We start from the raw sequence: 72,089 nt of genomic DNA, 5'->3' as shown, positions 1-72,089 counted from the left end.
CTTCCTTATTCTCAAGTATAGTGGTTCTAACAATAAGCTCCCTTCTGCTGCACACATGACACACAGAGGAAGGAAAACAGACAAAACCAATTTCAACACAAAACCAATAAATACCACTGCAACATTTAATTCATTAAAACTATCTTAGATAGAATTTTACAGAATGATCAAGAAATGGAAAATGTAGGAACAAGCAAACTTTCACACAGTTTTGTTATATTGAAAGCAGCTTTACCAATGCTTTAGAGAAAGTTCCATGCCCTTTTGGGGGATTCTCTCTTTCTCTCTTCTGGTGATTGTCATGTTTTTTGGAGGTGATTCAAAACTGCACACAAACTGACAGTGACCTGAACTCATCATCAAACTGGGGATCCTGAAGCTGTGATGCAGCAACACTACCTGCTGTGTCACTGTGCTATCACACTGTTAAAATCCTTCTGCTTAAAGTGTTTTCTTGTAGTGTGGTGTTGTGTCATTGTTAATAAAGAAAGATTTCTACCCTCATGGTACAATTCCATATTGACTGATAACAAGTGCACTAAAGACAAGGCTCAGGTCAATCCTCATAGCAGAATTCCACAATGCCAGTGGACTCATGATCCTCTCTGTTCTGTCTGGAGTAATTACACTGCAGATGAAGGGCATTTTATTGTCTAAGTGTCGTAACTTCACATATATAATAGTCAAACTAATCAGTAAACCAATTCCTTGTATTTTTAAACAAGTAACTAGAACCGTCTTATTCTTTAGTGCATTGTTGTCTTCTGCTCTTTTGCAGTGTTCAGTGTGAGAAAGTGTGAAGAAGAGAAATGTTTCATAAAAGAATGTTAGTTTAAAATATAATGTTGTGATTCATGATCAAGCATAAGAAAATTTATCTAAAGGGAATTCTGTGTGTTGTGAATACAATTAAATTCTAAGGTCAAATATAAAAATATTAATCCAGAGCATACATGTGTGACTATATGACCTGTTTGCAGGGTTTTATTTATTTATTAGTGTTATGTTTTTTCTCTTCAGTGAACACAAGATGGCGCAGTCACTTATCTTATTGTGCCTCAACAACTAGAGCACCACACAACCTGCTCACATTATTTGAGATGATGAAAGCTACTTTTCACAGTAAAACCTTTGTGACGTTCTTCAATCATACAAAAATCAACAAAAGTACCTGCTGTGTGAGAAACACTGAAAACTGGAATCTTATCTGTAAATCTGCCTTTACTCTTCTTTCTCTTCTTCTCTTGATATCATAAGTACAGGAAAGTTTTATTTTTTAAGATTTAACTGTTAGAGTTGAGCATTAAGGGAATACATTAATTTCCTGCTTTCAGTATGTGTTTACTTAAATGTGCTCTGGACAGGTTTCCCATATGAGGCTGAATGTAAAGCCAGGATGTTTCAGTAAGAATCAACAATCTGACAACAACATTGGTGACACTGTCATGTGATGCTGTGGGGTGGAGCAATTTTGAAGCTTTATGGTGTTAACATATTAGATTACAGAAAGATCTCCACTATTTTCACTGAGCTAAGACCAGTCATCATGTTCACTGTTATATTCATGTATCTGTGGCTTTCACTAGGTGAGTTAACATTGACTTTTTGTTATTGCAGAAATATTAACTATATTATATTAAATATTAGTCTGTGTGGTGATGCAGTGTGAAAATGCAGAGTGTGGGTCTGACTTAAGTATTTCCTGATGATTATTTAAAGGTTAAAAACATTATGATCTCTTCTCTATGACAGGTGACTCCATGGCAGATTCAATAAAGCCACTTCTCCCTCATAAATCTGTAGATGAAGGTGACAATGTTACTCTGTCCTGCACATATAAAAAAAGTGGTGGAACAGACTACCTGTACTGGTACAGACAATATCCAAAATCTAAACCTGAGTTCCTTCTTAATGTTGACCAAAAAGGAAATCTAATTTCCAACACTGACCCAAGAATGACTGCTAACGTTAAAGATGAACAAGTGGATCTGATCATCTCCTCTGCTGCTGTATCAGACTCTGCTCTATACTACTGTGCTCTGAGACCCACAGTGACAGGAAATCCAGCTGCACTGTACAAAAACTTTCACACAGTTTTGTTATATGGAAATCTATTATCTACTGATCATTTTGAATTTACATGCCATGTTTGGAGGAATTCTGTCTCTAATGTGATTTATAAAGAGTATATTTATAAATCACATTAGATTTTTAACACATGTATTATTAGGAGACAGTATTTTCAGACACAAATCTATCACTTGTGAGCCTCAGTGATTAATCTCTGCTCCTCTGCTGGTCTGATCATGGAGACAGTCTTGGATGCACATTACAGAGTATTGTGACTAGCTCTGTACCAAGCTGTTTCTCGTGTTTCTCTGTCTGATTGCTGTTGTGGTTTTGATCTCATTTTGTTTCATCGGTTTTCTGAGTCAGTCTAGTGTTTTTCGGATTAGTTTGCATCGTGGTTCGTCTTTACGGTTCTCTGACCTTTCTTGCCTGTCGTTTTGCATTATATTAATAAACTGCACATGGATCCTACTCACCCGGTGTCTGGAGGTTTGTTACAGCCATGCAGCCCACAGAGACACAAAACTCAAACAGACTGTACAAAAGTCAAGCTTGATTTTTTTCTCAGCAGGGGGAGATGTTTATCTGTTTCATTCAAATACAGGTTTCTTTCTTAATTCTCAAAATTCGCTGTTTATTTGCTTTAAATATCAACAATGATCCTCTTACATATGTTGTTTATACTTATTGGATGAACAATCAGAGAAGAAATCCTTTAAAAATAAATGTTAATCTTTAATCAAAAATAATTATTTCTGCTAAGGTTCATGCTGTTATTCTCCTGATGCAATAAAAATGTAAAACAAAGTTAAATATCAATGTCTTTAAATAATTTAAATTGCTGAGTTTTAATGTAACACTAGTGAACTAAAGACTTCACCCTTCATTATTTGGCAGCTTATAAAATAGCACTTGATCCAGCACTGATATTAAGTGAAACACTTGAATGACCACAGATACTTAAAAGAGCATTGAGCTTAATACAAGACGCTTATAAATTGTATTAGGGATTTTATATTATTATAATTTTATGGGGGATTTTTAAAATTGTATCAGTCACTGCAGTGCCTGTGGAAGAATTGTTTGATTAAAAAAAGATTATTGAAGTAATGCATTACTTCAAGCCAAGTATATGCAAGTGTAATTAAGTAACAATACAGTAACACTTCATTAGTAATTATTAATGTGATATAATCAGTTCTAATGTATAGAAAGTATATAAAGCCTTACAGTGTTGTAATTGCAACAATATATTTTGTAGATTAGAAAATGTTTACTTTATAGAAATAGGAAGTGTAGTACGTAAATATACAAATCTTTTAACCATTAAATTCTTTTAGAACATGTGTGTGTATTTTACATAATGTGGCACATCCTGCACTCTGATTGGTTAAAACAGAGGGAAGCTACAGTTGAGGCTTTGTACACAAGAAATGCTTAGATGCTTCACTGAAGACAGAGTAGAAGGAAACTTGACATTTACAGTAACATAAAAAGGAAACTTTCAGAAAAACAGAGGAAATTAAAGCATGATGGTTTTCTCTACAGTTCTATCTTGAATTGAATTTACTCTCCTTTTCCCTTTCCCAACTTATCAGCTAACAACAGACAAAATACTGTGGTGGTAACATATGCAACTGAAAAGAAAAATGAATACTCAACTAAACACTGCAGTAAATTTGTACATTTTCAAGTATATTTTGTCTGATGCTAATAGAACATTTAGTGTCAGTTGTTGATATAGAATTAAAATAGAATTGACCTTTTCTGTCCAGTTGTCCTGATGATTCATTGTAACCAGTTTACTCTCATTCTTTCCTTCCTTTCTTCATGCTTATATTGTTTATAATGTAGATGTGGGCTCGTGTATAATTTGCAGTGTGTGATAATTATAGAAATAATTAAAGATGATTAAAAATCAATGAATTCATTATCACAAGAAAAGATTCAATAAAACATGTGAATTAATGGTCTTTTCAGAATAGTGCATTTTACTGTTGATGGAATATATTAAATACTGTTATATGTTATATACTGCAGACAAAAGAAATAAAATGAAAAGAAAAAAAATGTAATCCCAATTATAGTAGTAGTTCTCCTAGACATCAGAGACACATTTCAAATACACAACACTGGCAATTATTTCTAAAGCTAGAGACCTGAACTAAACACTCAGGATAACAATGTTACTCCTCTTCTTGCTTTTCTTTACTGTTGCTGCCCAACCACACTGTACAAAAAGCACTACACATGACTGGAGCAGAGCCATGCTTTTCTCACAAGATGGAGCTATTTACATGTTTACATTCACTTCTGAAATGTCTGACTGTGAGGACAGTTAGAAGCTGAAGCAAGCTCAAGTTAAACAGCTGAAGCTTTACAAATTCAGGAGTTCAGGAGAGTAATGTTATGTAATGTTCTGGAAATTAGTATCTGTTGTTATACTTTGTGAATGAAAATGACTTCTTGTTGTGGTTGTTGTGTGTAGCACAGCTTCAACCATAGCCTTTTCTGGTAGTTTGCAATTTTCACTTGCATCTGCCTTTTGTGAAATTAATTAAATAAATGTCCTGCTTGAACTTGAATACAATGTGGAAATATTCTCCACAAACAGCAATGCTTCAGTAAGAATCAACAATCTGTCAGTAACATTGGTGTCATGTGATGCTGTGGGGTGGAGCTTCATGAACATTTATGATCATATCAGAGTACATAAAGACCTCAGAATATTTACATTCAGCTAAAACCGTTCATCATGTTTACTTTTATATTCGTGTCTCTGTGGCTTTCACTAGGTGAGTAAATTGCCTTGTTTATTGCATAAATATTAAAAGTTGAATTAATGGTTAAATAGTCTGTGTGGTGATGTGAAAAAGCAGAATGTGAGATTTATGTAACACTGGCTTGATCCACACATAGGTTACTGACATTATGTTCTTTCCTCTATGACAGGTGACTCCATGGCAGATTCAATAAAGCCAGTTTCAACTCATAATGTTGTACATGAAGGTGAAAATGTTACTCTGTCTTGCGAATACAAATTTAGCAGTATTTCAGGAAACTACCTGCACTGGTACAGACAATATCCAACATCTAACCCTGAGTTCCTTCTTTATATTGATACAAGTGGGTATAAAAGTGACCCAATCCCACCACGTCTGAACGCTCATGTTGATAAAAACATACAACGAGTGGATCTGATCATCTCCTCTGCTGCTGTATCAGACTCTGCTCTATACTACTGTGCTCTGAGGTCCACAGTGACAGGAAATCCAGCTGCACTGTACAAAAACTTTCACACAGTTTAACTACACTGAAGGCAAACATAATACTGTTTTTTCTTCTGTCGGCTGATCCTGTTAGGGTTTGCCACAGTGGATCATTGATCTGCATATTTTGATTTGATGTAAGTTTTACAGTGGATGCCCTTCTTGATGCAACCCTCTGTGGAAAATATTTTTATCCGATACTATAACGCTCTATTTAATTCTACTCAATTAATACTTTGCTATTATCTGACTCCAACTCCACATTGACCCGACAGCTCAGTTCAGCAAGTCTCTAACTAAAGAAACCAAACTGCACAGACTGGATGAAAGCAGAGACAAGGTTTTATTTACAATCAGCGCTGGTTACAAGAATTGAGCTGTTCACGCATGAACATCCCAACAACCTCCGAAATAATCATCACAAAACATAGTCTTTTTATTCTTTTCTCTTATCTTTTCATAATATTCAAACCAAACCCTCTTTGCTGAGAAAGTCACTCCTATTTACTTCCTGAAATATCAGGTTCTTTTTGGACACCATTATCTCTTACTTTTTAACTCTTTCACATTCCATTATAATCGGACTTCCGAGGTCAGTTATAAAAATAGTGGACATCTGTGCACTTATCAATAGGGCTTTTCCAGCTTGTTTTCATCAAACAGTTCATTTTGACCTCCGAGGACAGCATGGGTAAGTTTCAGGGCCACTGCTCTGTCTTTGATTGCTTAGTTTTAATTCATTGCAAACAATGTTTTCTTTCACTTCTACACCTGCTGTAGTTTTAATCACAGTTTCCCTCCAATTATTCCTAGCTCTATCTCCTGCTACCCTTGGCTTCCTACGACGTGCTGCGCTTCTGCTCAGGACCTTGGGTACAGCTCCAACCCCAGCCATACCAAGACTTAAACTCCATCCAAGTTTCATCTACTGTCAACAAAGTTTGCCAGATAGACATTACTCCTACTGCTACTGATTCTACACAGGCCATACAATCTCGCACCCAAACCTCGTAGTGTTAAACCCTTCATTGTTAAAACTGTAAATAGAGGTGCCCAATAAATGCTGTGTCTCCAGATTTAAACTCACACTCAGTAAAACTCTTCTTACTGGTTCCTCAATTCCCTTTTATTCGTCTACTTTAAACTAAAAATCTAAATAAAACCTCCAAAATTCAAAAGACCATCCTGTAAATGTAGCACAGACACACCACCTCAGACATTTCTCTCACACGCTTAACTTATTGTATGTTATGAACAATAATTAAATAATTTTGGTCTTTTATTTCTTACTATCAGCACCTTCAAAGTAGAATAGATATTTACTTCTCATCCTAAACTGTGAACACACAGGTATATAAAGGGATTGTTTTGGATTTTTAGCAACTATGTCAATTTTGAGTACCAATATTTTATTACTTACCTTTGAAGAAAGGCTATATAAATTTAAAGATTAATTAATGATAGTAATTGTGGAAAAGCAATGACATGAAATTATTATTTAGATATAATTACACTAATCAGCTTTCCTATACTTACCTATTGGGCAAATGTATGTGTAAAGAGAGATTTTGTACGAATCTGGTTCTGTTGTTCTATGATCATTATTATAAAACGTTTGCATTTATTTTTCATACAAATATCTTGATGTAGTGGCCAATGAGCCTATTTATCACATTTACAGATTAACAGTAAAATATCATAATTGTTTATAGTTTTCAATTAATGTAAACACCACAAAAACAAGTAAAGGCTTATAGTATTGTATAGATGATAAATCTTAAAATACAACACAGCTACATTAATGACTCTAGTTTTCTATCACTGAAACTGTGTGAAGTGATGATCTGTACAAAGCTACACTACAACAGCATCACTTCCTGGGTGTGTCCTTCTAGAGACGTGTAAAGTTCAGCACATACAGCACTATTATACAGAATCCTCACAGAGCTGTGTTCAGAAATGGATCAACTATACAACTTACTGTACATAGTGAGATACATACCACTGATTCTCACTCTAGTTACAGGTCATTTATTTATCTGTTTATTCATTTTTGATGATATTATGATATTTAATCAGCTTTGTTAATGGTTTGCTCAACCTATTGCTGGTTATATATCGTCATATTGTGTAAGTTGAGTATGTACCTTGTTTTGTTTGTTTGTAATTGAAGAATTAAAAATATAATAATAATAATAATAATAATAATAATAATAATAATAATAATAATAATAATTGCTTTTCTCTCTAAACAACAGTTTGTTGATTTGTGAAAAATATTGTTGTTTTAAAAGATACTGTATTTCCCTAGTTTACTCAGTTACATTAGATAGACAGTTTTTCAGAAAAGTCCACAGAGCCAGTTCTGAATTTAATGAAAGCAGCTGAGGCTCTGTACAGAAGTTCAGAAATGACTATTTGTTGTTCTAATTTGTGAATTTCAAGAAAAAAGACTTGTTTGTTAAAGTTTTTCTCTTTTCTCCAGAAGATGGCGTAGTGAGTTATCTTATTGTGGGCCAAATACAAGGACCCTGCTCACATCCCCAAGAATGTAGACTTCTGTGATTATAAATACTTCTTTGCAAAATAATATCGACTCTATCTGTTGTTTAATCCTACATACACAGTACTAGGCCTATAGGTACAGTAGGCCTATACGTACAATTTTATTACAAATGTGTGAACTACACTGATCAGGCATAACATTATGACCAGCTGCATAATATTGTGTTGGTCCTCCGTTTTCTGCCAAAAAAGCCCATCATGCACTGTGTATTCTGACACCTTTCTATCAGAATCAGTATTAACCTCTTCAGCAACTTGAGTAACAGTAGCTCATCTGTTGGATCAGATCACACGGGCCAGCCTTCGCTCCCCACGTGCATCAATAAGCCTTGGCCGCCCATGACACTGTCGCCAGTTTATCACTGTTCCTTGCTTGGACCACTTTTGATAGATACTGACCACTGCAGACCGGGAACACCCCACAAGAGCTGCAGTTTTGGAGATAGACAGTTTTGCTCTAATGCAATCGTCCAGCCATCAAAATTTGACCTCACGCTTGCCCATTTTTCCTGCTTCTAACACATTAACTTGTTCAAAATGTTCACTTGGGGCCTAATATATCCAACCCACTAACAGGTGCCATGATGAGGAGATCATCAGTGTCATTCTCTTCACCTGTCACTGGTCATAAAGTTATGCCTGATTGGTGTAAATTAATATTATATTTTTATTATTATTATATTTTACAGCTGCACTGAATAAAATGGGATCTGGACAGATTCTCTTATCATAGGATAAGGTAAATACTCCACCCTTTCTTTATAAACACAGTTTCATGTTTAAATGACCAATCAGCAGATATGAGATCAAGTCAACTAGTTTTACAAAGTGGTTTTATTAAGCAATGAGTTAAATGGCAATAAAGAATAATAGATAACAGAAAGAAAAGAGGCTGGTTTGTTCCACACCTCATGAAATACCACCTTATGAAATGTAATCATATTCAATAAACATGCTTTATCACAACAATCAAGTACCCTAAAATTCAAACACCACTTATAAAATATATATATATATATATTTAAAAAACAAAAATATTTACTCATTTTAATTATTGCAACATTTTTATGAAGTAGAATTTTTTCCTGCTGTCAGTTTTTGTTTGTTTATTATGTAAACAGCTTCAGCACAGTTTCCCAAACAAGGCTTAATGTAAAGCCAGGATGTTTCACTGTCATCAACACTGGAGACACTGTCATGTGATGCTGGGGGGTGGAGCTTCCTGAACATTTATCATGTTAATATATTAGAGTACAGAAAGAGCTTTTTCATTCAGCTAAAACCAGTCATCATGTTCACTGTTATATTCATGTGTCTGTGGCTTTCACTAGGTGAGTTAACACCTTTTGTTAGTTTAGATATTATGTATTGTTTATTAATTGTCTGGTGTTATAGAAAGCATGATTTCTGTGTGTAATTCTGGCTTGATTGTGTAAAACTTTATGTTCTCTTCTCTATGACAGGTGACTCCATGGCAGATTCAATAAAGCCACTTTCCACTCAGAATGTTGTAGATGAAGGTGATGATGTTACTCTGTCCTGTGAATATGTAACAAGTGCTACAGACTTCTCCCTGCAGTGGTACAGGCAATATCCAAAATCTAAACCTGAGTTCCTTCTTTATATTTACAAAACTGGAGATCTAAGTGAAAACCGTCCCCCAAGAATGAATGCTACACTTAAAGATAAGAAAGTGGATCTGATCATCTCCTCTGCTGCTGTATCAGACTCTGCACTATATTACTGTGCTCTGGTGCCCACAGTGACAGGAAATCCAGCTGCACTGTACAAAAACCTTCACACTGTTTTGTTATACTCAAGGCAGTTCTGCTGGTGACATTCCTTTACTCCTAAGTGAAATTTATAATTAAATTAGAAGTGCATTAAAGACAAGGCATGGCTCCACATTTATCACCTTGAACTGTATATATCATCTAACACCAATCACACAGACCAGCAACAAGGTAATGAGAAAAACCTCCAGAACTAAGGAATGAGTTTTAGGCTTCACAGGAAATAAGAATTAGACCTCACATGCTTTGTCGCTTCTGCTGTGATGGAGTATATCTGAAATTTAACACTGCAATGTGTGTGATTTAAAGTTTTGTTGCTTCATTTTATGTGTGTACTTTAATCTGTTTGTGTTAAAGCATTACACAGGAAACCTGCTCTCCACATAGCATTATCTCTACAGATGGTATAACCACTACAGAACAATTCCTGGTATTTTTACACAAGTGACTAGAACTGCCTCATTTATTAGTGCATCATTAGTTTTCTGATCTTTTGCACAGTGTTCAGTGTGAGAAACATCAATTCAATTCAATCTGAACTCTGAACACTGTTCCAAACACAGAGACCACAGATTATCAGATATGCTCTTGTCATGTAATGGAGTGCAAGCAGAGACTCTGGTAAAAAGTGTGGAGTAAAGACAGAATTATCTTTTAAATGTTTTGAATGGTTTAAAGTAATATAAATTCTCAAAATAGACCTACACAAAGCAGAAAGAAAGAATAATAACATCAATAACATCAAATCCCCCAAACTGTTATTGTACAATAAAATAAAACTGAATTCTTAAAAAAGTTTTTCGTGTGCTAATGAGACGCAGAAAGTCACGTGACACTTCCGCATGTCCTAATTAGCATATCACAACAATGACGGATTCTTATAGAAGAAAAAAGTCAGTGAAAAAGAGTCTTTGTTACATGACAGTTGTCTTCAAGCTACTTTGTTTCTGCTCACTCCCAATTTAAACTCACATGACACTGCATAATTGTTCATTTACTGAAAGCTTAATGCAGGCTAATTTATTCCAAATCAGAGTAACTGGTATGCATTGCATGCTCTGGTGTCTGCAAACACGGGTAGCTGCAAACGAGACCATATCACACCAATGTTACGCTCCCTGCACTGGCTGCCAGTCTGATATCGAATTGATTACAAAATTCTGTTATTTGTCTATAAAGCTCTTAACAACTTAGCTCCAAGATATCTCTCCGATTTACTCACCACTTACAATCCTGCTCGGTCACTTAGATCCCAAGATGGTCATCTTTTGTGAATACCATGGTCTCGCCTGTAACGCAGGGGAGACAGAGCCTTCGCAGTAGCTGGTCCTAAGCTGTGGAACAGCCTGCCATCACCCATTAGAACTGCTTCCACGTTAGCTGAATTCAAATCGATGTTAAAAACGCATCTCTTTTCTTCTGCTTTTAATTGTTTGTAATGTGTATGTGTTTTCCTGCTTTCATCCTTTTTATTTTTGTACAGCACTTTGGCAAACTAAGGTTGAATTGAAATGTGCTTTAGAAATAAAATTGAATTGAAAATTGAATTAAATTGATGTATACAGATGTCGGCGCTTTGGTATTTAAATGCATGTGTTGTACTTCACAGAATGTCCACCAGGTGGCACATGGTACACCTCTGGCCTGAGCACATTATACAGTATAATCACTCAAAGTTTGCTATGTAGTCTTCATACTCTTGTTAAATACGCTTGTAATTTATCACGTTACATTAAAAAGTGTCCAGTAAATTTGTTAACTGCACATGTAATGTAGTGATTGTGAGAAAACATCCACAATACATTCTGAAAGACATAAACACAGTTTCTAAAGTATATATTTTAATACTTTAATACATATATAATAATATTTACATTTTAAATGAATATGTATAAATTTACCCGTGACTGTGTGAGTGTAAAGCTGCGAAGTATTTTATGTGCTTTGTAAATACTTAATTGCGCTGGTGTTGTCCTGCCATTTGCACATAACTTGTTTTTGTTCAACTTTAAAGATGCCTGTGCAAAGATAAAAATTAAAATGGAAAACCTCTTCAGATTAAAGTCATTATAATGCAAAATTTAACTGGTAGTTATTCCAGAAAAAAAGTCAAACTAAATATAATTGTGACAAAGTAGTAATATTTCACGAACAACGTTAACACTATGAGAATAACGTAAAAATCACGAGATTCGTAGCAATAAGGGATTAAATTCGCGATATTTTGAGAATAATGTCATTATTTACATTAACATGTTTAGAGTGATGAATAATATATTAGGCCTATTTGTGTATAGTGAAATTAAGGTATTAATAAAACGACTTATGCATATGCATAAAAGTGCATAAAAATGAAACTTGACTCATTGCATGCACATCCATCTGTTTTAATAATAAGGTAGGTATAACTTATCTGCTTTCAACATTACTCCAAACACGTTGATGTATATGGCCTTATAAATAAAACATTACAACTTAATCCCTACAGTATATTGCATGAGTTTAATACTGTTGCATGAAGTCAAACACATTAAATGACGTGCTTGGAAACGGAATTTCTCTCAGAAGCAGATTAAAACAAGCAACAAAGAAAGTAAACGTGTGGAATTCATATTTAACATTTTCAGCTGTGAGTTTTCAATGTCATAACTTCATGGTTAAAAAGTTTAAAAAGTTAGTATGAAAGGTTAAAGTATTGTAAGTTATTGTGTCTTTTGAGACACAGCCCTGACCTCTAACTCCAAAAGATATGTTTAAGAGGTGAAGTCAGATGCACTGATTCTCACTCTAGTTACAGGTAATTCATTTTAATCAGTTTACCAAAAGTTTTAATTCTTACAATCATATTTAATGAGTTAATTAGTTGCATTAATTAATAACCATGTTTTTTATTATTCATCCAGTCATTTCTTTATTTCTTAAGTCAATATTAATAAAACGTATAAACCAGTATAAATGAAGATTCTAAAACCACATCAAAGATCCTTCCTTTACCAACCTGTTATCAGAAAACCACAGACACAAACAATGTTTGTGGTAATTCTGTGGCATAAATCAATAAATAAAAAAGTAGTAAAGTATATATATATATAGTTACTTAAATGGTTTGAGGAAATCGATGGCCTTAAATAGTTTGAGTTGACAGAACACAAACTGATAAAGTTAGTCTTGATTAATTTGAGTTCAGTCAACTCAAACCATTTAAGGCAATCGGTTTCCTCAAACCAAAAAAAAGCAGCCCAAAAAGCAGCATCAGAGCACTGACCCAGGATTTTGAAGACATCACCATGTCATCTTCAAGGACAATCAAGACATACAAACAAAAAAAACAAAGAGGCAAAACAAAATTAATACCAGTGGATCCCATTAGAATGAACTAAACCTTATAATTACAACATAACAAGCCTCTGCAAATAGTGCAGATCATGTTCATGACTTTGGAGTATGAGCTTTACATATGACAATGATATAAACATACAGAAAACAATGCACATCAAATTTAGATATTATATTTAGATAATGTGTTTAATGTGTGTGTTGAACCATGTTAATATTTTAGTAAAGTCTAAATCAAAGTAATTTTTGAAGCTTGAAAATCATAGCTCCAGTTTTGTTCTTTGGTCACTACACTTAATTAACCCTACTGAATAAAATCAGATGGAAAAATATTTGAAGTGAACTGGAACAGCGATTTAGTCCAGGAACTCTATGGAACTCTGTATGGGAAGGCTATACAAAGAAATGCAAAAAAATACTAAATATATACATTATATAATATTAATTATAGTTCAGAAGTTTATTTATTAATGTTATTAATAAATAAATTACCTTCAATTACCTTATAAACGAAAAAGAAGAGCAAAAAGATGGTTTAGTGAGTTATCTTATTGTGGGTCAGGTGCTAGGACTCTGCTCACACTTGTAGATGAAGGTGATGATGTTAATCTGATAAAATCGGTCCGTAGGATGAAGATGATAACATTGTCAGTAAGGAAACAGACACTTTCTTATGAGTCAAGCAGTCATTATGTTTGGCTTTAATTGTACAAACAATATCCTAACATTTTATTTCGGGGGCCCCTCTGTGCCACCAATATCACTAATTATAACTAATTATTGTCATTTTGTATAATAATCATTGTCCATTGACAGATATCAAAAAAAAGACGATGTCATTTCATGTACTCTTGGGGGCCCCCTGGTGGCTACGGGGCCCTAAGCAGCCGCTTAGTTCGCTTATGCCTTGGGCATAACCACTTCCTGACTCAGTATCTGACAGTCAATATTACTAATGTAATGTTGTATAATATTTAGGAATGATCATAAAATTATCAAAACTTCTGCAGATTTCTGCAATATAAATAAAATATTTTATTTTATTTCATTTTTAAATGGACGGGTTTTAAGCTGTAGCTGGGCTGGAAATCTTAGGTCCAATCCGGAAATCACTGGTTACTATGGTTACCGCGTCCTGCGGGGAGAAAGAGCTCCTTCTGACAACACTCAGCCCCTCACGGTAGGACGATCTTTATCCTTTAATGTCACACTGATTTTACAATAAATATACAATAAACAATAAATATACAATATAATATAACATAATATACAATACAATGTAATATTTACCCCAGTAGTAGGACACTTTTAAGAACCCTGTGTTACTTCCTCTGCTCTGATAACTCACAGCGGCAGGGTAGCAGTTCGTTAGTTCAGTGTTCGAAAAAACGGATGAGACGGACAAAGTTAGCCGATGCATGCCATTTAACTTCCCTCAGAATTTACTCCCGGATGGAATAACTTACATGAACTCTAAAATAAATAGCAAATAAGCTTTTATTTCTCTGCTTTCCAAACTAGATGAACCGCGAGCGCGCACACACTTCTGAGCACATTGTTCCGCACTACTCAATGAAGGTGTTCTTTCCAACACCATCGTAATCCAGGGTAGGCCTTTCCATCGCTCTCCGACAAACTCACTTATTCTTAGAATGGATTAAAAAATGGGGAATTCACGAAGATGGGTAAATTGTGACCATGAAGGGATGCTGATGGTCAGCAAATATGCTCAAATAGGGTTTGGTTTTCAAGAGACGATTGATTTGTGCCATTGATGGCCAAGAACATATTCCAAACACCTCCACCATCTACATGGACTGTCTCCACATTTAAAAAATTCCCTTGATCATTATACCAGCTCTGCTTGCAGGGACTCACTAAATAAAAGTATTAACAATGACAACAATGTAATCCAGGGTAAGACCTACCTTCGTCCTCCGACACCCTAACTTATCCGTGGAATAGATTACACAACGTGGTGAGTTTACAAAGATGGGTAAATTGTGGCCTTGAAGGGATGCTCTTGGATAGCAAAGATGCTCAAATAGGCTTTGGCTTTCAAGGGGTGATTGATTTGTGTTGCGGATCAGAAGGCCCCCTGGACTAATCCGCGTACCCCAGCCTGACTCCACTGATTCAGGTATCCTTAACTGGTTAACAGTTTACAACATTAAAAGTCGTCTGGAAATGACCAAGCCTACAAACACTATCATGTGTAGATAATCCCATGGCAGTAGGAAACTGCGGATTGACTTTTAATCTATGAATCCTTGGTCCAATATTAAAATGACATCCATTTAGAACACACCTGTTGTCAGTTGCTAGCCCTTACCTGTGGGGGTATAGCTCAGTGGTAGAGCATTTGACTGCAGATCAAGAGGTCCCTGGTTCAAATCCTGGTGCCCCCTGCTGGGCTTGCTTTGCAGTACCTTTAACCCTCTGGGGTCTGAGGCCTTTTTGAAGACCTGCAGTGAATCGGGGCTCTTCTTAAATTTTTGTGAATTTCAAAGCTTTACCAATGTAGTAGCTAATACATTTCAACTTATTTACATAGAGCACAAACTGGGCTTTCATAATATGGCGGATGTAAGTATGTTAGATTCATGTGTGACTTTTAAGCTTATGTCAAATTACATATACACAAAAATAGAATTTTGAACTCTAGCAGAAAAAACAGTGAAAATGGAGAATAAACAAACCTTGCAGATTGTTTTGAACACAGGACTGAGTTCATGAAAGTCTTGGGTGTGGGCCCATAGAAAAATAGCTAAATTATAACACTCAGAAAGACCTTTTATTTGGGGTAAAGTGACTGATGTGCCTAACTTTTTTCAACAGAGCCTCTGTTTCACTGAATAATCAATGACTATTTATGAATATGTAAGACCTATTGACACCTGGCTCAGGTGACACCAGGTTTCCCCAGGACTCCTATTGATATCTCAGCTGTTCGCACCTATACATTCAGATTCCTCCTACAAAAACAGGGTACACTGAGGCCAGGTTTTGTTGAGAGAAACAAAAAATAAAGCATGGTTTCTGAAATTTTCATTGAAATGCAATTCTTTTAGAACATTTGCTAAAAGGCATATTCACAACCACATTGAAGCCATTCACAGACAACTATGTTGGTTTTCTGGGATACTATTATATTATTTGTTTTAAATTTTGTCTGCTTAGCAAAAGTTTCCACTGTTTATGACAGAAATAAAGCTGTTCATATCGTGCTATTTTTTTGGGGTGATCTGAGTATATGATGACTGGAATACAGCTGCTCACATCGGCATGCGCTTTCACTTTTATTTAGCGTTTATTTAGTGAGTATATATTTGTGCTATGTTGTTTTTCTGTGGTACTATTATTGATTTTACATTTCGTCTGCTTAGCAAAAGTTGCCACGGTTTATGACTGAAATAAAGCTGTTCACATCGGTGCACACTTTCTGACTTTCTGACAGCTTTATTTCAGTCATTATATACTCAGATCACAAAGAGTGGAAGATTTTTTTTGGTTTGTTTCTTCATTCAAGCCCTTTTTTTCTGTTAGACACGGGCACGCATTAGCACATCACTCCCCACAAACAACACAGCAATTAGCATTTACTTCCATCTGAATAGAGTCGTTTACATAAATCCGGCATGTGAATGGAGCGCTAAGTGCGGGGGCGGGGCTCCGGTGAGTGTGGAGACGAGAATTTGACATACCTTTGCTTTTTATTTTTAACATTAATTTAATAACAAACATTTGGCAATAACCTTTTTGGAAAGACAACCGTCTACCGTTTGTGTGCATGTTTTTTTCTGGGTTGCTACAATATAATTTCATTTACAAAAACACTTTCAAAGAGAAAAAAAGTGATTGGCATCGTTGACAATGCCGTCAACCCCAGAGGGTTAAATCGCTCAACCTGTCCATCTGACTGAGGTCAGAAAGGTGTTGTGCAGGTTTTGTCAATGTCTAGCAACTCAAACATGCTCTGGAAGACCTCCGATTCAAAATTGGTGCCTTGGTCACTATGGAGTGTAAGTGGTGCCCCATAACGGCAGACCGATGTGCATGTGCGACACCAAAGTGAAACATCTATCTCGCATTTGGTACCAACAATATCTGGTCCGCAACCGAGACAGTGTTCGCTCCACACCGAAATGTCCACCCACTGGCTCCTCGTGCATCTGGCGCATTACATCTTCCCAGAAAACTCGTGGCAGGATTATCTGGGGACAAAACTCAGGGCCCTCATTCAGGTACAGTCTTTGCCACTGGCTTCAGTAGGCTTTTGTTGCTGGGCCATAGGGGGACACATTCTCCCTGGAAGGTCGCCCAGGGCGATGAACAACTTTGAAGTCATACTACCCAAGCTTCTCGAGCCATCTGGCCAATTGTCCCTCTGGTTCTCTCATCCTCAGGAGCCAGTGTAAGCTACTATGGTCTGTGTGTACAGTGAAGGATCTGCCCAGCATGTACTGATGAAAATGTGCTGTGAACTCCACCACAGCTAAAAGTTCTCTACATGTGGTGTAGTAATTCTGCTCAGTTGGCGTCAGACTCCAACTCCCATATGCTAGTACACGTTCTTCCCCTTGCTGTAATTGAGAAAGCACAGCTCTGATTCCGAAATTGCTAGCATCTGTGTCCAGAACAAGATCACCACTGTCCATAGGGTAGCCAAGGATTGGGGTGGTAGTGAGCAGCTTCTTTAACTCATCAAATGCCTGTTGGCTCTCAGGGGTCCAGTGAAATCGGGCATGTTTCCTCAACAGGTTGTGAAGGGGCTTTGCAACTGCAGCAAAATCTTTGACAAACCGCCTGTAGGAGGATGCGAGACCCACAAATTGTCGAACTTCGGGAACACTCACGGGCTGTGGCCATTCTCAAATTTTCTGCACCTTCTCTGGGTCGGCGGCTATACCATGCTCTGAGATGACGTGGCCAAGGTAGACTACCTGGCAGCAGAAGAGACAACATTTGGCGGGTTTCAGCTTCAGGTTCGCTTGGCACAGCCTTTTGAACACCTGTGCCAGCCGCTGGAGCATTTCCTTTACATTCCTGCCCAGGACGATGATGTCGTCTAGGTATACCAGGCAGATTTCCCACTGCCTTCCAGCAAAGACACGGTCCATTAATCGCTGGAACGTCACCGGAGCATTGCAAAGGCCAAACGGCATGATGTTCCACTCAAACAGCTCCTTCCTGCTGTAGAACGCAGCTGCCTGTCTCACCTGTGGGGTCAACTCCACTTGCCAGTACCCGGAAGCAAGATCCAATATGCTAAACCATTTTGCCATGGACAGTGTGTCTAGTGTGTCTTGGATTCTTGGGATCAGATAGACGTCTTTTACAGTGCGCTCGTTTAGTGCCCTGTAGTCTACACATAGTCGGTACGTTTGATCTTTCTTTCGTACCATTACAATGGGTGAAGCCCAGCGGCTATTACTTTGGGAGGCTAAACCAGCATCTAGACTCTGTTGGATCTGCTCATCGGCACTTTGCTGTTTTCAAATGCCATTCGATGCAGTTGCTGTTTCACAGGCGAACCAGGCTGGATTTTAATGTCATGTTGGTACATGCCATCTTCAGTGTATAATGCAATAAAAAGACTACTGATGGCTCAGTAACAATGAGGAAATCTCCAGAACTAAGGACTGAGTTTTAGGCTTTGCAGGATATAAGAATTAGACTCACATGCTTTGTCACTTCTGTTGTGATGGAGTATATCTGTGTAATTTAACACTGCATTGTTTTGTCACTTCATTTTATATGCCGTGTATACTTTCATTTGTTTGTATTAAAGCTTTACACAGGAAACCTGCTCTCCACATAACATTATCTCTACAGATGGTATAACCACAACAGACCAGTCACTAGAACTGCCTTATTTTTCAGTGCATCATTTGTTTTCTGCTCTTGTGCACAGTGTTCAGTGGGAGAAAGTTCAATTCAATTCAGTTTTCTTTATTTAATCCCCTGATATGACAGAAAGTATATCATGTGAATTGATAGATTTTTTAAAATCCGATACAGTTTAAATGTTGAGATTTATGGCTGTTTTCAACAATTGTTTCCTTTTTGTTTTTACTTTTTGGTTTATTAATAAATAACTAAAGTTACTAATGAATAAATTATTGCTTTTCATTTAGTAATGTTATTGTTATTATATAAAAAATACAAAAACTATTATATGCACAAATACAAACTCTGCAGCATTTCAGATAGAAATACATTGGGAATTATAAATCCATCACACACTACCCAGTGCTGTAAATGAAATGTAAATATTAGATCTAATATAAAACAATGTGTGGATGTCTAGAAAAAAATGAACCATGTCAAGTGTATAAACATGTATACATATGAATATATAAAGGGATGTAGTTTCTTTACAGTTTATATGATTTATTGTAACAAATGTTTATTTATCTATTCAGACAGTCATTATGCATGTAAACACAACTGCATGTTACTTTGCTGCATGTGAGCTAAGACAATGTCCTTTTACAAAACACTGAGTCATGATTGAGTATGATTGTATAAATAGATGAAATGGATGAAAAAGAAAACTCTCAGTGGAATTTGCTTTCCGTTTGTTTTATGATCATATTTGACCTGATTATAATACTAGTACTCGTGCTTTATTGACAACATATTTTCATCAGCCAACATTTTTTAGGCTGCAGTTGGAGGACACTAAGCAGCTTCTTATATTGTTTATGGGGTAGAGAGGGTTTGTATGTACTTATACATGATTATACATACATAGCTATAACTGATGTTAGTAGGTCATTTATATTATTCATTACTTTATTTTCATATTAAATTAAATGTTTCTTTGCAACAGTGAATGTAGATATAAATCTGTCATTTGTATAAGAGAGCTCTGAAATGACAAAACAATGTTACTTATCCACCCTGTTATAACAGCTGTTATTAATATCAATAAGTCCATATTAACATGACATACTAATTTCCATTTGAATGTTTTTAAGTGATTCATATCGTATGTGTATATTCATGTTTAAACAAGATACAGACCAATACATCTGAAATGTATTTATGTGTTTAAACAGTTTAATAAGAGAAGCTCTGAGGAAGCATACTACAGAATATATGAGCACTTGTGTGGAAATGAATTGTGTGTAATAGAGAAAATGTATTCAGTCATGGCTGTTGTGTACATTCACATTGTATTATCTGACTGCAAATGAGGGAGAAAAGATCAAAAATAACTGTGATTATTCAGCTATAGTGGAATAATGTTGTATTGTGTTGGTGTCTCAGTTCACCAGTGTTGTGTTGATCTGTATAAAGTTATGCTCCAACTGCATCACTTCCTGGGTGTGTCCTTCTAGAGACGTGTAAAGTTCAGCACATACAGCACTATTATACAGAATCCTCACAGAGCTGTGTTCAGAAATGGCTCAACTATACAACTTACTGTACATAGTGAGATACATACCACTGATTCTCACTCTAGTTACAGGTAATTTTCATCAATTCATCAATTTACTATTGGAATTAACCAAATTCATGATCTATAGAATTAATGTAATTTAATGTTTTACATTATTTTTGGGGTATGTTGGGTATTACACAAAAATATTTTTAAAATGTTTTGATATCTGTATTATATCTTTATTAATATTCTCCTGTATAACAGGCAGTTTCGCAGATAAAATTTGGCCGAAAGATGAAGATGCCAATATTGTCATGAAGGAAACAGACAGTGTTACTCTGACATGTTCATATGAATCAAGCAGTAATAGCATTCGGCTTTACTGGTACAGACAATATCCCAACAGCGCACCACAGTTTTTACTGCTTAAAGGAGCGAGGTCAAGAGCTTCTGATGATTACAACCCCTCTGGCTCTCGATTCAATGCAGAAACTTCCCGAGACTCTACTGAACTTACTATCAAACATCTGCAGATCTCAGATTCTGCACTCTATTACTGTGCTCTTAGAGTAGTAGCACAGTGATACAGAGTCACTGAGAGACTGTACAAAAACCTATGAAATAATTCATTTGAAGTTAATATCAAAGATACTTCCTTTACCAACTTATCAGTTAACCACAGACACAAAAGACATTTGTGATAACATATGCAGCTAAAGAAAGAGAATAAAATAAAGAGACACTGTGTCACGTGTTGCTGGTGTGTACTGTTTTATATTCATTGTACTTTGCTGGCCAGTTTTTCCCATGATTCATTTAAATTATATATAAATTATATTCATTTACATGTATAAAAACTAACTAAGATTTGTCGTCAACAATTCACAACATTCAGAAGTGTCTAAATCAAGAGGTGTAGTATAATCTAGTGAAGAAAAATATTTTCTAAGTTAAAATAACATTGTCAATCACTCAGTGTGATGCAGTAATTACAACTAAAACATTACATCTAATAAACCCTGGCATCACTCTGCCCCCTGGTGAGACATATTCTGATCAACAGTGTCAGCTGCAGGAAGTGTGGAGCTCCACAGGCTATGACAGTAAACTCCTTCAGCTTTATCTTTCAGCAGATTACCATCTCTATCATGCTGATCTTTAATCTTTTACTGTTAATGCTTCTTCTAGGTATGTTCATCTTAATATTAGTTCTTATGACCAAGTTGGGACATGAAGTGTGAGAAATAGCACAAGGTTATATATATAGGAGGTAGAACAGAACATGTATGTGATGCCCCAGAGTTAACAGGAATGAGTCACAACACAGACCAAAAGACCAAAAATAACAAAACAGAAACAAACTGAGATTAGCTATCTAACCTAAACAAAAAGAAAAAAGAAAGAAATGAACATCTCCAACAAAAATGGCAGTCATAGCCCTCGTGCCAGTGAATACATACAATGTCTCAATATGTGCAAAGAAAGATTATATACACAAGGCAGCAACGATTAACAAGAAGCAGATCAAACTTGTAGTCAAGGCAGGCAAAGGTCAAAATCAGAACAGTAAAACACATCACTGAATCTCAACACACACACAAGCACAACACACCAAGTGAGCATTGAAGTTGGGGTTACTGGCTTCCATCCCAGCCTTGGCAGAAGTGTTAACTGCTGGAGCTGAAGCAGTAAGGAGGGCTAGAGTACAGAGGGGACCAACCTGAAGGACTAAACACATATAAGACAGAATATACAACACAACCTCACAGGATGTAACACTTCATATTAGTTCCAAGATGTTTTCATATTTCATTTACTTATTAAAAAAATCTTTTCTCTTTTTAGCACAGGGAGCACATCAATTCAAATGACTGAGCATCTTATATGCATTTTGGTGAGAGGCTTCATGTGGATTAGAGGTGACCTATTGACCTATTTAGAAGATGGGACATTTAACCAACAGAACATAATTCCCAGGCTGTGACACAGATATGTTAATATGACGAATTACAATTTGCATTAATATGTGTATCATTACATAACTAAAATCCACAAAGAGTTCATTCATTAATCTTCAGTAAACACCTGACCAGGATCAAGGTGATGGTGATAGGGTCACTGTCACTATATTTAGTAAAAATCAGCCTTAAAAGATGTAAACAACATTCAATAAATTCTATTTGTCATTGCTTATTTCGATCAATATGATACCAGAACTGACATGACTATGAGTAAGTAAAAGTGGGTGGAGCTAGATGTGGTAAGATACAGTTTAGAAAGTTTCACAGAGATCCTGCCATTTATACCTACTGCAAGAGAGACACAACAGTCATGTTACTCTTCTTTATTTTCATAGTTGTTAAAAACATTGGTAAGTCATTTATATTCTACACAAACTTTAGGTGAATGCTGGAAATTTGACCTGATACCTAAACATAATTCAGCTTAAAGAAATTAACACCCTTAAGTAATGAAAGTAGAAATTTTTATGTTGTTGTAATGTTTTACAGCAGGTGCTGTTGACAGCAGCATTACACCAGACCAAACCATCATATATTCAAGTGAAGGCAGCAACATCACACTGACCTGCACATATGATGACTCAGCTTTATCTCTCCACTGGTATCGACAAAAACCTCAATCAGAACCAGAGTTTCTGCTGCTGACTTCTAAATACTCAGATGGTGTCACTAAAGCTGCACACAACCCACGACTATCCACCAAAGTTCTTTAAACAGAGAACAAAGTAGATCTGGAGATCTTTCCTGCTGCAGTATCAGACTCTGCACTGTACTACTGCACCATGGAGCCCACAGTGACACAAAACTCAAACAGACTGTACAAAAAGTCAAGCTGCATGTTTTTCTCAGCAGGCGGAGATGTTTACCTGTTTTATTCAAATACACTTTTCTGTCTTAGTTCTGAGACTTTGATGTTAATTTGCTTTTAATATCAAAAATAATTCAAAAATAAATGTTAATCTTTAATCAAAAAGAATGATTTCTGCTGAAATGATTTCTGTGATCAGACAAGAGCTGACAGCAAGCTCAATAAATCACAAGGCCGTGTTGAACAGAAAAGACTCCTCGAATAATAAAAATGTCCTCTAGTTTGATTTCCCAGTGTGCTTTTGACATTGACTGAAATACTTCAGCACTTAATTGCTGTGGGTATTGGGAATGTGTCTATTTCCCTTTGAGACACTGCATCTGTGGAACCCTGCATCTGTGCACCTGGAAAAAGTCTCTTTAGGAATTTCTAAGTGAGATTTTTGTTTTTACCCCATGAAACAGATGCTACAATGCTACTCTGTGAACAGCAAAGTGTTGTTGATGAATTTCTGTGGACGATTCGGCAAGCCTCAGGCTGTACCTGGATCCGTCAGGTAAGCTAATGTTTTCATAGTGGCTTTATTAAGCAGATGGCTATATTAATTATATTAAAAAACAAATGAGTCAAATCACAAAGTAAAATAGACAATGAAAGAAAAGAGGCTGGTTATTTAATCACCTCAGTGAAATACCCTCCAAACTGTCTTATTTATGGCAGGTATATATTTAGCTATTTATAATAGCTATATATATAATAGCTATATATATAATATATATAGTTATTTATAATAGCTATATTTATATTTATTTATAATAGCTATAAATATATGTCCAATTTATAATAGGTTGATTGTTTTTATTATTAAAAATGACATGCTGTCAGTATTTGTTTACTATGTGCTTAGGACAGGTTCCTCATTCAAGGTTGACTAGAACTCATTCATTAGTGTACTGCTTTTTTCTACTGTTTTACACAGTGTTCAGTCTGGGAAAGATAAAAAAATAGACTAGTTAATAAAAATTTCATTAAAGTATTTTGGTTTCACATAGTATCTTAATCTAGCCATGGGGGTCACAGTCCAGTGACTTCTGTGCCGGTCCCAAGCCCGGATAAATAGAGAGGGTTGCGTCAGGAAGGACATCCGGCGTAAAACATTGCCAAATTTAACCATGCGAATCGTCAGTACTCTGAATTTCATACCGGATCGGTTGAGGCCCGGGTTAACAACGACCGCCATTGGCGCCGTTGACCTACAGGGCGCTGGTGGAAATTGGGCTACTGTTGGTCGAAGAAGTAGAGGAGGGAGGAGAGTGTGTAGACAGAGAGAGAAGAGGAAAGGTAAGAGTGTAGGACTGAGAATAGGAACTCTGAATGTTGGTACTATGACAGGGAAAGGTAGAGAGCTGGCTGATATGATGGAGAGAAGGAAGGTGGATATACTGTGTGTTCAGGAGAGCAGGTGGAAGGGTAGCAAGGCTCGTAGTATAGGAGCAGGACTCAAGCTGTTTTATTATGGTGTGGATAGTAAGAGAAATGGGGTAGGTGTGGTCCTGAAGGAGGAGTTTGTGAGGAATGTTCTGGAGGTGAAGAGAGTGTCAGACAGGGTGATGAGTCTGAAGTTAGAGGTTGAAGGGGTGATGTTGAATGTTGTTAGTGGTTATGTCCCACAGGTAGGTTGTGAGTTAGAGGCGAAAGAGAGATTCTGGAGTGAATTAGATGAGGTGATAGAAACTCTTCCCACGGGTGAGAGAGTGGTGATAGGAGCAGATTTTAATGGACATGTTGGTGAGGGGAACACGGGTGATGAGGAGGTGATGGGCAAGTTTGCAGTTAAGGAAAGGAACCTTGAAGGACAGATGGTAGTGGACTTTGCTAAGAGGATGGACATAGCTGTGGTTGACACTTATTTTCAGAAGAAGGAGGAGCATAGAGTGACTTACAAGAGTGGAGGTAGGAGCACACAGGTAGACTACATCCTATGTAGAAGAGGCAATCTGAAAGAGATTAGTGACTGTAAAGTGGTAGTGGGAGAGAGTGTAGCCAGACAGCATAGGATGGTGGTGTGTGGGATAAATTTGATGGTCTGTAAGAAGAGGTCAAAGATAGAGATAGAGAAGAAAACCAAGTGGTGGAAGCTGAAAAAAGGAGGAATGTTGTGAGGAATTTAGACAGAAGTTGAGGCAGGCTCTGGGTGGTCAAGTAGTGCTGCCAGATGACTGGGAAACTACAGCAGAAGTGATCAGGGGGACAGGAAGAAAGGTGCTGGGTGTGTCATCTGGAAGGAGGAAAGAAGATAAGGAGACTTGGTGGTAGAATGAGGAAGTTCAGGATAGTATTCAGAGGAAAAGGTTAGCCAAGAAGAAGTGGGACATGGACAGGACTGCAGAGAATAGACAGGAATACAAGGAGTTACAGCGCAGAGGGAAGAGGGAGGTGCCTAAGGCCAAGCAGAAGGCGTATGATGAGTTGTACACTAGGTTAGACACTAGAAACGGAGAGAAGGACTTGTACAGGTTAGCTAGGCAGAGGGATCGAGATGGGAAGGATGTGCAGCAAGTTAGAGATATTAAGGATAGAGATGGAAAGGTGCTCAAAAGTGAGAAGAATATACGGAGGAGATGGAAGGAGTACTTTGAAGAGCTGGTGAATGAGGAAAATGAGAGGGAAAAAAGAGTAGAAAAGGTAAACTCTGTGGAACAGAAAGTAGATAAGATTAGAAAGGATGAAGTCAGGAAGGCTTTGAAGAGGATGAAAAGTGGGAAGGCAGTTGGTCCTGACGACATCCTGGTGGAGGTCTAGAAGTGTCTAGGAGAGGCAGCGGTGGAATTTTTATCTAGTTTGTTTAACAGGGTTTTAGAGAGTGAGAAGATGTCTGAGGAATGGAGAAGAAGTGTATTAGTGCTGATCTTTAAGAATAAGGGTGATGTGCAGAGTTGCAGTGACTATAGGGGGATAAAGTTGATGAGCCATACAATGAAGCTATGGGAAAGAGTAGTGGAAGCTAGGTTAAGGAAGGTAGTGGAAATATGTGAGCAGCAGTATGGCTTTATGCCCAGAAAGAGCACAACAGATGCAATTTTTGCTCTGAGAATGTTGATGGAGAAGTATAGGGATGGTCAGAGAGAGTTGCACTGTGTGTAGACTTGGAGAAAGCGTATGACAGGGTGCCAAGAGAAGAGCTGTGGTACTGTATGAGGAAGTCAGGAGTAGCAGAGAAGTATGTCAGAGTGGTGCAGGACATGTATGAGAGGAGCAGGACAGTGGTGAGGTGTGCTGTAGGTCAGACAGAGGAGTTCAGAGTGGGACTGCATCAGGGATCGGCTCTGAGCCCCTTCCTGTTTGCTATGGTGATGGACCAGTTGTCAGAGGAGGTCAGACAGGAGTCTCCTTGGACAATGATGTTTGCAGATGACATTGTGATCTGTAGTGAGAGCAGGGAGCAGGTGGAGGTAAACCTGGAGAGGTGGAGGTTTGCGCTGGAGAGAAGAGGAATGAAAGTCAGTCGTAGTAAGACTGAGTACATGTGTGTGAATGACAGGGAGGGAAGTGGAACCGTAAGATTACAGGGTGAAGAGGTGAAGAAGGTACAGGAGTTTAAGTACTTGAGGTCAACAGTCCAGACTAATGGAGAGTGTGGGAAAGAGGTAAAGAAGCGAGAGCAGGCAGGTTGGAATGGGTGGAGAAAGGTGTTGGGAGTTCTGTGTAATAGAAAAATATCACACCAAGAATCAAGGGGAAGGTGTACAAGACAGTGGTGAGACCGGCCATGGTTTATGTTTTAGAGGCAGTGTCACTGAGGAAGAGACAGGAGTCAGAGCTGGAGGTAGCAGAGCTGAAGATATTGAGGTTCTCTTTGGGAATTACAAGGTTGGACAGGATTAGGAATGAGTACATTAGAGGGACAGCTCATGTTGGACGTTTGGGGGACAAGGTTAGGGAGGCCAGATTAAGATGGTTTGGACATGTCCAGAGGAGGGAGAGGGACTATATTGGTAGGAGAATGTTGGACATGGAGCTGCCAGGCAGGAGGCAAAGAGGAAGACCAAAGAGGAGGTATATGGATGTAATAAAGGAGGATATGAAGCTAGTGGGTGCAAGTGTTGAGGATGTAGAAGATAGGGATAGGTGGAGAGAGATGATTCACTGTGGAGACCCCTGAAGGGAAAAGCAGAAAGAAGAAGAAGAAGAGGTTTCAAATATTATCTTGTGATTAATAATCAAGTATTTAAGTAAATCTAAAGTAATTTTGTGTTTTTTTTATTTCCCTGTTACGACAGGATGTACAAGACTTTCTTAATGGCCAATTCAGTGGAGTTGTTCAGTTTTACAGCTACTATCAACATCTGTTTTCTTGTGAGAAAAAAAAAAACATGGAAATGACAAATTCAGCAGTATTTGAAAGAGAAATATATGGGGGCTATGAAGACATAGGTATTTGTATAGATATTTCTTCCATATTCCAAAATCAGTGTCACACAGTGCAATCCCAAAACCACCTACTAAAGATAGGAGAGAGAGAGAGAGAGAGAGAGACAGAGAGAGAGAGAGAGACCCCAAAACAAGTGTTGTAACTTTTAATGTCAAAATATCACAGAAAAATTGAGTAAATGGTATGAGCGAATCCACTGCTTCTCAGGACCACATTGTTTTATTAATACAAAAACATCTCTACAGATTTATATAAACAGTATACAGTATAGAACAGTTATCATGAATATGCATAAATACAAGTAGGTGGAGCTAGAGGTGGAGATGTACATCAAATAGTAACACTGACATTCATTTCTAAAGCTAGAGGTTTGAACTAAACACTCAGGAAAACAATGTTGTTCCTCTTCGTGGTGTTTTTCACTCTTGCTGATGTTGGTAAGTCATATACACTGCACACAAAATATTATTTTTTCTAATTAAGAAGACACAATTTTCCATGTGAAATGTGTCATTTATGATTAAAATATCACAATATTGTTGTAATGTTTTTATAGCAGAGGCTGCTGACAATAACATTAAACCAGATCAAACCAATGTATTTTCAATGGAAGGCAGCAACATCTCACTGTCCTGCACATATACTGGATCAGTTAACAGTCTCCACTGGTATCGACAAAAACCTGGATCAAGACCTGAGTTTCTGCTGCTAATTGATGAAAGCGGTAAACATGTCACTGAGGCTCAACCACCTCATCCACGATTGTCCATAAAACAAAATATAACGAGTAAGAATGTGGATCTGATCATCTCCTCTGCTGCTGTATCAGACTCTGCTCTATACTACTGTGCTCTGGTGCCCACAGAACCACAGGCCACAAAAACTTTCACACAGTTTTGTTATATATAAAGAAGTTTTGCCAATGCTTTAGAGAAAGTTACATGCCCTTTTGGGGGATTCTCTCTTTCTCTCTACTGATCAGGGTCATGGTTGATATGGAGTCTGTCCCACACGTGAGGTAGAAAACACCCTGAATGGGATGTCAGTCCTTTGCAGAGCTCCATACACAAACCCTTTCACATACTTATTTACACATAGTGAATTTATTAGTAAATTTACTACTCTCATGTTTTTTGGAGGTGATGCAAAACTGCACACAAACTGACAGTAACCTGAACACATCATCAAACTGGGGATCCTGAAGCTGTGATGCAGCAACACTACCTGCTGTGTCACTGTGCTATCACACTGTTAAAATCCTTCTGCTTAAAGTGTTTTCTTGTAGTGTGGTGTTGTGTCATTGTTATTATAAAGAAAGATTTCTACCCTCATGGTACAATTCCATATTGACTGATAACAAGTGCACTAAAGACAAGGCTCAGGTCAATCCTCATAGCAGAATTCCATAATGCCAGTGGACTCATGATCCTCTCTGTTCTGTCTGGAGTAATTACACTGCAGATGTCTTGTAAATGAAGTTTAAATATAAGGTATATTTATATATTTATCTATAATTTTATATTATATATTAAATTATTAATCCAGAGCATATGTGTGGCTGTCCTGGAAAACATGACAGATATCAATTGGCTGAATTCTGGGGTTTATTTTAAGTATTATGTATTTTGACAGCCCAACTTTAACAAGCCATAAACATATTTCACCAAGCAATGTTTAAATCTTTTATTTCCTTTATAATCTTGCATAGGCTGTTGTCACTGAACCTTTCATACTACAGAATTGTAATTGCATGTGATAAGTTTATTGGTGTAATAGGGGTGTGTTCACTACATGCTCACTCACAGATAATGTTCACACACTACACTATCTTTTACCTGCTGAAGTGTGTCTCTCCCTTAAATCCCTTTTTTTCATGAAAATGTGTGTGTGTGTGTGTGTGTGACAGAGAGAGAGAGAGAGAGAGAGAGAGAGAGATTTTAAATTGCTAAATTAAAAAACTATTTATTAATGTGTTGTGTTTTTCTCTTCAGTGAACACAAGATGGCGCAGTCACTTATCTTATTGTGGGTTAAGTACTAGAGACACTACCACACAACCTGCTCACATTCTCTGAGATGATGGAAGCTACTTTTCACAGTGAAACCTTTGTGACATAGAGTTTACTTGTTCTTCTATCATACATACTGCTGATATAATATCCTAACCCCTGCCCTGGTTACTCTTAGTGCCTAAGATAATTTCAGAGAAGAAATACTAAACTGTTATAAGTTTATAACTGTATAATACAGTAAAAAAGTTTTATTTTTCATATTTAACTATTGCAGCTGAGTATTAACTTGAGCTTAATTAAGCCTTAATAATCAACAATCAGTCATGTGATGCTGTGGGGTGGAGCAATTTTAAAGCTTTATGGTGTTAACATATTAATCTAGCCATGGGGGTCACAGTCCAGTGACTTCTGTGCTGGTCCCGGATAAATAAAGTGGGTTGCATCAGGAAGGGCATCCGGCGTAAAACATTGCCAAATTTAATCATGAGAATCGTCAGATGTAATAAATGAGGATATGAAGCTAGTGGGTGCAATTGTTGAGAATGCAGCAGATAGGGATAGGTGGACAGAGATGATTCGCTGTGGAGACCCCTGAAGGGAAAGTTTCTATTCTTTACAAGTTTTTGGTTTCCACAGTTCTTAGGTATGAATTGTAAACTGTTTGAAATGTCTGAATATCATAAAAACTTTGCTGAAGCACAAATCTTCTTTAAAACACAGCATGAATCATATCTTCAAGTATGCTGATGACAATACAGTGTTGAGTCTCATCAGCAAAATATTGAGTTTACATACAGAGAGGAGGTGGAGGAGTGCGAGGACAAGTGTAGAAGCATTAATCCATAGGGGAACTCTTAATTTCCTGCAGACATATATGAGAGAAAACATAAAAAAGAAATAAAAAGCATCCTGTGCAGCTGTACCATTGTTTAATATGAAAAGAGTATTCTGTCTCAGAGCACAAGACACTACAACAGATGAAACAGATGAGGTGAAAAACACAAAAAACTTCATCACCGGCTCTTTTACTTCAATCAAGGATCCTTACCAGAAAGTGTACAATAAATACAGTTTAAAATCATAAAGTTTGTGCATCGAGCCACTAGCTTTGTTGTTTATTGATTTAATGTTTTCAACTATCTAACTGAGTATTAAACTTTTACTCACCGTGTTTGTGCTTTCTTGGGAAATGTCCGTCATGTTCGGACACGTGCTTTTACGGTCATGTGACCTGAATATATTTGCATACATAATGGTGGTTGGGCGGGGTATTCAAATAAATGAGCTTGTTTCATGTTTGTGTTATTGTTTTATATTGAAATGTCTCAAAAAGACTTTTTATGTCCTGACACTTACATCAACCCTTAACTATTTGAACCACCACAGCTGACAGAGTCCTTTCAACATACAACAGACTTCTGTACAGGATCACAACACAAAGGAAAGAAACCAGTGTCAGAAGTGGGATTTAAACCCACACCTTCAGGAGCTGAATGCAGGGCCTTAGACCACTCAGCCATCCTGAAACACTAAAAGTGAACAAATTATCAATTTTAGGAACTGAACTAATATTAATTAAACAATATCCAATCAGCTTGATAGGTCCTCTGTTGAAGTGCAGGATTCTGTATAGGTTTTGTAGAACCACAGAAACTAAACAGTTTAGATTAGGCTGACTGACTGATGAAGATGCCAACATTGTCAGAAAAGGAACAGACTCTGTTATTCTACACTGAAAAAAAAAACATACTTTGGATCAACTTAAAAAAATTGCTCCAATTTTTTACAGCTAATTTTTTTACTTTTTCTCAAAGCACATTCATAACTTTATTTTTTTTTTTTTGATTACGTGTTAATCAATTTTTCAAATTTTCCCCAACACAAAATATTTGCATCTACACAAGTCAAAAACTGTTTTTTCTACTTTGGAACAACTTTATTATTTCACTTTATAAAAACCTAAAATTGATCATTACATCCAAATGTAGTTTACACAAAAACCAATTGCAATTTTGTTTTTAAGTTATGTTATTAATTTTTCTTAAGTGTGATTCCATACAAATAAAAATTTATAACTGTAGCTAAATCAATATCTTGTCCTGACTTAAATCCAAAAATGTAGCTACAAATAAGTTTGTGTAAACAACTCAAATGTGAACATGAATACAACCCAAAAAAAATGTACTAATACATTAAAATATTTTTTTTTTACTTCAGATGAAACTAATAATTTCCTCTGAGGCAAATTTATTAACAAAATAACACTAAATAGACAGTTAAGTTCTCCTCCAAAGATACATTTATTATGTATTTTAAAAATATACATTACCTTTTCTTTGTATTGTTCTATGAAATTAAAATCGGAAAAACAATGATTTAATAGAAAAACAAAATAACATAACTATAACATGAATAAAACAAAGTAAACTAAACACAAAATGCATTTTAAATCCAGAAACATAATAAAGTGTAGTGCACAACAAAAACACTTAAAGAAGAAAAATAAAAAGTGCATCATGTCAATTATGGTCTTTGGATTCTGTCGGTGATGACATTTTGATACACGAGTCAGTCCATTCTGAGTCTTGCAAGTGCATGGACAGTTCAAATAGATGCATGGATAGGAATGGTGACGTCCATCATGTCTGTGTTCAAGCTTATACTGTTTAAGAAGCTCAGATCTTCACAAAACTGAGGTACCACAGTCTTTGCATTTCCACATTCACAGGAAGACTAGGAAAGAAAGAAAAAAAAGACCTGCTTTACCAATTAGCACTCAAAACAAATCACAAAAGGCACCACTGTAAACTGCATCGATTATATTTGTTTCAGTCCTCAATAAAATTACATTTTGCTGAAAAAAACTCTAAGGACGGGCACTGTAGAAAGGACAAGTATATATTTAATTTTAGTATTTAACTCTTGTCAAAAGCTATTAAACAGGAAAAAGCCCATGGCTGTCTCATTTTATTGGCTAGTTAACGAAAAGAAATTTAATCTGCAACCATTTTGATAATCAATCGTATCAGTCACTTCCAGATAAACTGTAAAACAAATGTAAATGTAAATTTGCTAATGTTTGCTTCATTTTTTTAAGGTTCTTAAAGCTTTCGAAGTGTTGGACAAGCAATATTTTCGGCGAGAAACTGTAGGAAAATTGCTCTGGAATTTTTATAGCGACCATGTGAAAAAAACACAGACTTGGTAGATTAAACAACATTATAACATTAACATTACACATTCTGTGCAAGTGAACCGGATGCCATGTCTGTGTGAGTCGTACAAGTTAGCATCTCCAGCTGGCCTTCAGCATGCAGTTCCACTGCTAATAGCATGCACTCCTATAAAATTTGCGTGTTTTGTAGTTAGATAAGATTAACATTAATTATTAGATCGTTAACCAACCGTTGATGATTCAACCATTGGCATTTAAATTTAATTAATATAAGCAGGGAACTCGGTGAAATAGTGACTTAGACTTAGAAAGTCAGCCGTTTTTGAAAACAGTTTTGAGCTAGCTAGCTAACGTTAGCAAACACACCTGCCAAATACATTCTACGAAGTAGTTGTTCCTAACCCACAGCATACATGCATGATTTGTGTTAACATACAAGACACAATTACTTCAACAGTGATATACATTTGTCTTCTTACCTTGTGTTAATGACCTTTCTTTTGCAGTACACAAAGTTCCCTTTTCCAAGCGAGAGAAAACTGTAATGGCGCCCAGAAGATTCTGGTTCAGACTGATCTGGTGCGACGTCATGAGGTCACGTGACAAGGGCGACCCTTTAGTTTGAAGTAGAAATGGGCTTTGAGGAAACAGATTACACTTAATTTTAACCAAGGGAGGTGGCGTTTGCTTTTAAGCAAAGTAAAAATAACAGTTTCAGATAAGAAATCAAAATTTTCTATCAGACTAATGAAGAAACATACTTTAGATGAATGACACAGTAGTTTTACTTTTTGCAGTGTAAAATGTTCATACGAGTCAAGCAAATAAACACAAAATCACACAAAAAGTTGATCAGCAACAGTGGAATAGTTCTGTGTTGGATTGTCACTGATACTGTGAAGTGATGATCTGTGTAAAATTATGCTCCAACAGCATCACTTCCTGGGTGTGGCCTTCTAGAGACGTGTAAAGTTCAGCACATACAGCACTATTATACAGAATCCTCACAGAGCTGTGTTCAGAAATGGATCAACTATACAACTTACTGTACATAGTGAGATACATACCACTGATTCTCACTCTAGTTACAGGTAATTCATTTTCATTAGTTAATTCACTGTATTAAGTAATAATTACATTTTTAGAGTATATAGTAATTTTCTCATTTTCAGGTCAATATTTGGTTTTAAAAAATGCTTTACGGTTTAATTTCTTAATGTTCTTATCAACAGGCATTTTTGCTGATAAAATTGAGCCAACAAATGAAGATACCATTGTTGGGAAGGAAACAGAATCTCTGACTCTGAAATGTTCATATGAGTCAAGCAGTGAATATATTTATCTTTACTGGTACAAACAATATCCTAACAGCGCACCACAGTTTTTACTGTATAAAGGCGCAAGGTCAAACAGTTATGCGAGCACTCCCACTGACACTCGATTAGAGTCACAAACAAGCAGAGACTCTACTGAACTTACTATCAGAGGACTAAAGCTCTCAGATTCTGCACTCTATCATTGTGCTCTAAGAGTTGGAACACAGTGATACAGAGTCACTGAAAGGCTTTACAAAAACGTATAAACCAGTATAAATGAAGATTCTAAAACCACATCAAAGATCCTTCCTTTACCAACCTGTTATCAGATAACCACAGACACAAACAATGTTTGTGGTAATTCTGTGGAATAACTGAATAAATAAAAAAGTAAGCAAGCAAGCAAACTAATAAATAAAAATAAAATGTGTTTAAAAACCACATAAGCCGCACATTCATCACATTAAAGTCACAAATCTACATTGTTATGAACAAACAGTATTTTATAGACACAGATCCATTGTTTTGGATGTTTGGGTGCATATGACATGAAATTAAATTTATTGATCTTTTCTTGCCAGTTTTGTCCATGATTCACTGTAATTAATAGTCATTTGAAATCATCAAACAAACAAACAAATAAATAAATAAATAAAATGGTAGATTCATTTATTCCTTCAGTCTTGTGTGTTTTATGTTTGTACAGATCACTGTTACTTTGTTGGATGTGAGCTAGAGCAATGACCTTTTACAAACCCCTCAGAACAGATGTGAGTTTGATTGTAGAACAATGAGATTCATTGTACAGATACAGTTGTACAAATGAAATGGATAAATAAAGAAAGTCCTATAGAGAATAGAACGTTCAGTAGAAAGTTCATTGTCACATTAACTGCATGTACATTTGATTAATAAAGTTTAATGTGTCTTTTACTGTATATATACTAAAACATGACTGTGGGATTATGGATGTCTCTGACATTTGAGTTAACTCTATTCTGTTCCCACTAGAACTGTGACATTCAGGATTTCCTGAACAGATTCTTATCAGCCAGTATTTGTTATGTTGCAGCTGCAGGACACTAAGCACCTGTTTATGATGTTTAGAAGGTAAAGTGGGTTTATATGTGATTATATAATATGTTTATGTAGTTTTATTAATGTCAGAGACACACTGATAGAAATTAGGCTACACATCTAAAATGTTTAAGATAAAATAACTTACTTTTGAGGAAATACTTGACACAGTTATGTACATTTGTCAATTTCCAACAAACAGTACCACTAATTGACCGCTTATAGCCAGCAATGAATAAAGTCTTATGGTTTAACAGAAGTCAGACAATAGTATGATGTTAAGGGTGACTTTATGAAACAGCTGAAAGGACAGTGTTCTGTACTGATACATTGTGGCTCTGGTGTAGTGGAATGCCTGTATTGAGTCACATTAGGTGTTTTCAGGGTAAAATAATGAACAAAGCCTGCTACTGCTTTCAGGTCAGCTGTGGTGAGCAAAGCTATCACCGCACTCAAAATACCAGTGACTGCCTTGTCACACTCAGTGGACTTGGGGCCGTCAAATTTATAAATGATAAAACCCACCCCATTTTTCTTTGTGTTTAGAAAATGCTTAAGACTGGTTGTGTGGTGCAGTAATTACAGTTAATAAACCCTGGTGTCCCTCTGCCCCCTGGTGACACATATTCTGATCAACAGTGTCAGCTGCAGGAAGTGTGGAGCTCCACAGGCTATGACAGTAAACTCCTTCAGCTTTATCTTTCAGCAGATTACCATCTCTATCGTGCTGATCTTTAATCTTATTCTGTTAATACTTCTACTAGGTATGTTCGTTTTAATAGAATAATTACATTTTTTAATATTTCATTCAGTTTGTACATTTTTCTTTTCTCTTTTTTCCACAGGGAACACATCAATGTAAATGACTGAGCATCTTATAGCAGAAGAGCATGTCTTGGAAGATAATTATGTCATTCTGTCCTCCAATTTCACTGCTACTGCAGGTGATTATATACCAGAGTTTTGTGTCTCCATGTATTTGATTCTGGAAAGCAGTCTGTCAAAGCTGAGAGATTGTGATTTTTTTTGACATTGATATTTTTCAAATAAATAATGTACTTGTAAACATATTCTGTATTTTAATTTTGTTATTCAGTGTAAAGAATGTAAACTCACTTTTATGCTGATGTATGCCAGGCAGCTGTGGAATTGTGTAAATAATACCTTACTTTGGATAAAATTAAATGAAAGTTGAATGAAAGAAAACTGCAGTTTACCAATGCATGAGTTATGGTGTAGTATATGTACTACATGTGTAGCTTCTGAGAAAATCCATCAGATATTACTGTGAATAAACTCTGGAAAACACTCAAACATTATGAAAAAGATTGTGCTTGATAAAGACCCATATTAACAAATATAGCAGTAAATGCAGTCAGTCTGCCTAAAGATGTCTAAAACCTGGTTATTTATGCTGCATTTCTTCAGTAAAGACTTTATCCTGATCAGGGTCACGGTGGCTCCAGAATCTATCATGGACACACTAGGCACAAGGAGGAAACACACCATATCACAGGAGTGGAAAAAGTACTGAGAATCAAGCACATGGACACTAACACACATCATGAAGCCTTGTACATTGTGACTCTTTGTGTACGCCTATTTTTTATGCTGGCTACTGGAACCAGTGCTAGTCTATAGCATTAATGATGAAAAGAAACTTTTTTCAGTTATTTGTTAGCTGAATTTGTACATATTGTAAGACTTTTTCAAATTTAGATGGTGTTCATACCTTCTGAGACAAATGGGACTCATTTAGTCAAGTATTTGTTTACTCCAGCATAGTGAAACATTTTATTTAGGGAGTGCTTTATCAAGGGGAGGCTCATAGCATTAATTACATTGTGTAGCATGTAGCACTACAGAATAACTTAAATTAATTTAAATATATGGTTGAATGCAGTTATTAAACTACAGACACAATATGCAATTAATAAAGGGTCTCTTATTCTATTGAACTGCTTAATATTATCATTAAATTTAGCAAAAAGCAGCCTTAACAGATTTAAACATGACATAAAATATATTATGAACATTCATTGCTTGTTTCAGTCAATTAACTTAAACAATGGATTTATTACATATGATACCAGAACTAACATGACTATGAGTAAGGAAAAGTGGGTGGAGCTAGATGTGGTAAGATACAGTTTAGAAAGTTTCACAGAGATCCTGCCATTTATACCTACTGCAAGAGAGACACAACAGTCATGTTACTCTTCTTTATTTTCATAGTTGTTAAAAACATTGGTAAGTCATTTATATTATACACAAACTTTAGGTGAATGCTGGAAATGAACTGATACTTAACCATGATTAATTAACTTACAAAATGAAAGTAGGAATGTTTATGTTGTTGTAATGTTTTACAGCAGGTGCTGTTGACAGCAGCATTACACCAGACCAAACCATCATATCTTCAAGTGAAGGCAGCAACATCACACTGACCTGCACATATGATGACTCAGCTAGAAATCTCCACTGGTATCGACAAAAACCTCAATCAGAACCAGAGTTTCTGCTGCTGATTCAGAAATCCACAGACATTGTCAATAAAGCTGAACATCATGACCCATGACTATCCATCAAACTTCGTAAAAATAAAAAGAAAGTAGATCTGGAGATCTTTCCTGCTGCAGTATCAGACTCTGCACTGTACTACTGCACCATGGAGCCCACAGTGACACAAAACTCAAACAGACTGTACAAAAAGTCAAGCTGCATGTTTTTTCTCAGCAGGGGGAGATGTTTACCTGTTTCATTTATGTACAGGTTTCTTTCTTATTTCTCAGATGTTGATGTATATTTGCTTTGAATATCAACAATGATCCTCTTGCATATGTTGGTAATGCTTACTGGTTGAATAATTCTTGAAAAAGAAATCCTTTAATAATAAATGTTAATCTTTAAAGAATTATAAAAGATTATAATTCTTTCTATATATTATAAAATAATTATTTTTGCTAAGGTTCAAGCTGTTATTCTCCTGATGTAATAATAACTTTAGCTAGCTTATTAAATGACAGTGTAAAGTTCACATGCCAGAAAATGTTATACTATTCCATTTGATGAACAGTTATTTCTGTGTTTATTGTGCTTGAGATCTGACGTGTTTAACATATGTTTCTGTGCAGGTTTACTTTGGTCTTGAGTCTTGAATAATAAGAATGTCCACTAGTTTGATTTCCCAGTGTGTTTTTGACATTGATTGAAATACTTCAGCACTTAATTGCTGTAGGTTTTGGGAATATGTCTGTTACCCTTTGAGACCCTGCATCTGTGGAACCTGTAAAAGAAAGCAAGTCTGTTTAGGAAACTTCTAAGTGAGATTTTTCTTTCACGCCCCAAAACACAAATGAGCCTAATTATATTTGATAATAAATACCTATTGGGCAAATGTATGTGTAAAAAGAGATTTTGTACGAATCTGGTTCTGTTGTTCTATGATCATTATTATAAAAAGTTTGCATTTATTTTTCATACAAATATCTTGATGTAGTGGCCAATGAGCCTATTTATCACATTTACAGATTAACAGCAAAATATCATAATTGTTTATAGTTTTGAAATAATGTAAACACCACAGAAACAAGTAAAGGCTTATAGTATTGTATAGATGATAAATCTTAAAATACAACACCAGCCATATTAATGACTCTAGTTTTCTGTCACTGAAACTGTGTGAAGTGATGATCTGTACAAAGTTACACTACTACAGCATCACTTCCTGGGTGTGGCCTTCTAGAGACGTGTAAAGTTCAGCACATACAGCACTATTATACAGAATCCTCACAGAGCTGTGTTCAGAAATGGATCAACTATACAACTTACTGTACATAGTGAGATACATACCACTGATTCTCACTCTAGTTACAGGTCATTTATTTTTATCTGTTTATTCATTTTTGATGATATTATGATATTTAATCAGCTTTGTTAATGGTTTGTTCAACCTATTGCTGGCTATATATCGTCATATTGTGTAACTTGAGTATGTACCTTGTTTTGTTTGTTTGTAATTGAAGCAAGAATTATTATTATTATTATTATTATTATTATTATTATTATTATTATTATTATTATTATTATTATTATTATTATTATTATTAATAATAATAACAATAACAATAATAATAATAATAATAATAATAATAATAATAATAATAATAATAATAATAATAATAATAATAATAATAATTGCTTTTCTCTATAAACAACAGTTTGTTGATTTGGGAAAAATATTGTTGTTTTAAAAGATACTGTATTTCCCTAGTTTACTCAGTGACATTAGATAGAAAGTTTTTCAGAAAAGTCCACAGAGCCAATTCTGAATTTAATGAAAGCAGCTGAGGCTCTGTACAGAAGTTCAGAAATGACTATTTGTTGTTCTAATTTGTGAATTTAAAGAAAAAAGACTTGTTTGTTAAAGTTTTTCTCTTTTCTCCAGAAGATGGCGTAGTGAGTTATCTTATTGTGGCCCAAATACAAGGACCCTGCTCACATCCCCAAGAATGTAGACTTCTGTGATTATAAATACTTCTTTGCAAAATAATATCGACTCTATCTGTTGTTTAATCCTACATACACAGTACTAGGCCTATAGGTACAGTAGGCCTATACGTACAATTTCATTACAAATGTGTGACCTACACTGATCAGGTATAACATTATAACCACCTGCTTAATATTGTGTTGGTCCTCCTTTTTCTGCCAAAAAGCCCATCATGCACTGTGTATTCTGACACCTTTCTATCAGAATCAGTATTAACTTCTTCAGCAACTTGAGTAACAGTAGCTCATCTGTTGGATCAGATCACACGGGCCAGCCTTCACTCCCCACGCGCATCAATAAGCCTTGGCTTATTTATATAATTAGCCAATAAGCCTTGGTTTACCACTCTTCCTTGCTTGGACCACTTTTGATAGATACTGACCACTGCAGACCGGGAACACACCACAAGAGCTGCAGTTTTGGAAATGCTCTAATCCAGTCATCCAGCCATCAAAATTTGGCCTCATGCTTGCCCATTTTTCCTGCTTCTAACACATTAACTTGTTCAAAATGTTCACTTGGGGCCTAATATATCCAACCCACTAACAGGTGCCATGATGAGGAGATCATCAGTGTCATTCTCTTCACCTGTCACTGGTCATAATGTTATGCCTGATTGGTGTAAATTAGTATTATATTTTTATTATTATTATATCATATTACAGCTGCATTGAATAAAATGGGATCTGGACAGATTCTCTTATCATAGGATAAGGTAAATACTCCACCCTTTCTTTATAAACACAGTTTCATGTTTAAATGACCAATCAGCAGATATGAGATGAAGTCAACTAGTTTTACACAGCGGTTTTATTAAGCAATGAGTTAAATGGCAATAAAGAAAAATAGAAATAATGGAAAAGAGGCTGGTTTATTCCACACCTCATGAAATACCATCTTATGAAATGTAATTCTATTCAATAAACATGCTTTATCACAACAATCAAGTACCCTAATATCCAAACACCACTTATAAATTATATATATATTTAAAAAACAAAAATATTTACTCATTTTAATTATTACAACATTTTTCATTTTTAAAAGTGGAATTTTTTCCTGCTGTCAGTTTTTGTTTGTTTATTATGTAAACAGTTTCAGCACAGTTTCCCAAACGAGGCTTAATGTAAAGCCAGGATGTTTCACTGTCATCAACACTGGAGACACTGTCATGTGATGCTGGGGGGTGGAGCTTCCTGAACATTTATCATGTTAATATATTAGAGTACAGAAAGAGCTTTTTCATTCAGCTAAAACCAGTCATCATGTTCACTGTTATATTCATGTGTCTGTGGCTTTCACTAGGTGAGTTAACACCTTTTGTTAGTTTAGATATTATGTATTGTTTATTAATTGTCTGGTGTTATAGAAAGCATGATTTCTGTGTGTAATTCTGGCTTGATTGTGGTAAACTTTATGTTCTCTTCTCTATGACAGGTGACTCCATGGCAGATTCAGTAAAGCCCCTTTTCAGTCAGAAAGTTGTAGATGAAGGTGATGATGTTACTCTGTCCTGTGAATATGAAACAAGTGCTACAGACTTCTCCCTGCACTGGTACAGACAATATCCAAAATCTAGACCTGAGTTCCTTCTTTATATTTACCAAACTGGAGCTCTAAGTGATAACCGTCCCCCAAGAATGTCTGTTAAAGTTAAAGATAAGAAAGTGGATCTGATCATCTCCTCTGCTGCTGTATCAGATTCTGCACTCTATCACTGTGCTCTTACAGTAGCAGCACAGTGATACAGAGTCACTGAGAGACTGTACAAAAACCTATGAAATAATTCATTTGAAGTTCAACGTTTAATATCAAAGATACTTCCTTTAGCAACTTATCAGTTAACCACAGACACAAAAGACATTTGTGGTAACATATGCAGCTGAAGAAAGAGAATAAAATAAAGAGGCACTGTGTGTTTAATTTAAGAGGTGTAGTATAATCTAGGGAAGGAGAATAATATTTTCAAAGGTGTCCCAAAGTAACATTGTCAACCTTGCAGAAAATATGTGTATCATCATCATCATGTGCTTGATGATGATGATACTTTTGTATTTTTATTAAAAAAAGCACTTGTCTGGTGCCTCCATTGTCTTGGACTTCCAAATGTCATCAAAATGCAGACAAAAGCCATAAATATCATTAAAATAAGTTCAGGTGCTCTAACTGGCAGACTGTTACAGATTTGCAGTTGCAGGTCACCATGTCAACATGACAGATGAAGAATATCAATATTGTATTTATCCTACACACTTATACTGATCAATGCGTACTGTATCAGTGGCCGAGCAGAAGATACTGAATCAGAAGCAGTAGGTACTGATAAAGTCATTGAAAAGTAAGGAACAGGTGTGCAGCGGTGGGGCGGTAGGGTGCATACAACGTTAACAAAACCACATGGGAACATAATTAAACCCTGCCAGACCGCCCTCTGGTGTCCTGACAGGGAAATGTCCAGCAGTCCATGACAGTAAATGCAGTCAGTCTGCCTAAAGATGTCTAAAACCTGGTTAGTTATGCTGCATTTCTCATTCTATAAATGTCACACTTTGTTCAGTTTAATTATGTCTGTGATGGACCTGTATTGCCAGAGAGAAGAGCTTACACACTCTGTACAGATGGCAGTAGATAAAGTTTAAAAATGTTTTACTGACCTAAACAGAAGATGGGAAATTTTGCCAACAAACATAATTCCCAGGCTACAACACAAACATGTTAATATGACTAATTACAATATGTATTTACATGTGTATCATTACATAACTGAATTCCACAATGGGTTCATTCATTAATCTTCCTAATCAGGGTCACTGTGGCTCCAGAATCTATCATGGACACACTAGGCATAAGGAGGAAATACACCAGTGGTGGGCTCTCAGGGCCAGCAAGGCCTTCTCTGCTTGTGTAAACAGCAGTGATCTGAATTACTGACTTGCATTTTAATATATTTAATATATTTTCTATGAATGTGTATTAAATTATTCCCAATAGTCTATTCTCTACATTTCATAGCTTTTCTCTTGGTTATGCTGCTTCCAGTAGTGTATATTTATGATAAGAGTATTTATCCAATCATATTTCAGCCAGTGGCTGACATCATGTGTTGCCAGGGTGAAAGAAATCTGCCTTAAGGCCTTCAGAATGAATAGTGCAGGCGCCCTTAGCTTAAAATAAATAGCAATGAAATGGTTAAATTAACCAATCAGATTTCGAGTTGGCGTCACTGGGGCCATCTAGCAGGCATACGATTACATCAGCAATTTCCCGTTCTTTGGATAATCAGATGCAGCAAACCACCAAACTAAATAATATATATGAGATATATATATATATATATATATATATATATATATATATATATATATATATATATAATATAATAATAATAATATATAGATAGATAGATAGATAGATAGATAGATAGATAGATAGATAGATAGATAGATAGAGAGATAGATAGATAGATAGATAGATAGATAGATAGATAGATATTAACTCACAATGGCTGACAGAAGAATAAATTGATTTGGTCGCAGACATTCTTACAAATGCATTTTCATGGCGGACTGTAATAAAATGGACTATTCCTTGTGAGGTGTAAAATACTGTAGTATAATTTCTTTTTTACTTTGCTATTTAACGGTTGATTAGTATCTATTGTCGTGGCGTCATAATGATGGTATAGACGTGGATTAATTCAGGACACCAGTGAAGCCCTAGGTGTGAAATTCACAGCCCGCCACTGGAATACACCATATCACAGGTGTGGAAAAAGTACTGAGAATGTACATGTACATGAAGCTTTGCACATTGTCACTATTTTTGTAAGTATTTTCATCTCTACTGAAACCAGTGCTACTTAATGAAAAGAAACTTGTATTTGTATTTAGTTAATGTTGACTATTTTCATGAAATGAACTAAGGTCCTGCCACTTAATATTGGCTTCCTTTCATTCCTTTCTGTTCTTTGGGCACATCCCCAAGAACACTGCTTGTTGATGTCTCCTTTCCAACAGAATGGAGTTAGTGAAATTATTACAATAGTCGTCAACTGAAAAGTGAAGAGCCCTTCCGATATTGTTAACATGTTACATGGAATAGACTGAGTGGGACAAAACTAATGGAAACTTGGAGTGCCGGCTGCTTGGTTCTCATTTGGAAGCTTGTTTATTGAGAGGTCCAAGGAGGTGCAAATCCCATGGTGTATTTCACCAAATAACCTCTGAAAATCAAAGCTCCAACCTTGAGCCTATCCCATGAATGCTGGGAGTAGGGTGGGTCCTTGGATTGAAGCCTCTTACAGGACACCATGCTAAAACACTCATTCACACCTAGGGGCAATCTAGATAAATCAGCTATTGTCTTGTGGCCATGGAGAGAACATCCAAAACTCCACATAGTGAGTAATCTGTGGCTCAGAATCAAAGCAGGGATGCTGAAGCTATGTCAAGGTGCTACTTATCTACTTGACTAACTAGCTGCTGTAGCTCACTAGTGTGTATTATTTTACGCAAATTTTAACAAAATATAGATGATTCAGAACTTAGCCAACTGCTTGCTATCGGGTTGTAGACGTAATCTGGTGACTTCACATGACTTCATGTCACAGCTAAACAGCACAGCAGGACCTTCATCAAACTGGACAAAAGAGACATGCTTTTACTTGACCAAAGTCTGCAGTGAATTGTCGTATTGTATGCCTCTAAAATGTGCACATAATAAAAAATACCAGCATAAATGTATGCCAAAAATGATTCACTGTAAAAAAAATGATTAGAACATGTAGCAGGTAAGCAAAGGTTCACTAGTGATAGAGATTAAAGAGCACATTAATGCTAGTCTGTTTATGACAGAGGATGTAAGACTTGTTCAAATTTAGATGGTGTTCATACCTTCAGAAACAAATGGGACCCATTTTGTCAAGTATTTGTTTACACCAGCATAGTGAATCATTTTATATGGGTGTGTTAGGGAGGCTCATTCAGGGTAGATACTGACGTCTGGCTTTAGACACAAACAGATAACTATGGAATTAATGACACTGTGTAGCATGTAGCATTACAGAATAATTAAAATTAATCTGAATATATGATTGAATGCAGTTACTATACTACAGAAACAATATGGAAACAATTAGTAAAGAGATTCTCATTCTAGTGAACTACTTAATATTATCACTAAATCTATCAAAATTTAGCCTTAACAGACTTAAACAAGCAATAAAATATATTATGAACATTCACTGCTTGTTGTTTAAACAATGGATTTAGCACATATAATGCCAGAACTGACAAAATATTATTACTGAGTAAAAGTGGGTGGAGCTAGATGTGGTAAGATACAGTTTAGAAAGTTTCACAGAGATCCTGCCATTTATACCTACTGCAAGAGAGACACAACAGTCATGTTACTCTTCTTTATTTTCATAGTTGTTAAAAACATCGGTAAGTCATTTATATTATACACAAACTTTAGATGAATGCTGGAAATGAGCTGATACCTAAACATGATTAATTAACTTACACAATGAAAGTAGAAATGTTTATGTTGTTGTAATGTTTTACAGCAGGTGCTGTTGACAGCAGCATTACACCAGAACAAACCATCATATCTTCAAGTGAAGGCAGCAACATCACACTGACCTGCACATATGATGACTCAGCTTTATCTCTCCACTGGTATCGACAAAAACCTCAATCAGAACCAGAATATCTCCTGCAGATTCATAAATCCACAGATGGTGTCACTAAAGCTGAACATGACCCAAGACTATCCACCAAACTTCGTAAAAAGGACAAGAAAGTAGATCTGGAGATCTTTCCTGCTGCAGTATCAGACTCTGCACTGTACTACTGCACCATGGAGCCCACAGTGACACAAAACTCAAACAGACTGTACAAAAAGTCAAGCTGCATGTTTTTTTTCTCAGCAGGGGGAGATGTTTATCTGTTTCATTCAAATACACTTTTCTTTCTTAATTCTCAGACTCTGATGTTGATTTGCTTTGAATTTCAACAATGATCCTCTTACATATGTTGGTAATGCTTATTGGTTGAACAATCAGAGAAGAAATCCTTTAAAAATAAATGTTCATCTTTAATCAAAAAAATGAATTTGTTATTCCCCTGATGTAATAAAAATGTAACACAAAGTTCAATAACAATATGTATTTAAATAATTTAGGATGCTGATTTTTCATTTAACACTGAACTAAATACTTCACTCTTCATTATTTGGCAGATTATAAAATAGCACTTGAAATCACAAGTTCTAGTTGAAATGGAAATGGTTGCTCCACTCCAGACTCTCACTGTGCTGCCACATGTTCACTCAGTCTCCACAGCACTAAGTGCAGTTCTCATAGCCAGTGGTGGCAGCTTTTAGCCCACTGACTTTAGCTAGCTTAGTAAATGACAGTGTAAAGTTCACATGTTAGAAATACCACAAAATGCTATACTATTCCAGGTATAATGATAATAAATGCTAATTCTTTGATGAGCAGTTATTTCTTTGTTTATTGTGCTTGAGATCTGACGTGTTCAACATATGTTTCTGTGCAGGTTTACTTTGGTCTTGAGTCTTGAATAATAAGAATGTCCACAAGTTTGATTTCCCAGTGTGTTTTTGACATTGATTGAAATACTTCAGCACTTAATTGCTGTGGGATTTGGGAATATGTCTGTTACCCTCTGAGACCCTGCATCTGCCGAACCTGTAAAAGAAAGCAAGATTGTTTAGGAAACTTCTAAGTGAGATTTTTGTTTCAGGCCCCAAGTCACAGATGATCCTAATTATATTTGATAATAAATCTGTACTACTGTTAATAATTAGGGGTGAATCAATACTAATCTGTAAACTGCAAAGTGTTTTTGATGATGCCTAATGTTTTCACAGTGGCTTTATTAAGCAGATGGCTTTATCAATTATATTAAAATCAAATGGGTCATGACGAAGTAAAATAGACAAAGACAGAAAAGAGGCTGGTTCGTTCATCACCTCAGTGAAATACCCTCCAAACTGTCCTATTTATAATCGCAACAAACAAATAAGCACACAAACAATGCCCTAATGTGTGTATATTATTTTTTTCAACCACAATATATAGTAATTTAATGATGATTTAATGTTTATAGAATAGATTGATTGTTTTCATTATTAAAAATGATATGCTGTCAGTATTTGTTTACTGTGTGCTTAGGACAGGTTCCTCATTCAAGGTTGACTAGAACTCATTCATTAGTGCACTGATTTTTTCTACTGTTTTGTCATAGAATCATTTCATAAAAGTATTTTGGTTTCAAATATTATCTTGTGATTAATAATCAAGTATTTAAGTAAATTTAAGGTCATATTGTGTGTTTACTTCCCTGATAGGACACAATGTAGGACTTTCTTTATGACCAATTCACTAGAGTTGAGTTTTATGACTGCTTTCAACATCCTTGTGGGAAAAAAACACGAACAGAGAAATATATGGGGGTTATGAAGACATCACAACTATCTTAATATATTAAATTATTAAACCACAGCATATGTAAGTGGAAATCTAGGAGAACATGACATATGTTGCTGTGGCAATCTCCATTAAAATATTCTTATTTTATTAATGAGAGAAAGAGAGAGAGAGAGAGAGAGAGAGAGAGAGAGATCCAAACTCATAATGTCAAAATGTTGAGTATAGAACAGTTATCATGAATATGCATAAATACAAGTAGGTGGAGCTAGAGGTGGAGATGTACATCAAATAGTAACACTGACATTCATTTCTAAAGCTAGAGGTTTGAACTAAACACTCAGGAAAACAATGTTGTTCCTCTTCGTGGTGTTTTTCACTCTTGCTGATGTTGGTAAGTCATATACACTGCACACAAAATATTATTTTTTCTAATTAAGAAGACACAATTTTCCATGTGAAATGTGTCATTTATGATTAAAATATCACAATATTGTTGTAATGTTTTTATAGCAGAGGCTGCTGACAATAACATTAAACCAGATCAAACCAATGTATTTTCAATGGAAGGCAGCAACATCTCACAGTCCTGCACATATACTGGATCAGTTAACAGTCTCCACTGGTATCGACAAAAACCTGGATCAAGACCTGAGTTTCTGCTGCTAACTGATGAAAGTGGTAGTTATGTCACTGAGGCTCAACCACCTCATCCACGATTATCCATAAAACCAGATAAAACAAGTAAGAAAGTGGATCTGATCATCTCCTCTGCTGCTGTATCAGACTCTGCTCTATACTACTGTGCTCTGCAGCCCACAGTGACAGGAAATCCAGCTGCACTGTACAAAAACTTTCACACAGTTTTGTTATATTGAAAGAAGTTTTGCCAGTGCTTTAGAGAAAGTTACATGTCCTTTTGGGGGGATTCTCTCTTTCTCTCTACTGATCAGGGTCATGGTTGATACGGAGTTTGTCCCACACATGAGGTAGGAAACACCCTGAATGGGATGTCAGTCCTTTGCAGAGCTCCATACACAAACCCTTTCACATACTTATTTACACATAGTGAATTTATTAGTAAATTTACTACTGTCATGTATTTTGGAGGTGATGCAAGACTGCACACAAACTGACAGTCACCTGAACTCATCATCAAACTGGGGGCCCTGAAGCTGTGATGCAGCAACACTACCTGCTGTGTCACTGTGCTATCACACTGTTAAAATCCTTCTGCTTAAAGTGTGTTCTTGTAGTGTGGTGTTGTGTCATTGTTATAATAAAGAACAATTACTTATTTTAAGTATTATGTATTTTGACAGCCCAACTTTAACAAGCCATAAATATATTTCACCAAGCAATGTTTAAATCTTTTATTTACTTTATAATCCTGCATAGTCTGTTGTCACTGAACCTTTCATACTACACAATTGTAATTGCATGTGATAAGTTTATTGGTGTAATAGGGGTGTGTTCACTACATGCTCACTCACAGATAATGTTCACACACTACACTATCTTTTACCTGCTGATGTGTGTCTGACCTTTAAATCCCTTTTTTTCATGAAAATGTGTGTGTGTGTGTGTGTGTATGTGAGAGAGAGAGAGAGAGAGAGAGAGAGAGAGAGAAATTTTAAATTGCTAAATTATAAAACTATTTATTAGTGTGTTAAGGTTTTTCTCTTCAGTGAACACAAGATGGCGCAGTCACTTATCTTATTGTGGGTCTAGAACTAGAGCACCACACAACCTGCTCACATTCTCTGAGATGATGGAAGCTACTTTTCACAGTAAACAATTGTGACATAGAGTTTACTTGTTATTCTACTAAATAGTTTATTTATATTCTTCTTTATAATGGGCAGTTTAGCAGATTAAATTGGGCTGACCGATGAAGATGCCAACATTGTCAGAAAAGAAACAGACTCTGTTATTCTAAAATGTTCATACGAGTCAAGCAGTGATTACACTGAGCTTTACTCTTCTTTTCCTTTTACCAACTTAAGAGCCATGCTTTTCTCACAAGATGGAGATATTTACACTTTTACATTCACTTCATCATCAACCTGTAACATTAACCATCATTTAACCAAACAGCTAGTTTGTTGTGTAACTGGTTATTATTGCATGGAACCAGTGGACACTGTGGATCAGAAACCCAGTAAATGCTCTGTTCTGGACATTCTTGTACCATTAAAGTTAGAATATTAATGCTATATTTGATTTATTTGGATTATTTTAGAGGGAATCTGAAAAATACAACATCACTTCCTGGGTGTGGCCTTCTAGAGACGTGTAAAGTTCAGCACATACAGCACTATTATACAGAATCCTCACAGAGCTGTCTTCAGAAATGGATCAACTATACAACTTACTGTACATAGTGAGATACATACCACTGATTCTCACTCTAGTTACAGGTCATTTATTTTTCATCTGTTATAATAATTATTACAATGACATTTAATCTGTTTATAAATTATATTGATTAATTACCATTTGTATTAATCTTGTCATTTTTTTATTTTTTATTATATGATTTGCAAAAAATACTTCACTGATATATTTCTTTATGTTCTTCTTACACCAGGCAGTTTTGCAGATAAAATTGGACCAAAGGATGAAGATGCCAACATTGTCAGGAAAGAAACAGAGACTGTTACTCTGAAATGACTGATGGCTACATTGGCTAGATGGCTAAATTATTGTATTAAAACTATTTAATACACTAACATAAAAATGTGTATTTTTTTCCAAATTACATTTGTATCGCTCGATCCTCTCTCACTGCCTGAAATGGCTTTCTTGAAAATAACTTTATCAGACCTCTTAAAAGTCGACATGCCAATTCGAATCAATTATAATACTAAGACTTGTCTCCTGAAACCTTTTTTTTTTAAATGAATGTATTGACAGACTGAAACACCAACTGGTGTAATGATGTAACTTATGAAGAGTCACTGAGAACATCAGTAAATGAATTTAAGCGAATCTTTTTGGCGAACAGAATCAAAAGTTCCCACAATTCCTCTTCTTATAATAAAGGATTTATCAATACACAGACATTTTAAAACATTTCATTTGAATAACTTTGTATTTGTCTTTTATTCTGCTGAATAAACTACTACATAGACACAGAAACTGCAGTAAAATAAAGCAAACCAAAACCTGATTCGGAAATAAACTAGGCTAGGCTATGCTAAGCTAGTTTAGGCTAGGCTACGCTAGGTTAGGCTAGGCAAACAAACGTGTGTCAAACAGAAGCTAGGCAATTACAAGGTAGAGCAAAGGAGCTTAACTCGGGTAGCTAATTCCTGTGTCACTACTCACATAACACTAAACAGGTGAACCAACTGAACAGGGGAAATGAACATAGAACCAAAATAGAGTTCAACTCTAATGTTCAGTGCTGCCCTCTGGTGGTCTAGCAAGGAAATATCCATGATATATATGTGTGTGTGTGTGTGTGAAATGTATGTGAGGTGGTATTATTCCCACATGAATTTATAAAACTCACAGCATAGTTAAGGTTAGCTCTTTATTAGTTTGAGATTAGTACATGCATTAGTTCAGAATCAACATGTACTGGAGTACAAGGTTATGGGATGATTGATTTTTGGGACGGTGATTTTTTTAAGCAGAATAATGATATTAATAAGAAATCAAATGAGATTGATTAAAAAATAATAGACACAAGAAAGAAAAGAGGCTGGTTTGTTCCTCACCTCAGTGAAATACTCCACAAAATGTTTGTAATCCTATTTAACAAACAGGCTTCAAAATAAACAAAAAAAACCCTAAATGTCCCAAAGTAGATGCACTATTTATAATCCACACAACAAAGTATTTTCTAATTCAATTATTGATTAATGTTATGAAATGGAATAAATATTTCTCCTTATTAAAAATCTTTCATTCTGTTATTGTTTGTTTACTGCATGTTCAGGACAGGTTCCAAATGACTGTAAAGCCAGGATGTTTCAATAAGTATCAACACTAACATCACTGACACTGTCATGTGATGCTTTGGGGTGGAGCTTCATGAACCTTTATGATGTTAACATATCAGAGTAAAGAAAGAATATTTTCATTCAGCTAAGGCCAGTCATCATGTTCACTGTTATATTCATGTATCTGTGGCTTTCACTGGGTGAGTAAACATTTTTATTATTGCAAAATACAATATTCTTAGATATGAATGAACACATGTTTTTTAAAAAGTAGCAAATTGTGAGTATGTCACCTTCAGGGTCCTGATTAGGACAAGTGGGCTCTTACTGGAGCAAAGCTCAAGGCTTGTTTCTGCCCGGTCTCGAAAGTCTAAACGGAACAGCAATGTCCACCAGTTGCATTTGACAGGCTTTGGCCAGAGTTCTTTGGTGAGAGCTCTTTCCGATTTCCAATTGCGGTGTAAGTGATGGCTTGCGGCCTGCAGCAAAAGCCCCTAAGCCCTGCTTGATTTGAAGTATACACTTGTTCATTTTCTATGCACTAAAGTGCATTTCAAACTAGGCATCACATTGTGGAGAAACTGCTCCAGTCGCCTTCAGGGTGCCGATTAGGACGAGTGGACGCATACTGAAGCAAAGCTCAAAAGCCTTGGGTTGTTTCTGCCCGGTTTCGAACCGGGGGCCTTTCGCGTGTTAGGCGAACGTGATAACCACTACACTACAGAAACTACAAAGAAGCTGTTCAGGCTCTCATCTTCAAAATAAATCAATTAAACCAAAATAGAAAACAAAAAAAAGACAATATCAAGACTTTTGTTCGCCAGCGCAAATGAGCAGAAAACGTGAAAACAGTCACGCTACAGAAACTATGTGGGAGTGGGGCCGGATCTCAGTTTCTGCTTGTTCCCAAGGCACGGGTGCTACAGAGCGCAATACTCGAGTCTTATTCGACGCAAAGCACAAGCCCCCGACCACCAAAAGATGTTTCTGCCCGGTTTTGAACCGGGGGCCTATCGCGTGTGAGGCGAACGTGATAACCACTACACTACAGAAACAGAAGCGAAGGAAAGCGTTTCCTTTCGGCGGGGGAACCGCAAAGTAAGTAAATAAATAAATAATCGATCAACGCAAAGGCTTAAGCGTTCCTTCAACCGAGTAATGAGTATGCAACCTCAGGCGTTGGTGGTATAGTGGTGAGCATAGCTGCCTTCCAAGCAGTTGACCCGGGTTCGATTCCCGGCCAACGCACGACCTTTAAGCCGCATGTTGGAGCGTGGCAAATGTACGAGGGCAGCCCTTGAAAAGGCAAACGGAACAGGACAGTCCGCCAGTCCGACAGGCTTTGGCAAGAGTGTGACGAAGGCTTCTCTGCTTGTGAGAGGTCTTTCCACAAGTGATTTCCACTTGTGTTCTAAGTGGTTGCTTGCTGCCTGAGGCCAAAAAAAAAACAGCCCTACTTGTTGCTCGACTCGAACAAGCAAACACTTGTTCATGCACTAAAGCCCATTTGAAGCTAGGCACCACATAGTGGAGAAACTGCTCTAGTCTTGTCCTGATTAGGACAAGTGGGCTCTTACTCAAGGCTTGTTTCTGCCCGGTCTCGAAAGTCAAAACGGAACGGCAAAGTCCACCAGTTGCATTTGACAGGCTTTGGCCAGAGTTCTTTGGTGAGAGCTCTTTCCGATTTCCAATTGCGGTGTAAGTGATGGCTTGCGGCCTGCAGCAAAAGCCCCTACGCGCTGCTTGATTTGAAGTAGACACTTGTTCATTTTCTAAGCACTAAAGCGCATTTCAAACTAGGCATCACATTGTGGAGAAACTGCTCCAGTCACCTTCAGGGTGCCGATTAGGACGAGTGGACGCATACTGAAGCAAAGCTCAAAAGCCTTGGGTTGTTTCTGCCCGGTTTTGAACCGGGGGCCTTCCGCGTGTTAGGCAAACGTGATAACCACTACACTACAGAAAATATACAGAAGCAGCTCGGGCTCTCATCTTCAAAATAAATCAATTATTACAGCTGGCATTATTGATATTAGAGAAATACGCTGACCAGCTGCTGTTCAGAGCAGTTCTGTATCTAAGCAGGTGCTCAGTGTAATCTATAGAGTGTACAGATTTGCTGGGTTTCCTTTATAATTGCTAAAATGGTCACTCTGACATCTCTTGGTGGGGACATGTTTTTTAAAATGGCAAGGTTATAGCTAGGTAGAACCTAGGGAAAGTTTAGTAGACTCAAGAATATAAAAAGCATAAATCCAGCTGCACTGTACAAAAATTTTGACAGTTCTGTTATATTGAAAGTTTTACTGAATTGAAGATACATGTTTTAAGGTTTTTCTTCTTGATAAAAAACCTGAACAGACTGTGCTGGTTCAGCACCATCAATGTTTTGGATAGCAGAGGAGCACATGGCTGCGGTGTGGAGCGAGTGAAGCATGGCAAAGCTGTTGGAGACCGAAGAAATGAAATGAAAATGCCTTTATTTGTCACATATACATTACAGCACAGTGAAATTCTTTCTTCGCATATCCCATCCTTGGAGGCTGGAGCAGAGAGGGCCTTGCTCAAGGGCCCAACAGTGGCAACTTGGCAGTGCTGGTGCTTGAACCCCTGATCTTAACCACCTGAGCCACCACTGCCCCTAAAGGATCATGTCAGAAGTGGGATTCGAACCCACGCCTCCATTCGGAGACCAGAATCCTCCTTACATCAGGGGGAAGGTTTGAACCTTGAGTCTGGCGCCTTAGACCGCTCGGCCATCCTGACACTTAGGGAAGACATCCCTAAGCCATTGCACTCGTCACTGCTCCACCGTACCTGGACCCCTTTCAGCCCCTTTCAGCCATCAACCATGGCTGTGTAACCATGTTTTCCCTATTTTGCTCCTTTTTCTATTTTCACTGAATTTTGTACTCAAAGATTCTTTTTTTCCCTATGTGCACCAAATAAATACACTGTGAATTTTAACCTTCACTGTCTCATGTATGTCTGTTAAGCCCTCACTGCCTGAGTAGCTACAACCTGTATTCTCTAATGAGTTAAAGTCATAAAGTTTCTTCCTCATGTCATCTCAAAGGTTTCCTCCATGTAACTGTTTCCTTTCAGTTACTCATGATTGATTTAAATCTACAATTGCAAAGTATTTCATTAAATTAAAGTTTCTGACTCTGTTCACGTTCATTACATTAAAGTATCTATAATTATGTAATGAACCTGTTTACCCAAATAAGTAGCTAAAAAAATTTAACAACCATGAAACCAGGACAACAGAGAAACTAGTTTCACCAAGAAAAGATAACATGGGACATGCCAAAGAAATGAACAAGTGGGCCAGAAATAAAACCAGATTAGTGACCAAAAAACACATTTCCTCTTGAATCCGTTCATTTATCAGCATCTACATACTATATTCTGATTGTACACATGGATATATCGCCAACATACTGCATAATCTATTGAAAGACATACTGCAAAGAAATATACATTTTTAAGTGCTTATATATTTTTTTCACATTTTGTACTGTTACAACCTGGACCTGAAATGAACTTAACTGGGATTACACAGTATATCATGATTATATATATAATACTGTATATTAAATCATGTTTGTTGACTTATTTTGCCACCTATTGGGATAATAGAGATAAGATAGTGTTTTTCCCCCTGAATGTTTTCATTCAATTACTTTCAGAAATGATCATGATTTATAACAAAATTAATTTTTGTGGGCCATATTAGCCAATATCAAGCTATGAACATGGACTTCGAGCAGTGACAGACTGTAAAATTACATCCAAATTCTAACAGCAACATACTGTTTTTCCAAACAGTACGATACAGTAACATACTTGTAAAATCTTAAGCAGGTTACCATAGAATTTAACAGTAATATACAGTATTTTCTTTTTGTGGTATAGACCAGTCAAACACATGCACTGTAAAAAGTAATTGTTGAATCTACTCAAGAAAAACTTGTAAATTTAACTGACTTTAGAAAATTTGTTGATTTAAATTGATTAGACTGTGTAGTGTGAACTAAACTTAAGAGTACTTAAGAGTATTTATTTATTTATTTATAGGTTCTGGGTCTTTTTCCCCTTTGCGCTATAAAATAACCTGGAAACCAGTAAGATTTAAGCTTATTGCCAATCAGCTGCTGCTACATCACAATCCACCATATTTGTATGAACAGAGCTTGATATATTTACTGGCCTTTGGTTAAGTTTCAGCATAGGACGAAACAATTACTATTACAATTATTATTACTATCACAATTAGAATTACTCTTCTAATTTCTTAAACACGCTTTTGTCTCATGCATGCGCAATTTGACAGAACACAGGTGTTTGGAGAAGACATTGACGAAGAAGAACTCAAAGAACAGCACGTTTTAGGGATGTAGTAGAATGACTAGGTATGCTCACAATGATCTGTTTATAAACATCAGTGTCTCTTACAACTTAAATACAATTTTATTTGCTAGTTGTGTGGAAAGAGGAAAAGACATAAAAAGGCACACTGAAGGAGTTTTATGTCAAATGCGACCAGTGCTACGTTGCAAAAATCGACTTTTACTGAACACTTGTTTTATTACATTTCTAAGCTATTTTAATCGGTTGTAAGTTCATGGTTTATCATTAATGATATGTAAAAACCTGTGCGGCCTTTATGAACATTCTTTCTAGAACGTTTGATCCGCACGTGTGGTTCACATGGAAATGAACAACATGATGCCTGAATTAAGATAGCTTAATTAACAAGCATGTACCATATTTTGTGTTTTTTATTTAGTGTATGCTTATTTTGGGGACTTAAATTCATGCAGTGGAAGTGTAGGTTTTGCTTGTTTTCGTGTGAAAAGTGGGCTCAGCTGTTGAAACACTACAGAATAAAACATGGAAGCTACACTAGAAGTACTCCAATTCCATGTCTCTACACAGATTGTCTGTGCTCATTCAAATCATTTAATGCAATAAGTGTACACTTAACAAAACATCATTCACATCAGGCACATGGTAGCCTATCCAGTCCATGTGATAACATCCCTTTGATATTTCACTGCCCACTTTGCAGTTTTGAGGCGCCCTGCACAGAGTCTATTTTTTTTCTCATTTGCGGCAGCATCTCAAAAATCATAGAACTGTGCAGTTTCCCTACAACAATTGCAATTTTGAGAGCAATATCTACTCTACATTTAATTCCCATAAATGTAGAGAGCATGGAGCATTTGATCAGAGGCAGTTAAAATCTGACGTTCTCTTGTATGTTGCTACACACAGTGTAGATAATGTGCAACAAGAATAGCCCTTGAGCGCTGATCCTGTAGATGAACTTTTGGAGATAAATGATATAGAGATTGAAAACTTTGATGAATTGCGTCCTCAGTTGGAGCCTCACTCTTTCTCAAATTATAGCCTCACTCTCTCAAAATGCAGGTGATTTTGCATGTTTCTGATTTGGCTGCACAGGAAATAATTCAACATATAAATCAAATTTTACTTCTTTCATCTTGACAATGACCAAAGATGGTGAGCCTCTTTCCACAATAAGCAGAGGAGCATCATATTTTCAGAGTGAATTTCTGATTGCCATGCCAGTTGAATACAAGCTTGATTCAGAGTCAGTCTCTTATGTGCCAGTTCTGCAAATGTTGCAGAAAATGCTAAACTGGGCTGACATTCTATATAGGGTTCTTTGCAATGATCGATTAGTTAATGAATTTAAGACTTACAGAGATGGCACTCAAGATTCAAGATTCAAGAAGCTTTATTGTCATTTCAACCACATATAGCTGACGCAGTACATAGTGAAATGAAATAACGTTTCACCAGGACCTGGTGCTACAGAAACATACAACATAAAGATCAAACACAAAAAAAACACAGAGCTAGGACAGAAGTTTGTCTTAGCCACATAAAGTGCACAGTGTGCAGCTAGGTGCAAACAGATCGAAGACAAGACAGTGCAAAAATAATAAATACAAACAAAAGGCAACACAAAAACACAGGACACTTAGTGCCGAAAAGAAAGAAAAGAACATGTGTAATGGAATATAAGTGAAATAAAATAAGATAAAAAGAAATGATGTAAAAAATATTGTGCAAAAAAAATTCAACAGCAGCAGTTGAGGTAGTGCAAATAGAAATAAACATAAGTATAACTATAGCAGCGTATGACAGGTAGTGGTAGTGCCACAAGTAATGAACAATTTAAATTATGTGTGTGTGTATGTGTGTGTGTGAGTGTATCCATCCAGGTGAGAGAGAGAGAGAGAGAGAGAGAGTGTGTGTGTGTGTGTATGTGTGTGAGACAGACAGAGAGTTTTGTACAGTTCAGTCTTGAGTGTGTGTGTGTGTTTATGTGTGTGTGTGAGAGAGAGTTGTTCTACAGTTCAGTCCTGGGTGTTGAGGAGGCTGATGGCTTGAGGAAAGAAACTGTTCAACAGTCTGGTTGTGAGGGCCCGAATGCTCCGGTACCTCTTTCCAGATGGCAGGAGGGTGAAGAGTGTGTGTGAGGGGTGTGTGGGGTCATCCACAATGCAGTTAGCTTTGCAGATGCAGCGTGTGGTGTAAATGTCCGTGATAGAGGGGAGAGAGATTCCGATGATCTTCTCAGCTGTCCTTACTATCCGCTGAAGGGTCTTGCGATCCGAGACGGTGCAGTTCCCAAACCAGGCAGTGATGCAGCTGCTCAGGACGCTCTCGATGGTCCCTCTGTAGAACACAGTCAGGATGAGGGGAGGGAGATGGGCTTTCCTCAGCCTCCTCAGGAAGTAGAGGCGCTGCTGGGCTTTCTTGGTGATGGAGCTGGTGTTGAGTGACCAGGTGAAGTTCTCTGCCAGATGAACACCAAGGAATTTGGTGCTCTTGACGATCTCCACCGAGGATCCATCGATGAACAGCGAAGAATGGTCACTCTGTGCTCTCCTGAAGTCAACCACCATCTCTTTAGTCTTGTCAACGTTCAGGGAGAGGTTATTGGCTCTGCACCAGGCTGTTAGATGTTGCACCTCCTCTCTGTAAGCTGACTCATTGCTCTTACTGATGAGACCCACCACAGTTGTGTCATCGGCGAACTTGACAGTGTGGTTGGATCTGTGCATTGCTGCACAGTCGTGAGTCAGCAGAGTGAACAGCAGTGGACTGAGCACACAGACCTGAGGAGCTCCAGTGCTCAGTGTGGTGGTGCTGGAGATGCTGTTCCTGATCCGGACAGACTGAGGTCTCCCAGTCAGGAAATCCAGGATCCAGTTGCAGAGAGAGGTGTTCAGGCCCAGCAGGCTCAGCTTCTCAATCAGCCACTGAGGGATGATTGTGTTGAATGCTGAACTGAAATCTATGAACAGCATTCGAACGTAGGAGTCTTTACAGTCCAGGTGTGTGAGGGCAAGATGGAGGGTTGTGGTGATGGTGTCATCCGTGGAGCGGTTAGGACGATACGCAAACTGCAAGGGGTCCAGTGAGGGTGGTAGCTGTGACTTGATGTGCCTCAGGACGAGCCTCTCGAAGCATTTCATCACAATTGGTGTGAGTGCAACGGGATGATAGTCATTGAGGCAGGAAACCGTAGACTTCTTAGGCACAGGGACGATGGTCGTTGTCTTGAGGCACATTGGGATGATGGAGCTGCTCAGCAAGATGTTGAAGATGTCAGTGAAGACATATGCCAGCTGCTCCTCACACTCCCTCAGCACTCTGCCAGGAATGTTGTCTGGTCCAGCAGACTTCCGTGGGTTAACTCTGCATAGAGTTCTCTTCACATCAGCTGTGGTGAGACAGAGCACCTGGTCGTTTGGAGGAGGGATGGTCTTCCTCACTGTTGTGTTGTTCTGTGCCTCAAACCGTGCGTAGAAGTCGTTCAGCGCATCTGGAAGGGAGTTGTCACTGTCACAGGCAGGTGGTGATGTTCTGTAGTTGGTGATCACCTGGATGCCCTGCCACATGTGCCGGGAGTCTCCGCTGTTCTGGAAGTGGCCATGGATTCTCTCAGTATCAATAAAATGACTTTTTCAACACTGAGACCTTCAGGATTGTCCTAGGTCTTTATTTTGATGAATTTGAGCTTGCCAATCCCCTTGGCACTTCTCAAAAGAAACATAAAATATTTGCTCTCTATTGGGTTCTAGCCAACCTTTCCTCAAAAGATCTTTCATCACTTCAGTCAACTCAGCTAGCATTTTTATGCAGAGCTAGTGCAATTTAACATCATGGTTACAAAGACATCTTGCACCCACTTGTTAGGGACCTTGAAACTCTTGAAAAGCATGGTGTATATATTGAACAGTTAGGAGACTGTTTGAAAGGAAGTTTGCTTTTTGTTTCATCTGATAATCTGGGTGCACATTCTTTTGCAGGACTACAGGAGAGTTTCAGTGTTGAGCACCCATGTCGGTTCTGCTTTGCAAAGAGGAGTGAAATCCAGGAGAAGGAGGTCTGGTCGGGAACATGGTGTGAAAGGTGGCTGTGTGTTAAGTGAAAGGTTGGAACATTTTCACACAGTTGGTGGTTTTCCACCTGACATAATGCACAACCTTATGGAGGGTGTCATCCCTATTGAAATGTCCTTGTGCATTAATGATTTGGTATCAAGGAAATTAATATCTCTTGAATCCCTGACTCAAGCTATCAAGCAGTTACCTTACAAATTCTCAGACAAAGTTTATCAGCCTCAGATCATCCCAGGCACATTTGCCTCATAAGGTACCACTGGGGGTAATGCCCATGAGAATTGGGCATTTATTAGACTTCTGCCCCTCATGGTGGCCCTTGATATCCTGTCCTCACAGCATCATCTGTGAGCATTGATGGAATCAAGTATAATCCAGATATGGTTGTATCTGTTGGTACTTTTCCAGGCCTGTCTGATTTCAGACAGTTTTTTCAAAATTCTTGTCATCAACAGTGCTGTTCTGTTTGTGTGTAAAGATCTGACATGTTGGTACATTCAGCACCTGCGTTCTTTTGAACTTTGCTGTCATGTGCTATCACTGACAATCACCAAACTCTCAGAACTCTTATAAACTTCGGGGAAGGACCTGTGTTACACTCCAACATTATATCATATGCTGAATGAATGATAATTCAGGCTTAAAGAGACTTGAAATTATTGAAAAATTATTTACTCTCATTCTTACTTGGAAGACAAAAAGGCTTATTTTTGAAATGATTTCTGATTGCTGATGTCTGACTACTATGTAAGAAGATAGCAAGCATTGCTTCTCAAACTTCAGGAGGACACAAAAGCATCATATAATTTCATTCAACTTCGTGTTTGAATAGTATCAATGGGTTTATTAAGAAACAAACTGAAATGTAATTCATTTTCTTTAAATGGTCATATCCTGCATGCACTCCTGAGAGAGCAGCAGTTAAATGCTATTCTATGTGAAGGGTTGATCCAGTGAAATGGATTATATATTGAAGTTGATTTCTCAACAAACCAATTTATTTGCCTTAAATGCTTGGACTGTATGGCAGATGTCACATTAAATTATTAATTATTTTGTGTACTTTTTAAAGTACATTTAAACAAGGATGAGTGAAACTTTTCAAATCATTTTTTTCAAAGGATGGGTTTAGAATTATGCAATTGGACAACTGTTTTTCTGTTGAAGCTATTACTTTAATTTAAGAAAACCAACCCAATTCTTTAACCTTTGTAGAGAGAATAAATATGGAGACAAGGACTGTACTCTGAGTTATAGTTTGTGAAAATGACATCAGAAAAATCATACTTCCTGCGAAACCACAGACAGTTGACTCCCTGATGGAGCAACTTGAAAAGCTTCAGTATGAAGATCCAGAATTCAGCAATTCCCTTGTGAATCTTACCTACATTGCTGACTTGCCAGATAAGCCCACATGGAACTGTGATGACAACAACCCCTAACACAGCTGACACTGAAGTCCTGTCTGTGGCTTCTGATGATCATTCATCTCATAGTCTATGGACTGCATGGCCAGAATATTTTGAGATCCCTACTTTTCCTGTTGACGTTGAATACAGATTACATCAGGGAAATCTACAATACATGCGAGATAAAACATATCTACAAGTGTCAGGAGAGCTCATCTAAGGGGCGGAATAGGTGGTATGATAGCCTCAGATGGAAAATGGGTAACTACCACTCAAAACTGCATCAAGCTGGATGTTTGGAGATATCCATAAATGGTTGGAAAAGAAGGGGACAGCAGCCTCAGAGAAACATCACAAGTCCCAAGAGGTTTGAAATCAACTTTCTACCGAACTTCCCTGATGGTGAAGATGAAGCCAGCATGGAGTCTAAAAGGAAGGAGATGGTGGAAGACATGAAGAAACGTCATGTTAATTCTGCACTAGCCCAGAACATGAATTCTACATTTGCCTTGTGTAGAAAGGAACTGATAGAGAAGGAACCTGCAGTGAAGAATACAGTGGAAAGGTGGCCAGCCCTTTTCACACAGAGTCAGGTGAATAAATATTCTTGGTTTTATGGATCATTAAAGAAATAGTTCACCCAAAATTAAAACTGTCATTTACTCAGATAGTTTCAAACCTGTATAAATGTTTTAGTTCTGCTGAACACAAAAGAACGTATTTGTAAGAATTTCAGTAACCAAACAGATCTCATCCCCCATTTACTTCCATAGTATTTATTTTTCCTATTATGGTAGTAAATGGGGGATGAGATCTGTTTGGTTACTGACATTCTCACAAACATCTTCCTTTGCGTTCGGCTGGACAAAGACATTTATACAGGTTTGGAAAAACCAGAGGGCAAGTGAATGATGACAGAATTTTATCCAAACTTAAGAAGATTTTGCACCAGATTAAAAATGATGTAAGCTCCTCACACACATCACAATTTTTTTTTATATTAAAACAACTGTTGCTTTTGCTGTTGTTCTTTGCTTTGTGTTGTGTTAGTGCCATGAGCGCTATTAAATAATAATTTTCATAACTTTGCAGAAATCCAACATCAACGTGAGACGAACAGCCGTTCTCTATGGATTACCATTCCTTCTTGGAGAGGACCCCACCGATTTTTACAAGACCTGTTTTGTAAGTAGTTTCGACAGGCAAACTGCTCTTTAAACAGTTTTGAGATCTAAACAGTACGGAAACTGAAACACAGAAGGGGTAGAGCAGGGGTAGGTCCTAGAGAGCCGCAATCCTGCAGAGTTCAGCTCCAACCCTAATCAAACACATCTGAACAAGCTAATCAAGGTTTTCAGGATTACTAAGGCTACAGGCAAGCAAATCTTTTTTTCAGGGTTGGAGCTGAAATCTGCAGGACTGCTCTCTAGGACCGAACTTGCCTACACCTGGGGTAGAGAAAAGAAAGTAAAGATAAATTAAGAAAAAAAGACAGTAAGAAGACATTTTATAATACATAAAGAAAAGAAAGAAAAACAATAGTAAGAAGGACAATAAACAGGAGGTTGGAAATTTAGACAGGTAGGAAGAATAAAGGACAGATGCAACAGAGATGAAGTCAGTAAAAGAGGTAAAAAAGTACAGTAAAATAAATATAAAATACAGAAAGGAGATTAGATTGAAAGAAAGAAAATTTTTTAAAAAATTCAGTCAATTCTCCTCCATAATTATGTATTTTGATAACTTTTCAAATATCAAATTGTGAGTTTTAGAATAGGTTTTAATTTATATAGCTGGCCTTCCGTTTGATTTATTGTCTTTTCATGCAGTGGTTTGAATGTCTGTATTCGTTCCTGCATCCACTGCTGTGTCCTGATTGAAAAGGCCTGTACATTTAGACATATTGTAGTGTTATTAATTTTGTTTCACATTTTACTGTGAGTATATGCTCTTAAAAGATGTTTTGTGTCTTACTTTGACCTTATTTTTGCTATATGCCCTGTTTTTAGGACTGTGATGACAATGAAGAAATGTCCGAAATTGCAATTGGAATTTTGATTGGTGATTCCCGAGCACTCTGCAACTGCAACACTACCCTACTCCCTGCATCTTGATGCCAAAACAACAGCTATTATTTTGGAAGGTACCATGGTTGTGGATGATGTGGAAAATCTTCCACAAGCAATGTGTCTGCTCTTTGGACTGATTTATGATCTAAACTTAGAGTATCCTTCAGCTCTGAAGAGCACATTTGATTTCATACAGAGAGTGATTTTGTCTCTTGGCCACAAGTCACTCAAACCTAAAATCCAATCACTAAAAAATCGACTGATGCAGTAATAGTAAAATCATTGCTATGCACTGGCCTGCACAGAGTCCCAGAAGAGTTGAAGCTGTTATAGCTGCAAAGGGTGGACCGACGTCATATTGAACCCTATGGATTAGGAATGGGATGTCACTTAAGTTCATATGCGAGTCAAGGCAGATGAGCGAATACTTTTGGCAATATAGTGTACCTTTGTTTTTTTTATTTTTAACAGTAATTTAATAACAAACATTTATTTGGCAATAACCTTTTTGGAAAGACAACCGTCTACCGTTTGTGTGCATATGTTTTTCTGGGTTGCTACAATATAATTTCATTTACAAAAACACTTTCAAAGAGAAAAAAGTGATTGGCATCATCGACAATGCCGTCAACCCCAGAGGGTTAAATCGCTCAACCTGTCCGTCTGACTGAGGTCAGAAAGGTGTTGTGCGGGTTTTGTCAATGTCTAGCAACTCACACATGCTCTGGAAGACCTCCGATTCAAAATTGGTGCCTTGGTCACTATGGAGTGTAAGTGGTGCCCCATAACGGCAGACCCATGTACATGTGCAACACCAAAGTAAAACATCTTCTCGCATTTGGTACCAACAATATCTGGTCCGCAACCGAGACAGTGTTCGCTCCACACCCACTGTGACACCCAATGTCCACCCACTGGCTTCTTGTGCATCTGGCGCATTACATCTTCCCAGAAAACTCGCGGCAGGATTATCTGGGGACAAAACTCAGGGCCCTCATTCAGGTACAGTCTTTGCCAGTAGGCTTCAGTAGGCTTTTGTTGCTGGGCCATAGGGGGACTCATTCTCCCAGGAAGGTCATTCATTGCCTTCCTCCATCCACCTCTTGATGGTAGCAATTTCCGGATCGGCTGTCTAAGCAGAACGCAGTTTGTCGGTAGTCCACCCAGAGAATGGAAGGGTACTGGCAGTAATGGCAGGTTGTACTACCCCCACTGGACAAGACTCCGGGGTAATGGCTGCTGGTTCATCATGTATAGGTTTGCCATCAAGGTCACACTGGACCGCTTGGTGACAGAGCTGAGGGCTACTCAAGGTGGGATTCTTAAGGTTACATGGGCAAGTTGAATGGCATGGCCTCTGGGAAAGCACATCAGTGTTTTCGTGACAGTGCCCCGGGCGATGAACAACTTTGAAGTCATACTACCCAAGCTTCTCGAGCCATCTGGCCAAATGTCCCTCTGGTTCTCTCATCCTCAGGAGCCACTGTAAGCTACTATGGTCTGTGCGTACAGTGAAGGATCTGCCCAGCAGGTACTGATGAAAATGTGCTGTGAACTCCACCACAGCTAAAAGTTCTCTACACGTGGTGCAGTAATTCTGTTCAGCTGGCGTCAGACTCCGACTCCCATATGCTAGTACATGTTCTTCCCCTTGCTGTAATTGAGAAAGCACAGCTCTGATTCCGAAATTGCTAGCATCTGTGTCCAGAACAAGATCACCACTGTCCATAGGGTAGCCGAGGATGGGGGTGGTAGTGAGCAGCTCCTTTCTTACTCATCAAATGCCTGTTGGCTCTCAGGGGTCCAGTGAAATTGGGCATGTTTCCTCAACAGGTTGTGAAGGGGCTTTGCAACTGCAGCAAAATCTTTGACAAACCGCCTGTAGTAGGATGAGAGACCCACAAACTGTCGAACTTCGTGAACAATCACGGGCTGTGGCCATTCTCAAATTTTCTGCACTTTCTCTGGGTCGGCGGCTATACCATGCTCTGAGACGACGTGGCCAAGGTAGACCACCTGGCAGCAGAAGAGACAACATTTGGCGGGTTTCAGCTTCAGGTTCGCTTGCCGCAGCCTTTTGAACACCTGTGCCAGCCACTGGAGCATTTCCTTTACATTCCTGCCCAGGACGATGATGTTGTCTAGGTATACCAGGCAGATTTCCCACTGCCTTCCAGCCAAGACACGGTCCATTAATCGCTGGAACGTCGCCGGAGCATTGCAAAGGCCAAACGGCATGATGTTCCACTCAAACAGTTCCTTCCTGCTGTAGAACGCAGCTGCCTGTCTCACCTGTGGGGTCAACTCCACTTGCCAGTACCCGGAAGCAAGGTCCAATGTGCTAAACCATTTTGCCGTGGACCGTGTGTCTAGTGTGTCTTGGATTCTTGGGATCAGATAGGCGTTGTCGGAAAAAAAAATATATATATACCCAGCTTTGAATTATATACCTAGCTTTAAAAGTAGCTTAAGTAATAATGCACTCAATGCTCTAAGCTCTGACTTAGCAATATTCTGCCTAAGAGTAGTGTGTATCTATCAAGAATTATTTAGCCATTGATTAAGTATTTAACTTTGATTAATAATAGCTATAATAATCAGATATAGCCTCATAGTCTTTATAATAATCATGCAGAATTATTAATGGCAGCATGCTAGTGTAATAACCACACTGGGACTGAAGAAACAGAAAAGAGGAGAGATTTATTGAAACATTAGGAGTTACAACTCAGTCAGCCAGCCTATCCAATGGGATCAGTGGGACCGGGGGGTCAGTTGTAGAAGATGGAATCTCGGGATCCTGAGGAGAAGTTGGAGAGTAATCAGTGGGAGAAGTTGGGGGCGAATAGTCAGGAGAAGACTGAGGAATATCATGAACACTGTAAGGCATAGGCACAAATTCAGGAGAAAGTTGGGGAATGTCAGGAGAATTAGGAGATGAGGAAGTGTCAGAGGAAGAAGTCTCAACAGGGAAATCCTCAGTCTGGACGCCTTGAGAGGTGGTGCATGTCCAATGCCAGTAGAAGGTCTGAGTAGACTGATCACAGGTTGTGGGGTGAAATTGGGTGCTCTGATCAAGACAGACGGACGATATGGTGAGCGAGGTAAGGAGACTCAGGAATAGAGGATTCAGATAGGTGCTCCAGGAAACCAGTAAGTTCAATGGCCAGACAGGATAGCTGATACTGGCGATAGCGTCGCAGAGCGCCCCTGGGACTTCTCCGGAAGATAGCGCGGCGGGCTGACTGAGCTAGGAAAAATAATGGGAAATGGGAAGAGATGAGTGAAGATGAGTGAAGTGCATATTGCGTGACTATGTAGTCAGCAAAAGAGAGCGTGTACTAAGGCAAAAGGAACACAGTGTGGGAAGTAGGCCAGGTCACTGTGACATGACAGTGATAGGCGGGTAGAGGAGACAATAGCTTTGGAATACTAGCAACCAACAGTGATGAAAAGAGAAAAGGATATGAGGCAGCTTAATGGCACAGCTTATTTTAAAATTAGTAAATAAAACTTAGATCAAGTAGGTAGAGGGAAAAGTCATCAGGACATAGAGGAAGAGAGCAAGGTACTTACACATTGTTGTGGAGGGCAACGCGCGAGGTCAGGATGAGCCGAGGAAGCACCTTTAAGAGGTGACGGTCAAATGAAGTCAATAAGGAAGTGGTGCCTATAAGTAAGCGCCATTTTTTTCTAAAAAATTGTTGACTTAGCCTAAAAATAAGGGGAACTGGAGAGGAGGAAAATTAACGTCATCGAGGGGAGGATGGTATCAATTTAGGGGCGGTATCGGGACAAATGCGAAAATAATGGGGACTGGGAAACGTATGTAAACTAAGGAAGGAGGGACTAAAGTAGCCATACACTGAATATAATGGGAAATTGCTGGAAATATTTAAATTAGAGAAAAGGAGGCGCCCCGGGGCGCCTGGGGTATAAGTAGAGGGGACCTTTTCGGGGTTGGAGAGACCAGCTGCTCTCTTCAGATATGCATGTTGTTGACTGCATGGCTGAATAAAGAAACCCGCTTCTTCTCATCTGTTGACTGAGATCTCTTTTATTTCGGCTAAGTTTTATAGATTGTGGAGGTCATTGGGAAAGCTAAGAGAAATAGATACAAACAAAAATTCCACCCTGTGATATGTCCACTCGGAGGGGGCTCTGAGTTCCGACAGCGTCTTTTACAGCGCGCTCGTTTAGTGCCCTGTAGTCTACACATAGTCAGTATGTTTGATCTTTCTTTCGTACCATTACAATGGGTGAAGCCCAGCAGCTATTACTTTGGGAGGCTAAACCAGCATCTAGACTCTGTTGGATCTGCTCATCTTCACATTCCGGTTTTTCAAATGCCATTTGACGCAGTTGCTGTTTCACAGGCGAACCAGGCTGGATTTTAATGTCATGTTGGTACATGCCATCTTCAGTGTATATTGCAATGAAAAGACTACTGATGGCTCAGTAACAATGAGGAAATCTCCAGAACTATGGACTGAGTTTTAGGCTTTGCAGGATATAAGAATTAGACTCACATGCTTTGTCACTTCTGTTGTGATGGAGTATATCTGTGTAATTTAACACTGCATTGTTTTGTCACTTCATTTTATATGCCATGTATACTTTCATTTGTTTGTATTAAAGCTTTACACAGGAAACCTGCTCTCCACATAACATTATCTCTACAGATGGTATAACCACAACAGACCAGTCACTAGAACTGCCTTATTTATCAGTGCATCATTTGTTTTCTGCTCTTGTGCACAGTGTTCAGTGGGAGAAAGTTCAATTCAATTCAGTTTTCTTTATTTAATCCCCTGATATGACAGAAAGTACATCATGTGAATTGATAGATTTTTTAAATCCAATACAGTTTAAATGTTGAGATTTATGGCTGTTTTCAACAATTGTTTCCTTTTTGTTTTTACTTTTTGGTTTATTAAAAAATAACTAAAATTACTAATGAATAAATTATTGCTTTTCATTTAGTAATGTTATTGTTTTTATATAAAAAATACAAAAACATTAATACGCACAAAAACAAACTCTGCAGCATTTCAGATAGAAATACATTGGGAATTATAAATCCATCACACACTACTGTAAATATTAGATCTAATATAAAATGATTAATACAGAACATCTGTGTGGATGTCTAGAAAAAACTGAACCATGTCAAGTGTATATACATTTATGCATATGAATATATAAAGGGATGTAGTTTCTTTACAGTTTATATGATTTATTGTAACAAATGTTTATTTATCTATTCAGACAGTCATTATGCATGTAAACACAACTGCATGTTACTTTGCTGCATGTGAGCTAAGGCAATGTCCTTTTACAAATCACTGAGTCATGATTGAGTATGATTGTATAAATAGATGAAATGGATGAAAAAGAAAACTCTCAGTGGAATTTGCTTTCTGTTTGTTTTATGATCATATTTGACCTGATTATAATACTAGTACTCGTGCTTTATTGACAACATATTTTCATCAGCCAACATTTTTTAGGCTGCAGTTGGAGGACACTAAGCAGCTTCTTATATTGTTTATGGGGTAGAGAGGGTTTGTATGTACTTATACATGATTATACATACATAGCTATAACTGATGTTAGTAGGTCATTTATATTATTCATTACTTTATTTTCATATTAAATTAAATGTTTCTTTGCAACAGTGAATGTAGATATGAATCTGTCATTTATATAAGAGAGCTCTGAACTGACAAAACAATGCTACTTATCCACCCTGTTATAACAGCTGTTATTAATATCAATAAGTCCATATTAACATGACATACTAATTTCCATTTGAATGTTTTTAAGTGATTCATATCGTATTTGTATATTCATGTGTAAACAAGATACAGACCAATACATCTGAAATGTATTTATGTGTTTAAACAGTTTAATAAGAGAAGCTCTGAGGAAGCATACTACAGAATATATGAGCACAAGGAATTGTGTGTAATAGAGAAAATGTATTCAGTCATGGCTGTTGTGTACATTCACATTGTATTATCTGACTGCAAATGAGTGAGAAAAGAACAAAAATAACTGTGATTATTCAGCTATAGTGGAATAATGTTGTATTGTGTTGATGTCTCAGTTCATCAGTGTCATGATGATCTGTATAAAGTTATGCTCCAACAGCATCACTTCCTGGGTGTGTCCTTCTAGAGACATGTAAAGTTCAGCACATACAGCACTATTATACAGAATCCTCACAGAGCTGTGTTCAGAAATGGATCAACTATACAACTTACTGTACATAGTGAGATACATACCACTGATTCTCACTCTAGTTACAGGTAATTTTCATCAATTTACTATTGGAATTAACTAAATTCATGATCTATAGAATTAATGTAATTTAATGTTTTACATTATTTTTGGGGTATGTTGGGTATTACACAAAAATATTTTTAGAATGTTTTGATATCTGTATTATATCTTTATTAATATTCTCCTGTATAACAGGCAGTTTTGCAGATAAAATTTGGCCGAAAGATGAAGATGCCAACATTGTAATGAAGGAAACAGACACTGTTACTCTGAACTGTTCATATCAATCAAGCAGTGATAGCATTCGGCTTTACTGGTACAGACAATATCCTAACAGCGCACCACAGTTTTTACTGCTTAAAGGAGCAAGGTCAAGAGATTATGAAGAGTACAACCCCTCTGGCTCTCAATTCAATGCAGAAACATCCCGAGACTCTACTGAACTTACTATCAAAGATCTGCAGATCTCAGATTCTGCACTCTATTACTGTGCTCTTAGAGTAGTAGCACAGTGATACAGAGTCACTGAGAGACTGTACAAAAACCTATGAAATAATTCATTTGAAGTTAATATCAAAGATACTTCCTTTACCAACTTATCAGTTAACCACAGACACAAAAGACATTTGTGGTAACATATGCAGCTGAAGAAACAGAAAATAATAAAGAGGCACTGTATCACTTGTTGCTGGTGTGTACTGTTTTATATTCATTGTACTTTGCTGGCCAGTTTTTCCCATGATTCATTTAAATTATATATATATTATATTCATTACATGTATATATTACATGTATATATCACATATATATATTACATATATATATATATATATTACATGTATATATTACATGTATAAAAACAAACTAAGATTTGTCGTCAACAATTCACATCATTCAGAAGTGTCTAAATCAAGAGGTGTAGTATAATCTAGTGAAGAAGAATATTTTCTAAGTTATCATAAAATAACATTGTCAATCGCTCAGTGTGATGCAGTAATTACAACTAAAACATTACATCTAAAATAAACCCTGGCATCACTCTGCCCCCTGGTGAGACATATTCTGATCAACAGTGTCAGCTGCAGGAAGTGTGGAGCTCCACAGGCTATGACAGTAAACTCCTTCAGCTTTATCTTTCAGCAGATTACCATCTCTATCATGCTGATCTTTAATCTTTTACTGTTAATGCTTCTTCTAGGTATGTTCACCTTAATATTAGTTCTTATGACCAAGTTGGGACATGAAGTGTGAGAAATAGCACAGGGTTATATATATAGGAGGTAGAACAGAACATGTATGTGATGCCCCAGAGTTAACAGGAATGAGTCACAACACAGACCAAAAGACCAAAAATAACAAAACAGAAACAAACTGAGATTAGCTATCTGACCTAAACAAAAAAAAAGAAAAAAGAAATGAACATCTCCAACAAAAATGACAGTCATAGCCCTCGTGCCAGTGAATACATACAATGTCTCAATATTTACATGTGCAAAGAAAGATTATATACACAAGGCAGCAACGATTAACAAGAAGCAGATCAAACTTGTATTCAAGGCAGGCAAAGGTCAAAATCAGAACAGTAAAACACAACACTGAATCTCTACACACACGCAAGCACAACACACCAAGTGAGCATTGAAGTTGGGGTTACTGGCTTCCATCCCAGCCTTGGCAGAAGTGTTAACTGCTGGAGCTGAAGCAGTAAGGAGGGCTAGAGTACAGAGGGGACCAACCTGAAGGACTAAACACATATAAGACAGAATATACAACACAACCTCACCGGATGTAACACTTCATATTAGTTCCAAGATGTTTTCATATTTCATTTACTTATTAAAAAAAATCTTTTCTCTTTTTAGCACAGGGAGCACATCAATTCAAATGACTGAGTATCTTATATGCATTTTGGTGAGAGGCTTCATGTGGATTAGACCTGACCTATTGACCTATTTAGAAGATGGGACATTTAGTCTACAGAACATAATTCCCAGGCTGTGACACAGATATGTTAATATGATGAATTACAATTTGCATTAATATGTGTATCATTAGATAACTAAATTCCACAAAGGGTTAATTCATTAATCTTCAGTAAACACCTGACCAGGATCAAGGTGATGGTGATAGGGTCACTGTCACTATATTTAGTAAAAATCAGCCTTAAAAGATGTAAACAACATTCAATAAATTCTATTTGTCATTGCTTGTTTCGATCAATATGATACCAGAACTGACATGACTATGAGTAAGTAAAAGTGGGTGGAGCTAGATGTGGTAAGATACAGTTTAGAAAGTTTCACAGAGATCCTGCCATTTATACCTACTGCAAGAGAGACACAACAGTCATGTTAGTCTTCTTTATTTTCATAGTTGTTAAAAACATTGGTAAGTCATTTATATTATACACAAACTTTAGATGAATGCCGGAAATTTGACCTGATACCTAAACATAATTCAGTTTAAAGAAATGAACACCCTTAAGTAATGAAAGTAGAAATGTTTATGTTGTTGTAATGTTTTATAGCAGGTGCTGTTGACAGCAGCATTACACCAGAACAAACCATCATATCTTCAAGTGAAGGCAGCAACATCACACTGACCTGCACATATGATGATTCAGCTAACTCTCTCCACTGGTATCGACAAAAACCTCAATCA

General features: G+C 37.1%; 6 non-coding genes and 1 gene segment (V, D, J or C); 3 read left to right on the top strand and 4 right to left on the bottom strand.

Annotated features, from left to right (window-relative positions):
* The first annotated feature begins 9,195 nt into the window (after positions 1-9,195).
* LOC131349991 (T cell receptor alpha variable 20-like) lies at positions 9,196-9,741 on the top strand. The segment is given in 2 exon segments: positions 9,196-9,235; positions 9,368-9,741. Coding segments are annotated over 2 exon segments (414 nt in total).
* Positions 9,742-15,369: 5,628 nt separating this feature from the next.
* On the top strand, positions 15,370-15,441 carry trnac-gca (transfer RNA cysteine (anticodon GCA)). Its single transcript has one exon. It is a non-coding gene; the product is annotated as a tRNA-Cys (tRNA).
* Positions 15,442-51,873: 36,432 nt separating this feature from the next.
* trnav-aac (transfer RNA valine (anticodon AAC)) lies at positions 51,874-51,946 on the bottom strand. The gene has a single exon. It is a non-coding gene; the product is annotated as a tRNA-Val (tRNA).
* Positions 51,947-52,200: 254 nt separating this feature from the next.
* Positions 52,201-52,273, bottom strand: trnav-cac (transfer RNA valine (anticodon CAC)). The gene has a single exon. It is a non-coding gene; the product is annotated as a tRNA-Val (tRNA).
* Positions 52,274-52,394: 121 nt separating this feature from the next.
* trnag-ucc (transfer RNA glycine (anticodon UCC)) lies at positions 52,395-52,466 on the top strand. The gene has a single exon. It is a non-coding gene; the product is annotated as a tRNA-Gly (tRNA).
* Positions 52,467-53,111: 645 nt separating this feature from the next.
* On the bottom strand, positions 53,112-53,184 carry trnav-aac (transfer RNA valine (anticodon AAC)). Its single transcript has one exon. It is a non-coding gene; the product is annotated as a tRNA-Val (tRNA).
* A 686-nt stretch (positions 53,185-53,870) lies between these two features.
* On the bottom strand, positions 53,871-53,984 carry trnal-caa (transfer RNA leucine (anticodon CAA)). Its single transcript has 2 exons — positions 53,947-53,984; positions 53,871-53,916 (listed from the first exon to the last, which is right to left on the bottom strand). It is a non-coding gene; the product is annotated as a tRNA-Leu (tRNA).
* Between the last annotated feature and the right edge of the window lie 18,105 nt (positions 53,985-72,089).

Source organism: Hemibagrus wyckioides, unplaced genomic scaffold (assembly GCF_019097595.1).
Source record: "Hemibagrus wyckioides isolate EC202008001 unplaced genomic scaffold, SWU_Hwy_1.0 Contig2, whole genome shotgun sequence".
Classification (NCBI taxonomy): domain Eukaryota; kingdom Metazoa; phylum Chordata; class Actinopteri; order Siluriformes; family Bagridae; genus Hemibagrus; species Hemibagrus wyckioides.
This window is presented reverse-complemented; position numbering and strand designations above follow the sequence as displayed.